At 39.3% G+C, this 72089-nt stretch overlaps 1 protein-coding gene across 1 annotated transcript; it reads right to left on the bottom strand.

Annotated features, from left to right (window-relative positions):
- Positions 1-26810: 26810 nt before the first annotated feature.
- Positions 26811-36482, bottom strand: LOC140996380 (leucine-rich repeat and fibronectin type-III domain-containing protein 2). The gene is made up of 2 exons (XM_073466765.1): positions 35098-36482; positions 26811-27801 (listed from the first exon to the last, which is right to left on the bottom strand). The coding sequence occupies exons 1-2, from the start codon at positions 36474-36476 to the stop codon at positions 26811-26813; spliced, it is 2370 nt and encodes a 789-aa protein (XP_073322866.1). The 5' UTR covers positions 36477-36482.
- Positions 36483-72089: the final 35607 nt, after the last annotated feature.

Here is a 72089-nt window from a genome sequence, read left to right as displayed (position 1 = left end):
GGTATCCTCTAGTTACACTTGTAGTGTATAGGCAAGCATTTTAAACTATGTTCACAAGGCAGCCGGTTGTCTATGTGAATGCTTGGTTAAAAAATCTCTGCCATAAAGGTGCAGTTTGTAAGATAATGATTGTTGAGTCTCATTCCCAAGTTGCCAAACAGAAGCTTTGGGTTGGTAGGTCGGCCTGACCTATCAAGCAGGACTTGGGACTGAACAGTCAACTATCTCTCTACAGAACTGCACCTTTAAATCAAGTGCAAGTAGCATAAGAGGCCGCAGGTATGATGTTGAATTACCATGAAAACCATCAACATGAGCTAATGTTGTAGACTTAAATTTCTTTTTGGCTTTTTTAAAGCTTTTTTCAGAGACAGTGCAGATCCTTGTCTGGTTAAATAGGTTACAGCCACCTCAAGCCACAACAAGCCATGTGAAACATGTGTTAATTAGTCTGTACAATGCTGTTCATACTTGTGTTATTTTTCGGGCTAAACGTCATGGGCAAACCATGCCTAACCAGCACAAAATGGGACCTGGCCAGTCAGGTTTTGGAGTGCACCCCAACCCTTACCAGAAAAACAATTGTGTGTTTCTGTAATCTACCACAACATAGTTCAAATAAATGGGAACGTTTGCAGTCATGTTGGTAGGTTAGAGGATGCTAGGAGTGGTCTCTGGGCATACAGCTTGTCCAGCCTATCACAAACATTGTAACAACATAAAGACAACTGTACATCTGCCATTGCTTCTCAGAGTTTTCAGTAGTTATTCACAATGACCAAAACCATCGATTTTCTGGTAAAGACAGTCTCCAGTATGCCCACACTGTTTGCTTGGCAGGTCACCTTATGAAAGTGCAGTATAGGAATATGACAGCAATAAGAGCTCAGCATAGCAGAGGTTGGTCCTAAACAGCACTGCATCCTGTTATTTTCTCTGCAAATCAAGCCCTGAAGACAAAATGTTAAAACTATATCTGAAGGGGTACACATAGACTAACAAAACACTGTTATGACACTGTCACAACAATGACATGACACCTGTAATGAACATGAGGGAATCTTCATGAGTGTTTATGGCTGACATTGAGGCTGTGTTCATACTACAGGCAAATCATATCTGTTTCTCATATTAGATCTGTGAGACAGACTGCCAACACTGTTATTTGCAAGTAATCAGATCTGACTTTTGTGTCAAGACATCACCAGCCTATCTGCAAGGGTTGCTGCGGTAATGACGCGAGGTGTCAGTCACTACGTACGCTGGTGACGCAGCTTTCCAACATGGAAGCATGACAAATAGAGAGCCGTTATTTTGCATTCCAAACAATCACACTGTCAGGTCGCAGAAGAGACATTTTTTTTCGGTTTGTCCACCGACTGTTGTTCTCTTTGTTGTCTTCCATACCGCTCTGCTAGTAGCAGCATGGATTCTGCTGACAGGCTCTGATGCAGTTCCATGACTTGACGTTGTCATTTTGTATTACGATCCACCACTTTGAAATCCCATATGAGCTTCCAGATCATTCGGACTGAGAATCCATCCTAAATCAGTTTAGATTCAATGTTGATACATCAAAAAACGATTTGGTCTGGAAGTCTGAACATAAGTCTCAGTTACTCAACCCACACTAACCTTATTATAAATGACAGTCAAAAAACAGTCAATTCATAAAGATTCTTTCATGTTCGTGACAAGTTTTTACACTTATTTTAATAAAAGAAATTGCCACTTACAGCAGCGTTAAAGGATAATGCGTGTTTTTTTAAGTTTTTCGCTACACTGTATCTAAGTAGGTCCTCTTATTTAAATTGTTTGCATAAAAAGTGAGGATCAGGCTCATGTTCCTTACTTTAGAAGAAGTACATTTATTTTATTTTTTTCATATTTTTATATTGTTCTGTGTATAATTTGAAGTTAAGTAAAAAGTCGGGGAAATCTGATTCACAATCCAAAACAACACTTGGAAGTTTGACCATTAATATTTTACCCTTATTTGATTGCTTTAAGGGTCTTTGGTGCAAACTCAGCAGCTCACTGGCGTTTACAACCATTTTTAGGAAACAAAACAACTATTGGATATAAAAATAAAATAAAATCAGACTGAAAACCAGTTTAAAGCAAAGAAATCTGGGGATTTTTCGAAGAAATTGGTAAAAAAAATCTACAGCAGAAAGAAATTGTTGGCTTTTTTGTTGTCACAGCTTTTGTTAAATTGTTATACCATTGCAACAGATTTTTTATATCCGTGCTGCACTGTGTTACTCTGTTCCTGTCAATCTGCTGACAATGACGGGAAGAAAATGAAAGTGTCAGTGAGAGAATAATCCCTCACAACATGTCACCTTACAGACTTTATTGTCACATGCGTGGCTTCTTATTCAGGGTGTCTCAGTGAACCAGGGCAGAAGGTAATTTAGTTCTGACACTGTAAAATTGTTATCCTTTAAGGTGGTAAAATGAGTCAATGTCAAGTCCAATTACATACAGTCATTGCAAAATGATTGGAGTGGGGGTGTGAAGTAAACAGGAGGAAAGAAAATGAGCCCAAATGAGATCCACATTTTACTTGAAATGCTGAATAGACTGTCACTGTCTCAGTCAGATGCAACCAAACACCAAACAAAAGGTTTTATTTTAATCTAGATGACCAGCTGAACCCATTGTCTCTCCACTGTGACAATATCTCACAGTCAGAGTGGCTTCTTGAGAGGTCAGGCTCTGTTATCATAACTCAGAGAAAATGATAGTATAGCCAGGGATGTGCAAGCCCCCACATGGCTCCAACCCACCGGGAGTCATAGAAGGCTCTGATTAAATAGCAGACTTCCTCTCATCCCTGAAGAACTGAAGGAAAAAACTGCCTACTGCCCAAGACATGCGGAATAAAAGCCTAGTGGGATAGAAGAGGTGAGGTGAAAGACAAGAGACAAAAAGGGAGTGTGGGAGCAGGATGAACCCTTTTCCCCCACCAATTCACACATGAATTATCTGTACCGCTGAGTGGCAATTTGCCAAGGTTACATGTCAAGGTTCATTTGATTGTCCTTCCAAAACAAAGGGTTGTACAGCAAACTGCAAGGTGTAGTGCCTTTATGCTACACAAGAAAAAAATACTTTTTATGATGGAGTGTTGAGGATGAGTTCAGAACTCTCACCCTGAGGAAAAAAGCTTCTATGAAGCTGCTCTAGTGGTACAGCAGCGATTACTTCTGTATCACTTGCCAGACAGCAGTTTTAATCACCCACTGTAGAGCCTTCCTGTCCTGGGCTGTGCATGGACCATGCCAGTTTGTAATGTTTCCACTCAGGATGCTTTCTATTGCTCCTCTGTAAAAGTTGATGAGAACTTAGCAACCGGAACTAATCCTTCCTAAGTTTCCATAAGAAGCAGTGCCTTTTCTGTGCATTTCCTAAAAGGGTGGTGATGTGCGATGACCATGATTGATTCTCTGTGACAATCCCAGGAACTTAAAATTTTTCACCTGTTCCACCTCAGTTCCACTGATGCACCCGATGATGGTGGTGTCATCCACATACTTCACTACAGAGTTCTCTTGATGTCTGGGAGTACAGTCATGGATGTACAGTGTGAACATGAGGGAGCTGAACACACAGCCCTGGGGGGGCTTCAGTGTGGAGAGCTAAAGTAGAGGCAGTGTAACTGACATGTCTCAGCGTGCCTTACTAAGGTAAACCAAAGAGAAGAAGAAAGAAATTGGATGGACACTCAAGGACCAAAACGATGCTTTGACTGTTTTTGACTGTTGTGGTACTTTGAGGGATAGAAACTGTTTATTTTTGTTTTTACAGAAATATTACACTATTCCAAACAAGCTTAGTTGTCTGACTTATTCTGATATGAAATGATAAAATATTATTGAGTGGAAAGAAGTTCAGCGTCGTGGTTTGGGTTTTTTGTTGGTTGTTTCCTGTTTTATTTTGTAGTTCATTTCCTCATGTGTCATGTTTGCTTTCCACTTACTTTTATCTATTTCCCCACCCTTTTTCTATTTGCACCTGTGTCTCATTAGTTAATCACCCACTGTGTATTTAAGTCAATGTTTTCCCCTCACTCTTTGTTGGTTCATCTGTTTGGCCCTTGTGTTCCTGAGTATCCCTGTCCTATCTTCCCAGCATGTGTTTCCTGCTTTTGGTTCCTGATCAGCTTTCATTTAAGCTTGCTTTTTGTTGTGAATCTGCCTGCCTCCGTGTCTGCATTTAGACAGGTGTACAAAGAAAAAGGGTGGGAAACAGACAATGACAGGAAGTGAAAAGTAAAACATGAGGATACATTTTCAACAAAAAACAGGATAGCAACTGAATTAAAACCTCAGACGATGAGGCTCCTCTCCATGTGTTTAGTCACAGTTAATGCGAAGTATACAGGTCATCTTCTTCCATTACTGTACCAGGAAACTGGAAGACACATTTTTATTGTACAAAATTTTTTTTTTTTTCTTTCTGTTTTCTGGGCACACAAAAGGCTTATTTTACTCTAATTTTGGGCGCAAATGTGTTATAGCCTACACGTTAATATGTGCTAGTGGGCACTTCTCCTTGGCCAAGATAATTCATCCACCTGACAGGTGCGACATAGCAATGTGCTGAATAAACAGCCTGATTAATGCACAGGTGTGCCATTGACTGATCACAGTTAAAGGGCACTATAAAATGTGCAGTTTTTTCATACAACACATTGCCGCAGATGTTGCAACTATTGAGGGAGTGTACAACTGGCATGCTAACTGCAAGAATGTCCAAGAGAGCTGTTGCTCATGAACTGAATGTTCATTTCACTACCATGAGCCATCGCAAATGGCAAAACTGCTTTTTAGTCCAGTGCTCCATAACCCACCACAGGACCATTTCTTTGCATTAGTAAGCATTTTCTTGTTGACATTCATTGCTGTCCTTGCATCTCTGCTCCTGTGAGACCTGACCTTTCTATAGCAACTTAAGTAATACACCCAGGAATTTCAACATAAGGAAAAAAAACAATACTCCCCCACTGGTTGGGGGGAAGTATCGTAGTACTGTAGTACTGAAGTACTGTTACTCGGCTTAGAAAGGACTTAAGTGTGCAGTTCAATTTATTCTAATTTCATAAAGGGCAGTGGTATTGGAGTGCCTTGGGGAATGAAAAAAAAACACTCCTGTTGCTTGATCTGGGGATTCAGCGCTGTGGGGATAATAAAACGAGAAGCCATGACGCCTGGGAGAGAAGGTTTACCACTGCTTTTGTTTGATGCATTCTTTCAGCAGCAAGTAGTTCAGTCGATGGAATTCTGTGAACATGACGCCTTTATCACTGACTGCTCATGTACAATCATCTTTTTCCCTGTGAGATTTTTTTTACTGTGGCTATGCCTATCAAGCTTTCCACTGATTCAAATTACATAAAGCCTTCAGTTTACAATTATAATGGCAGCAGATATACCACTCTGAATCACTTTGAAACAATGGGTTCTTGAGACAGTGTGCTGCTTTTGCAGTCAACAGTATGACAAAAGCAGAAACAGTATGACAAGGCTGACACGTTTGTACATGGTTGTACAACGAAATGCAAGTTGTTACATATGCTACACATATTTTTTAATGGTTGAGTGCGGAAAATTAGTAAAGAAGTCTCAGGCTGGTGGTACGGCAATGGATACTTCTGTATCGCTGGCCAGACAGCAGCAAGCTTTTCTTTTCTTTTCTTTTCTTTTCTTTTCTTTTCTGTTTTTTTTTTTTTTTTTAAACAGAATGGTGGTGTATGATAAGCATGACAGGTTCACTGTGATTTTGATTCCCAGGAACCTAACACTGTTCACTGTCTCCACCTCAGCTCCACTAATGTAGAAAGGGTTGTGTGTGTTTGCCTCATTTTTTCTGAAATCAACTATCAGCTCCTTGGTTTTGCTGACGTTCAGCTGTAGATTATTCTCTGTGCGCCACTCAACAAGATTGTTGATTTCCCCCCAATATGAACTCTAATCTTTGTCTGTAATGTGGCCGATGATGGTGGTGTTGTCAGCATAGACGTCAGAACTAGGGGTGCAGGGGATGCGGCCACACCCCCTCCCATCTGCCCCCCCCCCGACTACGTACAGTAGCCTAGGCATCAAGGAGTCAGGCTGCATATGGACCTGGCGCGCTCCGAGGTGGAGCGGCGTTTTGATCAGGAAGGACTCCGCGTAGCTGCAGGGCGAGAGCAGGCAGTTCTTGAGGCGGTTCAGGGGAAACGAGTGGATGTGGGTTTCCCGGAACTGACCCTTTCCATGAGAGCGGCTAAGCCTTGAGCTGGACATACTGAGGGCTGGTGTAGGGGACGAGAAGTTAGCACCATCCAGGATGTTGTGTCCATCCTGCAAACCTTGCAGTCCCAAACCCGCTCCATGCTGTCGGAGGTGGAGAAGCTCATTAAGCTCTGCCCTGCCCATATCTGTCGCGGCATCCGAGCGCTCTTTCTCAGCCTTGCGCAGGCTGAAAACCTGGCTGCGCAACACCATGACGCAGGACAGACTAACACATTTGACCGTTATGAATGCTCACAGTGACCTTATGGATGAAAGCGATGTCTCGACCCTGCTTAAAATCTTCATCAGTAGGTCAACTGAGAGAAGGTCCACTTTTGGAATAGCATGAAAGCCCTGAGTCAGGGGTACAAATAATGCTGTTATGTACCTTAAATGGCTTGATTTAGTTATCAAAGTTTCATTTAGTTATCAAAGTTTCATTTTTTTAACAATAAAGATGCCGTGTTCATCCATTCTAGTTCTCTTATAACTGCATGCTATTATAAAATAACTTCAAATCAAATCCTTAATCATTGATAAGTGTGCGTGCTTCCCCCGCCCCTCCCAACAAAAATCCCGCCCCCCCTCTCAGAAAATAGTTCCGACTCCATGGTTGTCAGCATACGTAACAATAGAGTTCTCTTGCAGTCATAGGTGTTCAGTGTGAACAGGAGGGGGCTGAGCACACAGCCCTGGGGGGGCTTCAGGAGTGAGTACTATGGTATCAGTAACCAGTAAGGTTACAAGTGAAAGGATTTAAGGATGTGAACTAATTGATGTGTGATGGCTTGTATACACAGGAGGTGTTTCAGCTGCATTTTTCAGCTGTGTGTTCCACATGTGTATGATGAAATGGACTATGCTCCTATTGTAATTAGTCTAGCTGTTAACAAAGGCTGCATAACAGCTTGGTTACTTGAACCAAAGTCTTTTTTTATGTTTTATGCACATAATCCGAGCTCTGAGCTACCAGACTTGATGATACCGTGACCTGCTTACTCTGCACTGTGGGTAGTAAATTAGTTAGCCAGATATGCTAACAGTTGTAGGTTACACTGGATCAGATGAACATATTTAATCCATCCCTTACACTTTTGCTATTGTGTTTCAGCTGGAAGTTATGGTTTTTGTCAGACATGACCTCATTAAGCCTCATAGGCACTACTAAAGATAAAATTAATCCAGTTGAATAAATTAAATCATGAACCAAATTCTGCACTTTTTTGTTTTTTACATTGTAAATTCCTTTATTCCCATAGTGCTGTTTACTCACGGATTTCTGTTGCAAACACATAGAGACAGACTAAGCCAGTGATAGCTCATTGACTTTTAAATTCTTTGCTCATTAGTGCTTCTTATTTGCCATTTTGAGACCACTCCAACTGCTTTATTGAAGAATTGATTGTTTTCTTCAACAACCCCAAATATATGCTAATTTGTCATTGATTTTCTTAAACACCCATCAGATGAATGTTTGGATTGACCTTTTGATAAATGACTAAGCTGACAGAGCTAAGTAGCATCATTCAGGATATAGATTTAAACCAATTCTCCGAAGCCCTTTGTCATTTTTTTGGGATGTCTGTAAATAGCACACACTTTCTGTGGCGAATTTAGTTTCTTGGGTTGCCTAGTGTGCCAAGATAATACTTTCCTCTAGATTTGTCCCAGTTCTGTCAGGAAATGCTTTTATTTGAGAGCACAATGCCCGTACAATATTTTAAAAATCCAGACTGTGACCTGCTCTTTTCAGTTTGGAAAAAAGTTGACTCACTTATTTGAAATACCCTACTATTTTATGCATCACTGAGGACTGGTGGAAGGAAAAGTTACTTTACAGCGCTTTGTAGAACATAAAGACACTGCTGGTACATTCACCATTCCAAGCTATATGCCGTTGACTGCTGTGGGATAACACTTCACAATAAAGGCACTCGATGTCCTGAGGTCCCCTGTGGTTTCAGCCCTGCACAGTTTTCCCAGCATGCACCATTAATTCTCAGTTGCTAGGGACCAGTGCCAGTGTCTGCTGGTTCCCAAGGAAAGGAAAATAAAGATCGATGTACAATGCACAATCTAATGTGAGCCATTAGTTCTGTCAATCAATAATTTAATATTCAACTTTGAGACGGAAAAAATTCATGAACAGCTGGATTCCAAAGTTCAAGTGATGTTGTTGAAAGAGACTGGAGAATAGATGTTTTTTTTTTCTCTCTCGCATATTTCACACTTACTCGACACACAGCAAATATTATTTTACTGTTCAACATTGTTACAAATACAAAATTCTTTTAAATGTGACTGAACACACATTGCTGCTGTGGGCTTCAAATGCTTTTATCACTTTTATCAGCTCCATGATGCACAATATGTGTTTTGGATTTTATGCTGCTTGTCTCTGAGACTACATGCCTCCTTTGACTGGGACAGTATATTCATCGGTGAGACCTACCAACTGCCTTGACTACTAATGTATGGAATATTCTGGTAGCACTTTTCTCCCAAACTCCAAAAAATAAGCACAGTGACAGGAATCAGAGGAGACTAACCACAGGAAACAAGGTATAAGTTGGCCTCAGAATTTAACAGGCTACGCTTTGTCGATCTCTAAGCAAATGTTAACTACCTGCTACCCGATCGCCAAACAAATGTTGGCAATGTATGTTCATGGTCTGGTAAGGTCAAGACAGGAAACCCACTTCGTTAAGCTTCAGGAAAGATCATAATTTGGCTTAGCTGGTTCTGTCGCCACAAACACAACTAGAAATTGTCCTGATGATTCCTTAAAAATATCAAGTGGTTTCACACTTACAAATATTGAAACACAGTCTGAAACAGTGGTTTCTGCCCTACCAGCCTTCTCACCTAGCTGTCACACCAACCCCAGGTCAATTCACCGGTGGACATGAAATTCAGCTCATATACATTTAATATGAACGTGACATGACATGCATTGCAGAAATGTTGATATGATTGCATATAATGCAGGTTCATACCTGCCAACATACAGCTGTGCAAACGAGGAGGTATTAAGGGGTACCGGCAAATGGCTTACCCTAAAAGCCACCGGCCCCCATATGACACCACACAGTAGATTAATAGAATGAATACAATGATGTGAAAGTTAGAAGGTTTTTCATCAGAGAAATAAATAAAAAAATATAAAAACATACAAAATATACAAAAAAATGATCAAAAATGATCACTTCAAATGGATGACACCAAAAATATCATCGGGGGAAACGCTGTGAAGGAGTTTGTGTGTGTTGAGGAGCTATCATTGCCAGGTAGTCCTTCAGAAAGATGAAGAAGAAGGATAAAGTGATGCAGGACTGCAGTCTGTATATTGGAGGCAAGAGGACGAATAGGTAAGACAGGTCTCACACTATGCGGAGTGAAATTTGAAAGCATATCTCTTCTTCTTCGTTTTGACCATTTTCAGCCACGAACAGAGCAAAGAGTGGGGCTTGAGAGAGCACAGTGACAAGATGGACATCAGGTGGGGTCGTTTGCACACGCTCACCTCTACTTGGATTGTTACCATGTCACATCCCAAACAGAGCCTATAGATAGATATCACTATGTAATCAGGAGATTACCAGGAAAAATTACCAATAGGGAGCACAGCGAGAGAAAGAAGTGGAAAAAGGGAGGCTCTTATAAACAGGTACAAGCACATTTAAATCTGTGGGATTTTTTTGGGATCTTTTTAACAGAAACTTATAATGCCAACATTTAATGCTGGTGACTGGACTGCTACCTGCACAAATATAGAACTGCTTCCAGCCTGATTTTCACAGAAACATGACACATGCACTCTTTTTTGACAGTTTTGGCACCCCATTAAGACTCGATAGAGACAGCTGTACCAGTAAAGAACACGTAGGCTGAATCTGCTTTTATATCAACAAGTGCTGATGCATCACAGCCATCATTCGTGAGTTTTTGTAAGCCAGACCCAAAGCTCTTGGCTGTGTCGCTTTGCCCTTTTTATCCAACTAGATAGCTAAAAAATGAATCCAACATGTCCAGGATATTTCACTGCCTTCTGTCCAGTTGCCTGCTTGAATAAACTCCAGCTTTCGGTGACCCTGAACTCTAATTAGCAGGTATAGGAAGTGAATGAATAAGAATGTCAGGGGGCCCTTTTGTAAAACGGTAATTATGTGCCGCTGTCGTCAATCATGACGCAATTGATATGCAGTGAGCTTCCCTCAGTAAGTCTCTGCAGGCTGTTAATCCTTATAGATCCACTGTTCCGGTCTAAGTTGTGTCCTTTTTCTCTGACTTGTCCTTTGTGTTGTCAGCAGATTCCACAGGTTGTCCAGTCTGATTGCAGACATGGCTGGAGGGTACGCTTTCGGGACACAGGAAGTACAGGCAGCTTTAGCCCGACCTGAGCTGCATATATGTCTCAGAGAGACTCTCCCAACCTCTGCTACCGTCTCAGGGGATGGTAGATCTGACTGGTGCAGGTAGGTTGATACCGGACACTGGCCAAGCAGTTAGAGTTGTTTCCATTTTGTTTTTAAAAGTGATATTTTTTAGCTCTTTAATATCATGAGTGTGGAAAATCACACTATTTTGTATGCTGAATGCTGTTTCTGGACTGATTATTTGTATACATCCCAGTTATTAATACATGCGCCAAGACATCTGAATTGTTTGTCGTAAAAATGTCCTTTGGTGTGCATTTATAAAAATACAGCAATAACATCTAGCCAAACATTAATTTATCCTGTAAAGTTCACATGCAGAATGTGATGTACGATGTGTCTTAATGTAAGATGTAAAACGAGAAGAACTGTGATAATACATCTTGTGAGATTTTTCATTAGTTATCATGTTGCTGCAGACACAAATGTCAGTAGTTATTGTTTGGGTCTCTATCATTATCTCTCAGCATCATTTGCCTGAGAGATGAATCTTTGTGAAATGTAGATACATTATATAAACACTTTGGCTAGAATTTATTTAAATATGTCTGATTTGAAGACTCAATAAAGGCTAAGAGTGCAATGTTCTCTAATGTATTCTGCCTGCAGAGAGCAATAATAAGCCTGTGTAAACAGTGAATTTGAAATAAAAAGGGCTTTAATTTTTCAGGCTTGGCAAACATAATATAAAAGTTTAATGACTTAATTTCATGCCCTTTAAAGCAGATTATTTTACCTAAAGAAATATGTGGCATTGACCATTTACATTTCATATTCTAATCCCAACAAATCGTTTGAATTCTCTTAGGTCAAAAGCTAAGTCAGCTGCCACTGCTACTCTGCTAAGTGAGGTTAGCACTGTGTAGTACTGCCTGTTTTTGTTACCTTCGCCAAGGAGGTTATGTTTTCACCTATATTGTTTTGTTTGTTTGCCAAAGACACTACCAGTTACCTCAGTACTGTTGTTTGGTCCTGTGACATTGCTTTGCGGGTCATTTCTCTTTTACTTGATGAGTGAAGGATCTGTTTAGCTGTCAGACTGTGAACACCATCAGACCGACACACCCCTGATCTGCGCCTCCGGCTTATCCATTCACACAGACGGCCCTGATACTACCTCCGGAGATGCATCAGAGCCACAGCAAAACTGTCCCCCCTCTCAGCATCTGAAACTTTCACACAGAGGACGATGCGGAGATTCCCGCACTCAAAGGGCAGTGTGAATGGGGCTAGGGATATATGACCTGGAAGAAATATCCTTTACACTAATTAATACTGTGTCTATATCAACCAACAACTGAACACATTACTTAAAAAAATACTTTAAAAGGACAATCAGACCGAATATCAACCAGCTTTTAACCAGAAATCATTGTTGAAATCCTGTTTCACACTTACAGGGTTGTTTTGTGTCATGCTTTTGATATTGCTTCAACAAACAAATCAGACTTTTTACCAGCTAGTTTTCACCTGTATAAAATATAGTGTAGCCTACAACAGCTTGTTTTCTAGTTCCATTTTGGAGTTGCAAATTCAATATGCTTTCTCTGTGGCTAATAAATGCAGAGGTCAATAAGTCAGATTCTGGAGTCATCCATTTTTATCAAGTATGCCATGCTGCATTTAGGCGTTATTGCATTTTAGATCAACAAGGCCTGAATATCAATGATACCATGAAATGGAGTTATAAAAGAGAGGGGGATGATAGTATAAAGAGTGTACACAGTGTAAATTTGTGTCACCTGAGCACACAACAAACACAGTGGCTCACAAATTCATTTTCCACTTTGGGAAATATGTGAAAACACCAGAATGAATTTGAATCATTGCTGGTCTCTGTCCAATTTCCACACTGGTAAAAAGGCAAACAAAATAGATACAACCAGAGGATGACTGCTTACCTGGCAGATGGGCCTGAGAAAATATCATTTCAGTTAATACAAATTCTGTCTGCAGCTTATTTCCTGGACCATTTATGTCTTTGAAAGTGTGCCATAAAATATTCATAATGGTTGTTGTTGAGAAAGAAAATCTCTCTTCTCAATTACTGAGGCAATTTTTATGCATGAGATTTGCAAACAAGTTTACCACATATACCTGCTACAGTTGGATGCAATGATGTCGTCCCATTCATCATCCCAAGCAGCTGGATGACACAGAGGTGGATGCAGTTGTGCTGGTGACTGGAGCCACCCAGAGAAACGGTTCAAGGTTATACACATTTTCCTTTACTCTATTTACTGAGTGACATTTACACAATGTTTTACAAAGGGGTGAGCTGAGGTGAACTGCTGAGATGCATCACGCCGTGCTTCAGATGTCGTACTGAGCTGCATTACACCGCGCTCACTGGTTGAGGTACAGTTCAGACATGAATCAATACATAACATTACTTTTCCCTTTCAAATAAAGCCTCGGATATGATTTATTTTTCATGTATCAACTTTAGCTTTGGCGGATATTTCTTTCTTTCTGTGGTGCTTTATCAGGCATTGTAAGCTGACAAGGGTTACTGTAGGTGGCTGCATCAGGCCGATATTGATTGAAAATTAATTATTACCCCAAAAATAATTGTAATGGAGTAGCAATTATTTTTTCAACTTGTTATTTATTCATCCATATATATTCATTTTGTTTTGTGAGTAAAGGGACCACAACTACGGAAGCCCTAAAGGGCCATGCATTCATACATTTTATTTCCTCAGTTTTCCCGTGATAACGAGTTAATTTCATTTGTTTTCTCGAGATCTCAAGTTATTATCTCGAAATAACAACTGCTATTTTCCCGAGAACGGGATAATTTTCTCGAGATAACGAAACTTTGTTTTCCCGAGATAACGATATAATTAATTCGAGATCTCGAGATAATGACTGTGATATGATAGGCCTGAGATTATGGAGACACCCGGGACCTCGTAGACATCAGGCTCACTTAGATTGCGTTGCCGATATAGCCGAAGCCTTTTTAGATTACGCACACTAATGTGTATATTATCTGTAATAGCAAGGCATAATGCTATTTCAGCCTGTGTCAGGCCTTGATTGAAAAGATATGTGACACGGTGATCGATATGCTGCTGCTCCTCTGACATTGCTACACTGAATGATGTTTCCTGCAATGATTTAATATACTACACTATCGTTTTGTTTTCTCAAGATCTCGAATTAATTATATTGTTATCTCGGGAAAAAAAAGTTTTGTTATCTCGAGATCTCGAGAAAATTATCCCGTTATCTCGGGAAAACGGCAGTTGTTATTTCGAGATAATAACTTGAGATCTCGAGAAAACAAATGAAATTAACTCGTTATCACGGGAAAACGTAGGAAATAAAATGTATGAATGCATGGCCCTTTAGGACTTCCGTACACAACTGGCATTTCATTGCACAACATTGTGTTGAGTAAATTATGAATCAAGGAACCCTGATCTTTGAGGCCACTGAGGTCATGTCCTTTGTATGTTTTTCTGGGTCTTGGATATCTTAATACATATATTAATATATATATATATATATATATATATATATGTATATATATATATATATATATATATATATATATATATATATATATATATATATATATATATTTGCTAAGACTTTATAATATCTATCATATCATTTAAATAAAATAATTATATATAATGAAAAACAGCCAATTTGTAGTTAATTAAACTTTATTTAACAGTAATTTCACTGTTAACAAGCAATGAAATGCTTTATAAACGACTTATTAGCAATTATTTACTGGAAAGTTGCAATTGATGTTCATAAAAGTAAATACTGTGTGGTTCATTTATAAACATTATTTGGATGAGTTGCAACTGATGTTTTTAACCTCTACAATTACTTAATACAAGTATTATGAACCATGTTATTGTTTCTTAACAGTAAAATTACTGAACTATAAATTGACAATTTATTACTGATGGTTATTATTATTAAGTGTTACCCATGTGAATGCTCTTATTTTGCACATCTATCTATCTATCTATCTATCTATCCATCCATCCATCCATCCATTTTAATAAGTTATTTTATACATATAGATATGTTTAAATAAGTTTGATCAATTGAAGTCAAAATTGGCCATATTGTCACTTCTTCTCTCTGAATTTGAGTCCAATTTCATCTATGTGCTGGCACTGATATTATTTCCTAAGCGATCACTGGTCCCATCAAAATGTAGAGAAATGCACAGATTTATACTATAGTCTTCAAAATGTCTTTGATGTATGGGTTGGGGGGCAGGACCTCAGTATTTCTAAAATCCTGGCTACAGCCCTGATGCAGAATAGTCATTTTCAGGATGTAATATTATTATAGGGTTATCATCGATGCATTAAGAAGCATTTTAATACTGTAGCTGGCCAGCATGAAGTGAATTTTAAAGGCCCTGAAAACACATTTTCTCAGTCAGCTTATTACAAAAAGCAGTGGGGGGGATAGATGGGCACATTTTTTGCCAGAGTTAGAGGAGAGAAGTTAGAGAACTGTGTCTGTTGTTTTATGAGAAATTCCTGTCCGTTCTGTTTTACATTATAATTCTCTTTTTAAACTTTTTTTTTTTTAGTAGTCATGGTAAGGACCACACACATCTTTGAAATTGGCCTTCATTTAGATCTCAACTACACACCTGGAAATTTTTGTGTCTTGTATAAGCTCCCAGGAAGAGCAGCAAGGCTTTGAAGCCAGTTTTCATAGTGGCCAAACCGTGTAATTACGTCAAGTGATGCACTGCGGCCCAAAAATACTTTTTTCCATAAGCTTACATTGTGAAAGAAGCGTCTGTAAAGCGGTGGATCTTTTTTTTTTTTTGAGCGTCACAACCTCGTTTCCCAGTCATAACTGGAGCCATTTGGTCCAATAAATCACACAGCTGGGGGGCTCCAAGTATTGAGCCACAGATACGTTTAAAATGAACATTTCTTTATGTTTGTTTCGGGTATTTTTTAAATTTATTTCTCTTGTCATAATGCTGTGCTAATGCTCTGCTTAGGTTTAGGCACACAAAAAAAAACCTGGTTAGTTTTAGAAAAATGAAATGGATGTGCTTTAAATACCTGTTTTGGTCATAACAAACACGGCTGGAGATGGTCTACCTTACAGTGAAAACAGCCGGTTCCCCACAGACTTGAACTGCGGAAGAAAAACTACCATCATAGTACAAACAATGTAACTGTTGTAGAGTATGCAGGAGAGAACTGCACAGCAGCTCAAATCAGTGAATTAAAAGGTAACATAAAACTAAGAAAGAAACCCTTTTCCACGCTGCATGAGAATGCAAGAATTAAACTTTGACTTTCATTTATCTTCCTCTGGGTAAATTCAGTAAACACAAATATTTGTAAGCTTTCATTTAGTCAGATTTTTGTGATCAGCTGTCAAGTGAGTGATGTATTAGGGAAGTATTTACAGGTTGAGTTGGCAGGTGTACAACTGCAATACGGACAAGATAAAGTTCAAAACCTTGCACATAAACAGACTTCAATTTATTGAAATGTGTGTTTGCTGATAAGGCTATTTGACAGCGAGATTTATGTTTTAGCTTTGTGAAGATAAGACTTTTGCATATTGCTAGTTTGTAGTCTGTACTAGCAAGTATTGACATGCTCACTGGACAGAGCTATCGACAGCAGGCAGAGGAGATTTCAGTGCCAAAGCTCCCATCAAGTATAAGGTGAACAAAGGTTAAAAAATACTGCAGTACTCTTACGTACGCTTAGACATACTTTTAGTAGAAGAGATGAGAAGTATGAGGTGGTGAAACAAATCAGTTGAGGTGGAAAGGTATTGCTGCAACATGAGACACATAATCACTGGATATTTGCAAACTGAACGTCCTCCTGCAGGGAAAGTGTGAACCTCCTCGCCTGATTCCAAAAATGCACGAAGATGAGATTTTATATAATTAAACAAGAAATAAAGAAGTCATGTCAATGAAATCTGTGCAACAAAAAGGCGACCATGTGCAAACTTAGCATCTGTAAATGTATTAAATATTAAAACAGTAGGTAACATAGGACCCCACAGTTACATTAACTGCCAGTTTATTTGCACAAAATGCTTCTAATATTAAGTCTTGTTCTTCACTTATTATTTCAGTGTAATGCGCCTTTATACTTCACTACAGCCATTTGGCTTTACAATGCTTTCAACACAACATGCAATCATCTTATACAATCTGATGTCATGCTATGGATAAAAGCACCTAACAGCAACTAAAATGGTTAAAATGAGCGTCAACTTAACTGGTAACATTAAAATGCTACTAAGTGTATTTATCACTGTTCCCAAAACAACATAAATGTTGCACCACACCAGTGACAGGCGTGCGGGACATTGTTGTACTCTCGCATTTTGGTTAGGTTTAGACACTAAAACTACTTGGTTAGGTTTAGGAAAACATCATGGTTTTGCTCAAAATAACTAAGTTACTTATGCAACTTCAGATATGAATGTGCCATAACTTAAGTACATAGCTTCAGTTAAGTAATATATGTGACGTAACTTAACTACATTGGTAAGTTAAAAGAACTCACCCTTGACTTTCACGCTCACACTGGGCACAAACGGCGGTCTCCTGGGGGAAAGTTCCTATGTTTGTTTGATGCAACCATCCGTCTCTGACCTCGTCCCTATGAACTTTCTTGCTTTTTATAGTACTTTGCCCAACTTCCTCCTTTCTTGCTGAAATTATAATAATGCTAAACATCCAAAAGATATAGAGCATTGTGAGCATTCATTAGGGGTCATGCATCTGGCCACTTGATGAAACTATTTCCAATATTCACTTTCCTTTAAGTTGTTTTGATCTTTTCCAACTCCTGAGGGAAATATTTGGTTGTTTAGTGGCTAAATTCTCCACTTTATGTTCACTTGCTAGTTGCTAACTTTGTCTAACTTCTGTTGGGTGTTTGGCAGGCAGTACACAATTGGTTAATTAGAGCTGAAAACAGCTTCTTGGGAGCTCGAAACAGGGCTGATTACAGCAGTCAGAGTGAATCAAAACAGTTGAAAGGAGTGAAACCAAAACAATGTGCTGAAAGACGCTAAAATGCTCTGTAGAGTTGAGGGGAACTGCAGAATTTGATAACTCTGTGAGTTTGCAACCATGAGCGAGACCTTTCACTGATCCAACATGAACATAAAACACATTGACTAGTGCAGCTTTAGGTTAAGTTCTGAATGCTTTACATGTATCAGTATTTTTATATTGTGTATTACTACTTCTACTAAAGCAAATGGCCTTCCGGTACTTATTCAAACATTAGCAAACATAGTAACTACAATAACAAAAAATACTGCAATAATATTTATTCATAATGTCAGATATGAATACATCAGAACTGGAATTACATTATCAGTTAAAAGTGTGTTATGAGGAAAAACCATAAATGACAGTTAATGTAATAATGTTGTGATGTGATTGCATTTCCTAGCCATCCAGAGGAGCATTTTATTGCATCCTGACATATTATTACACTATCCAGCAGGTATCACCTAATTGCTTGTTACAGGGAGAGAGAAAGAGTGACAGCAGATGAAATACCTATTAAGACTGAGTGAGAGGATTCTGAGACACGACAAAATAAACTCTGGCAGGCTCAGATTTCTCTCTCCAATCTTGCTGGAGAACTTTTCTCCAGCCAGACAACTTTGTCTCAGAAATAAACAAACCCCAGACCGAGCCAGCCTCTCCCGCAGACATTATTAATAATGAGGTTATTAATGTAGGATTCTGGGTATAAAGAATCCCCATGAAAATGGTGATGAGACTGTAGATGCAGACAATAGATAAGGTATGCTCTGCAAGAGCTTTCTGTAATGGACACTGGAATATGAGAGTCCCCCTATGCAAACTTTTTGTCATGACCTCCAAAATAGTCTGCTTTCAATTCATAAAAAGACAAAACACACTGCTGCAGGCCGTGTTCAGGCATAAAAGATGATGGATAGATGCACTGCGGGGCTGTTAGAGCGAATGCTGCATAAAAGTAACTGCAGAAAAAGTACTTCAGAAAAATCTAAAAGGGGTCACTGCCCTGCAAAACAAAACTTTGCTGTACTTTTTGAAATAAAATACTGACAGTGAAGGTTGGAGATAAGAGAAAACTAAGATAATTAGTAGGGATGTCCCGGTAGGCAGCACATTCAAATGATAACAACATTAGTCAACAAATCATTTTCTGTATGCCTCAAACATTTCTTATTAACAAAGAAGCATTTATTTTAATTTGCTCAAACAGACAAGATATCAAACTAGTAATTCCACTCAAGTGATCAATCTGAATCTGAATATGTTAGCACATGTGTCAAGAGTCCCATCAAATCAGTTGCCTCATGCCAAATAAAAAGACATCTTAATTCTTCAACAATTCTATTACACTGATTTTTCGATTCTGATTTCAATTCATAATACATTAGGTGGACTTATTAGCTAGCTAGCTATAATAGCCCAAAGTTTTCAAACATAAATCATTTTATCTTCATCTTTGACAGATTTTAAGGTACATAATAAGATAGTGGCTACCAGTAGAGTGCTGCTTGCTAAAGAATGTCTCCTATCCCCCATTACTGTATAAAATTGCATATGATGATGATAGTGTACCCACCACTTTCCAACACAAAGTGACACCCTTGTCCCGTAGCACCACCAAGAGAATAAAAGTTTTGTTTTTGGAGATATATCTTAAGAAACTGGATCGACTGCCATTACATTTTGCACTGATTTGGTACGGTTCAGGGGATTTTAGGTTCCAGGGAGTTGAAATGACTTGATGACCCTTTTCCTGTCATCTAGCACCGCCAGAGCTGGATGGATTGGTATAATTTTGCCCTAGCGATATCATCATGTGAATTTAAGTGTCTAATACTTTGGTTTATGACCAAATATCTGTATAACGGACTTTCCCATACCTTGTCTTTAGTAATTAGCAAATGTTACATCGCTAACATGCTGAACTATGGTGAACATAATAAACATTATACCTTTTAACATCAGCATTGTGGCATGTTGCATGCTGACAAATGTAGCTCAAAGCAGTGCTGACCCTAAGCGCTCTTGGGGGAGATATTTACTAAGGATTTTGAGCCCTTTTTGGGTGCAACACAGTCAAACTGCAATTGTCCTTACTCACTAAAGGATCGCACCGGGTCATGTGCTAGTAAAATGGAAGAAAAGACAAACTGCTGATTTATAACGTTCCTGTTCAGAGGTCCAGAATATGGGAGGAGAGAAGAGAAATTTATAGAAATAACCTCATCATCTGGTTCATCACCACAGACTGATCACTGCGGCAGACAGAAAGGGAAGTGAAATGTAGAGGTGTTAAATCTGCTGCATTGTTTTTTTCAATGCACACTGAGGAGAGAGAGAATTGTCAGGTGGAAACAGTGAGTGAGTGGGGGTTATACTAATTTACCTGGCAATATGCAGTTCAATATAACTGAAGAAGCCATTAGGCGATATTTATTTCTCATCTGTTTACAGAAACACTCCAGTCAAGGGAGTTTAAAACTGTCGGCTCAAATCTCCAACTTACTTTTTGCTACTAATTCAATCACTGTCTTTTTTGTCAAGCTGATCCTGTATTAGACTTTTTTACTAGTATTTTTTCACATACATTCTTCCTCTGGCATGATGAATGCCAACACGTTCTCACTTCAAACTCGTCAAATACAGCAGCTTAGTCAGTGGCCTTACACTTCAAAGTATGACTCTCTTCTTTTCCCTCTAGCAACAGTATGTGTGAACTGTTCAAAGACCCAATCCCGATGCTTGGGGACAGTTTGCCAGCATGTCCCCATAGTCTGCTGGATATCTAGCAGGCTAAATATAAGGCTGAGTTGCAGACAGATCAGGCTGCCAGGTACAAGCTACAGCCAATGAGAGCAGACCCTCCCCTCCTCTCCTTTCTCCCTCTCCCCTCTGCTGTCAAACACAGCAGCTCTCTGAACCCAGTCCAACCATGCATTGGTGCCTATGGAGCAGGTACAATAATAGCTTTTTAGTGATATCTATCTATCTATCTATCTATCTATCTATCTATCTATCTATCTCTCTCTCTCTCTCTCTCTCTCTCTCTCTCTCTCTCTGTCTTTCTCTCTCTCTCTCTCTCCCTCTCTCTCTCTCGTCACGTAGAGAACAACATTTGTCCCACTCTGCTGCATGCTTCTGTTTTAAATGCTGAAATAAATTGGTCATGCTGATAGCTTTAGTGGTGACAGGCTTTAAACAAACTTTACTCCGGACCGGGCTTTGTTCGAAGTCGGAAGCCGCAAAACCAAACCAGTTCCAAACTACTGAAGAAACTTGGCCTTTTTTGGGGACAAACTCTGTGCTTGTGTCCATGTTGCTTGTGATTGTCTTTCTGTGGGAAGACAACGCGGGGGGAGGGCGGAGCCCACTATGAACTACGGGAGCCCATGGGGAGCGGCGGAGGAGGAACTTAAAGAGAAAATCGATTTTCATTTTTTAAAATCGTCCTAAACCACAAACTCGAATTAATCGCTTATGTCGATTTATCGCCCAGCCCTACTACAGCATCAAACTTTAAAGTCAGGGCCACTGACCAGGCTGCTGTATTTGACGCATTGGGAGTGAGAACAGGCTGTGAATGCACACCTGCATCTCTAAAAATTTCTTTTCAGCGGCAGAGGACACTTTTATTGCTCTCCATTCCTTTCCAGACATGCACACCAGTGTCAAAACAGCCAGGAGGCATGTCTTATATAGCAGCACATGTCACCCCTGGCTGGACTATTTCACATCTTTAGTCTTGGTAGATATCAGGCTATGTTGAAACGATTTTTTTATTATTTTTTTTTTATTATTCGAGACAGGCTCAGCAATGATCTTCTTATTGTTTAAATTGATTTTCTGGCTTGTTGTCAGTGCAGCCATCACAGAGAGAAACAGACAAGAACATTGTCAATATATTAAAAGGTACATTTTTGCAAGGGCAAATACTGTCATTTCAAAAGCAATTGCACATCAAGAAAGTTGAGATTCTCTCACCTGCTCACACAAATAAAGCTGAGACAATGATTCAATCACTGCTGAAGGCAGTTTACTTTCTTATAAAAATGATGTCACACGTTTAACATGTCTTTTCAATGTGCCTATTTTCCTTGATTTGTATCTGTATCGTGCCAGCTGAACACCTCGTAACAAGCTTCCAACATTCAACATCCAGGGGTCACGTCCCTCCTGAGCCTCCAGCAGGCGCATATCGCTGTCTTATCATGCAATGCTTGGCCCTTGTGGAGATTATATTTACTCTGTGCTACCGTAAGCACCTTTCCTGACAGATTATATGAATTAAGGCCTTATTATGGGCTCTGGCCAGGAGCTGCATGTACCGGTGATTTGTAATAAGGGCAGCGCTGAGGTGAGTCAGCAGCGACTGGCCTGATTACAGCAGCTGGACCTCAGGAGGAAAACCCTTGGCTCATCCACAGTAAACAAAGACAGCGAGGGAGGAAGGACACTCCATTAGCTACTTGGTGCTTTGTGTGTAGGAACAGTAACATAAGACTTTAAGCTCAGAAGGATGAAGGCCAAAATGTAATTAGTAATGTTATCCAAGGCACATGAAGTAATGAGTGTATCAGTGAGATGTTTATAGAAGAAAAAACACAGAGGAGCCAGTTTGGTTCATAGGAATTAATCAATATTTTATATTCTTTTGTAGCAAAATGTATTCACACAGAAACAGTTTTTTTTTTGTTCTTGTTTTTGTCCTAGAACCTCAGGTGAGAATCATGACTATGTCAAGTCAAGTACACACTTAAATTGTATTCTTAGTTAGCAGCGTGGAAGAGGATGTTACATGACGTCACAAGAAGGGAAAGCAAGTTAAAGGGTCAGTTCAACCAAATGACAAAAAGCATTTTCTCATTTACTGTATCTCTCATTGTACAGTATCTATCCATGCAGACATTTTTGGTTTTATTCATGCAGGTTTTAGGATATACATACAGATTTCTGCATCCACCTCAGTAGAATGGAAATGAATAGAATTTTGGTTTTGTTGCTCAAAGTTTCAGTGAAAACATTTTCTGTGTGTGATAACTGTGGTGAGGCTTCGCAATAAGGTCCTAGGAGTATGGCTAGGCAATTGATATTGTATCATTATCTGGATATGAGACTATATATTGTCTTTTGAAAATGGTTATACTGTGTGTTATATATAAGTGTTTTCTTTTCCTGGTTTTAAAGGCTACATTACAGTAAAGTGATTTGATTGATGATTTTCTGAACTAAGCAGACTGTTGTACTTGTTTTAATACTTTTACCTTTACCCACTTAGTCATTATATCCACTTTACTGAAGGCTATTTGTTGAAAATCTCCTGTGTTAATATTATGGGAAAATCCCAATAGTCATCCATACAATATTGTCACAATATCAATATTCGAGTCTTAGATCAAAAATATTGTAATACTTGATTTGTCATCAGGTCCTAGCATTAATGAGATTTTAAAATATTGAGATATATCTTGTGTATCGAGATATAACCTAAAGATATTGGGATATTATTTTAGGGCTGCATTGCCTGGCCCTACAGAGGACATGTCCTGTAAAGAATATGTCATTTGGCGCTAATTTCAGGAAAAACGGAGTTAATGGAGTTGAGCTAGTTGTGCTAAGTTTATAAAAAGTTGTTGATTTTCAGATGAATTTCCTGCTCCATTTGAAATTTAAGTCAATATTCAAAAGTTATTTCAAAACATTACTCTCCATGTTGAATTGTGCGTTATTCATTAGACATATTTCATACTTTTGCATGTTCAGCTGAGCACTGACTAAAAGGCTCTCAGTACATTATCATTTACAAATTGCAGACCTTTGATTGGAGACAAAATTACAGAGGTTTCTGAGAAACTTTCTATGGATTTGCAGTGAGATGTCACTTAATTTCTCACAAATTATGCAAAACTATGCCTGTTTTGAGGATTTTATGGATGCCTCCACTCCCATTATGAGAGTGGGTGATAAAATCATCTATCACTGTACATGTTTAATGTTTTATTATTCTTATTCTTATTGGGGTTTCTGGAACTCGATTTAGAGAATCCGTTTTAGGTCTGTTTTTGGCTAGTGCATCAAATACAATAGCTGACAGATTACAAATTCCATTAAATACTCAAAACCTACAATGTGTTGGTCCGTCTCAATAATTTCTGACATCTCTACCCTATGTGTAGCTCAGCACATGGCTATGTGAGTCATATACGGTATATACAGTTTCACAAAAAAACTAATTTTCTAAAGCAGCTGGCCACTGTAGTGCTAGATAACGTAAATTGAACAGGATTAAACAGGGCATTTGTTAAGGACTATTTTTAACAGCGAGTTACTACACATGTTGTATTTACTGCAGCAGGACCGTGTACCGCAGACCTATCCAACTGAACTCAACTCAAGGGCTGAATGCAGCCCTTTAAAAACCATATTCTGGCCCTTTAATCATTTTATTAGCTGGCTAATTGGCCCATTCATTAGTTTGTTGTTAATCACAAAAATACTCTTATTTCATAAAAAAACGTTTTAACCCAGCCTGTTAAAACAGAGGGAATTTAGGAGAGTCAAACTGACAACCTATCCAAATTAAAAATGTGTATTGTTTTTTTTCTGCACTTTTTTTTATATATATACTATATAAAGCCTTTTTTTCAGTTGTGTGAACCAAAAAAATGAAGAGAAAATAAAAAAGTGCATTGTTTTTAATACATTAAAATTCTAAGCTAAACAGGTCAGACATAGGAAATATAAATGTCCAGCCCCTTAAATTCTTAAAAAGTAGTTCAATAGGCCTGGTGTACTATATGTTGGATCTAGTTAAAAAAAAAAACATACAGTACAGTTGTCTTGTTCGTGGTAATAAAGGAACACATCTCCTGTAAGTGTGTCTGGAAAACAATAGAGCTTTGTGTCACAGAGGACTAAGATATATCATAGGGCTCACACGCAGTGCAATCTTCTTAGTAGGATCAATTCATTGTTGGTTTTGGTGTTTTCTTGGAATTTGCTGACAATGACAAAAATATATAATATCACCAGACCAGGTACTTAACCATAGTTTGATTATTTGCAAAACTGCCCGCAAAGATAGAAATCTCATAGAAGTCTCAAAACCTGAGCAAATTAAACCAAGACTGTCAACATGGTTAAACACCACAAAAGGTAAGTCAGAAAATATGTTTTTTATGTAATTTGAGTGAACTGACCCCTGAAAAACTGCCAGTCCTCCACTTCTTGCAGTATCATATAAAATCCTATTTCAGTAAGCCAACTAACAATGACCAAGTTGGTACACCAAGTAAAGCACCTTCTCACTGTTTGCTTCACATGAAAATAAAAATACTACTGCACGATTTCCCCCCTTTACATTCTCACCCAGTTATTGTACAAAAAAAATGCCAATATACAGAACGGTACACCGAAGGAAGAAAACCATAATAAAAAAATGATGACTGCCCCACGTCTTGAAATGCAGCAGAGGTCCACAAGATATTGAGAAAGGCAAGTGTGTAGGGATGTCTCGACTGATCATAGGCAGAAATCTGAAAAAACATTAATTCACAGTATCTTACTGCAATGTACAGCTCTGTGTGAACATGAATGAAAGATAAATGGGTCCTTTGATGAATCGAGCCAAATAATACATAAACCAACAAGGCTCTGTATCATGCAATCTGGTGTAATGGATTTCCAGAGTTTTCTGCTGTTTGGCCCTTAAAAAGTGATTTTTCTACCATTCTCTTCTCTTAATGTCATCTCTTAAGCAGCGTAATGACCTCTATCAAGCTAATGAACTTCAATTTGGTCTCATTCTGCCATTTAACCTGGCTAAATGAATAATTGTATTCCTCTTTTATTTGTGTTACCAAAGGAGAATGGCAGCTGAATAATACACCCTGCTGGGGGTTTAAGCAAACGATTAAGTGGGGTTGATGGATTTCAAAGACTACTCCCGTCTGATGACTGTAATATGTGCTGATAGCATCTGAAACCAAACCCTGAGGCAAACACTTTGTTTTCATCAATGGCCTTTTAGCCTACAGGGACCACTGTCACCAGAGTTAACCAATGCAGAGTGTATCATGCATTCACAAAGACATTTTGTCACAGCAGGAATTCAACCTGAGCTCTAATTAATCGGCCGGAGACTAAATCATTCTTTGAAGCATTTGCAGACATTGTGTTTTGAGCTGTTTGTGATCCATCTTGTGCATTTGGGTTTTGTTGCATTTCCATTTGCTTTATTTCATAAATAACCTCATGATACATAACCTGAGGTAGAAACGCAAGACTCGCTTGTTGTGGTTCAGTGTTGCCAATATCTAGTGCATGGGGTTATACTTTTATTTGAAATAAGCCATGTTTTCAATTTGTGATTGATGGAAATGTCACTGAAAGTACTGTTGAATTAAATGAAATGGCTGCATGTTGAGCTGTTTTTTGATTGCTAACAATTACAACCTTATGAAAGAGCTGTGCCTCTGCCTGCTGATGGATCGCCTCAAATAATAAATAGTAAAAATGATAGAAAAACCCAGATGAAAATAAAAATGACTTTGTTTTAATTTTCTATTCACTCCTCTGGTCCTTCTCTCTACTGTTGCAGTAGTCCTATTTCACGCTGAGGGTCCAAGACATTGTGATGCGGAAACAGTTCACCACAGTTGAGGCAAATCCTCTGAGCGTTCAGTTCTTGTGATAAAGATGTAGTAAATCCACTCTGATTTCATTTTTCATCTTTTTCTCTCAGACACACTCTCTCGTGCCATGTGGATAGGGAGTTATTCCATCTGCACAATCCAAGATTCCATGTTGTTTTGAATCAGGAACAATATTTCAAACACAGTTAGACACCGTCAGAGATTAGAGATCATGGCCAGGAATCTATCGACTTGAGTGTCTTTTCTTACATAATTACTTAGACAGTATTCACATGGATGAACTTCATGCAATACCCAAAGGCAGGTTCCCACTGGAGTATCCCTGCCTCTGCACTCACGTTCCTTTAGTTTCTGATAAAGATTCATTGTTTAGCCATGGACCTCACAGTCAGAGCAACTGCACTCAAACTGTGCTTTCCATCACCCACTCAGCGCTCTCAAAAGTGGGCTTCTCGTCCTCACTGTCATCGTACTGCAACAGCATGCCATTCACAGACAGACTGCGCTTAGTCCAGATGTTACTAATCCTGCGGGGGTAGTTGCTGCGACCCTGTGCTGCCCCCACATGACCCATGTCAAACGAGTGGCTCCTCTTGGGCTTACCCTCCTGGGGCAGCCCTAGGAGACGGCCCAGCATGGTGGTGGACTCAGCTCTCCCGAGCAGGGGTTCTTTATCAGACGGGGGTACCGTAGCCACTGCCATCATAGCATTGGAGGTGGTGGATGGGCCAGAAGCCCCTTGTTGGTCCCTCGCTACCCCTCGCAGCTCAAGTGAGGTAAAGGCCCCTAAAAGGTGGTCCAGATTTTGCCGTGCTTTGGCACCGTGCCCGTGCCTCCTGAACTTGCTGCTGGGCAGGGTACTGCATTCACTACCCTGCACGCTGTAGCGGTCGCCAGCACCCCTCCCTGTTTGGCTGTCTAATGAATTAGAAGAGGATGAGGATGAAGAGAGACTGCTCTGGAGGGAGCCACACTTGAACTCTACCATTTCCTCACGCATGACCACCACAGTGGATTTGACTTGTGGTGGGACACCGTTGAACCTGTTCAATCCCCCATTGGTCTGCGAGTACGTGTTGCTCACGTTGGGTAATTTATTAGTTTGAATGCCACTGGTCACCTTGTACCGCACCATCAGGATGATGATGAACACCAGAAGAGTGGCCACAATGATGCCACCAATGACCAGGATCATAGTACCACCCAGGAAGCCACTGTGTAAAGACTGACACTGTGGGTAGTCCTCTGTAGTGATGAACTGGACACAGCCGACAATGTTGGTGGCAGTGAGGGTGGTGGCCGTGTCGTCCCAGATGGCCAAGACACATAGGTCATACTGCATCCCTGGGACGAGATTTGTGACTACAAAGGCTCTGTTAGTCATGGGAATCATCCTGAAAACAGAAGAGAGACAGAAAATATATATAAAAATATATAAATATAGACAAAGGGAGTTCATGATCAGGGTAGGGGACTTTAATGTTAAAAGCAGCACTGGATTAGTCTGTTATGCTGGGGCAGATCAAAGAAAAAGTCAAAATGAAGCATGCTAAGTTGCTATTTATATGCACAGAGTAATTCAGAAAGATTACTTCATTGGTCCTAGTATATCCCATTTCATATGCATGAAGCAATAATAATGAGATAAGTATTCAATGACCATTTTTTGAATATTATTTTGGTTCAATGTGATTTCTTGTACATTCAATTTAACATGCATTATTTTTTTTCAACTCACTCTGTTATTATTCCACATGTTTGGATATGACTTTGACTATGATTGACTAAGCCTCTCTTTTGACTGAAATTATCGGTCAATGCTGCAGTAGTTCACCAAGATGTATCACCAATACACAAAATGCTGTAGGAACCTTTGTGTTGTAACAGTCAGTGGTTTTTTATCCGTTTCAGAGACAAAGACTGGGGCTGCCACATGTATGAGTGTAGTTTGGGTTGACATGCAGTTTCTGGTGGTTCCTGTTTAGTAGAGTTGAGCGAGTTTCAGTAAAATGTGTCAACTTTCGTACTCACGATAAAGGAAGATCGTCATTGGGTGCCTGACTAAAGTTTATTCATCCAAGTTTATAGAAAAAACTGGTTTGTAAACACTTCTCTTACTCTTTTTGAATCCTTGATCTGAAGCTCAATTCTGAGGCAATTCTGGAAATACTTTAAACTTCCATTTCACTAGAATGGCACTGAGTAGAGGGCAAACCTCTACCAAGGCCTTTACTATAGATAGATATTAACCAAAATGTCAAAAGAAATGTTGAAGAAATTGAGAAAAAATTCCTGGATAGGTCGAATCTGCACCAAAAGTAAATGGGCCAAGACCATCCAAGTTTCGTGAAAATGCATTTAAGTAGGTGACCATCCAACCAACCAACCAACCAACCAACCAATGGACACGGGTGAAAACATAAACTCCTTGGCGGAGGTAATACATAACTAACATAACAACTTCTGACCAATCCATATCAATTTCAGCTAGTCGCGGCCTTTTCCTGTTTAAGCAGTGGCGACTTCTGGTCAAAGCCATGCCCATTAAGCATATGAATATGAGTACAACTTATGGTGTACTTGCTTATCTCTGTTGGTAACTCAAACAAATGCTGTCATCAAAATTTTAAACTTACACAAGGGCATTCATAAATTAATAATTCAATCATTGTTGCCGCTGTTCTAGCTTTTGTACTGTAAGCTGTCTGTTTCATGTAATTAACTCTACCGGCCACATCTCATTTAATCAGAATGGGACATAACTGAGATGTCAAACTTGTGTGGACCATTTGAAGACCAGATTCAAAGCCCATTAATCAAGGAATTATGTGCATACTGAACAAAGTGATTTTTGTCCATTGGTAACGTTCAGTGCCAATGCAGGAATATGGTCACTGTATGGTGTGAAACGGAAAGTCAGAAAGTATACTTGCTTTTTAGCCATGCATTCCCGTAGACAACATGCAAGAAGAACTGCACAACTGACACTTCAAACAGACGCAGAATACACAAGGCAAGTAAAAAAGCAAGTCTCTCTCTCTCTCTCTCTCGCTCTCTCTATCTATCTATCTATCTATCTATCTATCTATCTATCTATATATATATATAGAGGTAGATAGAGAGAGAGACAGACAGACAGACAGACAGACAGATAGATAGATAGATAGATAGATAGATAGATAGATAGATAGATAGATAGATAGATAGATAGATATACAGTGCCTATAAAAAGTATTCACCAAGGGGGTGATGTTTTCCCCTTTTATTGCTTTTATAAATGGAATAATGCTTTTTTGAAAAAATTACAACTCTTTAATATCAAAGTGAAAACAGATTACTACAAAGTAATGTCAATTGATTAAAAATATATAATGTAAAATAAGTGATTATGATAAGCACAAGTACTCACCCCACAATTAGTGAAATGGAGATCACCTGAGTGCAGTGAATGTGTCTCAAGTGATCGTAGTATAAAGTCACCTGTGTCTGGAAGGTCCAGTCACTGATAATCAGTATTCCTGGCTACAATTACACCATGGACACAAAATATCACTCCAAGCAATTCCGTGAAAAGGTTATTGAAAAGTATAAGTCAGGGGATGGATACAAAAATATCACTGAACATCCCCCGGGGTTCAGTTAAATCCATCATGAAGAAATGGAAGGAATATGGCACATGTGTGCCATGTGTAAACCTGCTTAGAGCAGGCCGTCCTCACAAACTGAGTGACCATGCTAGAAGGAGGCTAGTGAGGTAGCCCACCAAGACACCTATGACAACTCTGAAGGAATTAAAAGTTTCATCAGCTGAGATGGGAGAGACTCTGCATACAACAACTGTTGCCCGGGTTCTTCAGCAGTCAAAGCTTTATGGGAGAGTGGCAAAGAGAAAACCACTGTTGAAGAAAGCTGATTAACTCTCGACAAGAGTTCACCCAAATGCATGTGGGAGACTCCAAGTTCAACTGGAAGAAGGTTCTTTGGTCTAATGAGACCAAAATGGACATTTTTTGGCCCTCAGACTAGACACTATGTTTGGTGGACACCAAACACTGCACATCACCACAATCACACCATCCCCACCATGAAGCATGGTGGTTGCAGCTTCATGCTGTGGGGTGCTATTCAGCAGCAGGCCCTAGAAGGCTTGTAAAGGTAGAGGGTAAAATGAATGCAGCAAAATAGAGGGAATTTCTGGAGGACAACCTGATTCAGATTGCAAGAGAAATACAACTTGGGAGAAGATGTATTTTCCAGCAAGACAATGACCCGAAGCATACAGCAAAAGCTACACAGAAATAGTTTAAAGACAACAAGGTGAATGCTCTGGAGTGGCGGAGTTCAAGACCAGACCTCAATCCAATAGAGAATTTGTGGCTGTCCACGCCTATCCCCATGCAACCCGACAGAGCTTGAGCAGATTTGCAAAGAAGAATGGAGTAAAATTGCAGTGTCCAGATGTGCAAGCCTGATTGAGACCTATCCACACAGACTCAGTGCTGTGATTGCAGTTAAAGGAGCATCTACTAAAAAGTGACTTGAAAGGGGTGAATACTTTTGCAATCACTTATTATATTTTTAATTGACATTATTTTGTAGAAATCTGTTTTCACTTTGACGTTAAAAAGTTTTTTTTTTGTAAAAAATCCAAATTATATTGACCATGATTCCATTTATAAAAGTAATAAAAGGGGAAAACATCCATGGGGGTGAATACTTTTTATCGGCACTGCATACATAAATATATGTATAGTATAATATATATAATTAATTCCCAATCTGGGATACTAATACCGCAGGGGATGCCTCTGAAACTGTCTGGCAGAGAGGCAGAAGTTGAAATAGAGAGCCAAAGGTAATGGTAAATTTCCCATGCCATACATTGAAAATTGTCAATGTATGGCATGGCATGTGGTGGTGGTTAGACTGAAAACTTGACCAAATGTAATGCAAACCCATACAAGGCATTCACAATGTTAAGATAGCTGTGATAAAGTAATTGTATCAATATCAACTTTTATATTATTAAAGGTGTGAGAATAAATATAAAACCACACTTTCAGGATATAGCAGATGGTGTCAATGAAGGGCCTTATTTGATATGTGTGAATCTGACCCAAACAGGTTGGAAATCCCTGCTACAGTACACTAATTAAGCTATAAAACATGTACCGCATACCATATGGGTAGAACATATCCCTTAAAGACGCTTAACCATATTTGTATCTATAAATAGATTCCTCAGTCATCCAGCCATTGTTGGCTTGCTGTTCTCTAAGAGTCATGCATCCTAAGCTTTGATCTCTCTAAAGCGCCTCCACCACAGAGCCCAGACACCAGTGGGGCTACAGTCCATTATTCATCCTTAATTGCCTTTTTCCATAACCAGGAAGAAGCTGCGTTTCCTCACATGTTTGAGAGAAGTCATGCAATTTTTCTCCTCCCCCATGTGGCCCTGATTGATTTTTAATCATGCCATTGCTTGAGTACGGGCAGTGCCCCGGGAAACTGTGTCAGCCAACTAGAGGAGCGCAGTAGGTGTGCATGTGCAGGCAATAAAGTCATATCAATAATAATTCAAAAACAGTAGTTGGCCTCTCCGTGCTCATTATCTTTTGCTCCCAGCTCCTAATTTGTCTTGTGACATGCACATGGACTGCACACTCACATAAGAGCACATAAATCTGTTGCTTCAGGTCATTTTTCTACTGCATATAAACTACATACTGTGTCCATTCATTATAAAGTAACAAACAATTTAAAGCATCAATTCACATAACCAGAGCAAATTGAAAGTCATCACTCATGAGCAGGAAAGTGAGGTCAAACTGAGAAAATCATAAATCCCTATACTGAGGATGATGAAGCCTCCATGGAATAAGAAAATAACAAAACAGTCAGGACTGAAAATGTGCATGTTTTTAGGTCTCAAACTAGCACTCAAGATAATTAAATGTAATGATTGTTAGCTATGATTCTTGACGGATAACAATATCACAAATGCGTTTAAAATGATCACCTCTCAGGGAAATAATCTTGCGGCTGCAAATCAATGAATAAGAAGGGAAAAAGTAGTTTATAAAGCACAGAGCAGAGTGGTTATGTTTGCAATTTTATAGACATTAGGGGAAATTCATAAATGCATTTTCAAGAAATGTGCATGAGTCATCCAAAGTTTCCATCACTGGAGAAAAAAAAGGTATTGAAAATACATATTGTTCCCTTTTCTCTGGCATGAAAAACTGTCTCAGTGTGTGCAAGCAGGACAATCAGATAGACACCTTATTATTGAATTCACAGGGACGGTGAGATGCATTCACACTGTTTGAACAAAGTAATATCTTTCTTCATTACTGTGGTACAGTTTTAATCTCATACTCTCAGCTAATAACCTGGACTTTTTGCCTTCCCGTATTCAGTCAATTATCTTTCATTAAATGGTTCTTGCTGGAATGCACAGAGGCTACAGGTAAATTGTGTAGGGCTATGGCACAGAATAAATTACTGGGTGAGGTGTGGTGTGGCTAAAGGGATTCAACATCAGTTGTCAGTTAGAGGAAGAAAACTGACAGAAAACTGCTCTAACTGCTGTTTACAAGCCACTTTACCAATTTTCACACTATTCTGATGCCATAAATGTCATCTTTAGCATAGTGAGGCTAGTAATTTTCTGATTGTGTGGTTATGTTGAAGTGTATTGAGCCAAAGTAGGTATACCTACATTTACTCAAATACTTGTACATAATTATTTCCATTTATGCTACTTTATACTTCTACTCCACTAGATTTTTAAAAAAATGTACTCCATTGTATTTATTTGATAATTTAAGTTACAAGTTCCTCTTCATATTGGGGTTAATAATGCAAGATGTAATCAACAATATACAATGATGTTATATCAACAAAACTTAATTGATCTTTGGGGGTAGAGTTCCACAATATAAAAAAACACATTGTGATTAATTATTAGATTATAGATTATTAGACTAGATAATTGCAAAGCCATTTCTTGCCTCCGACTTGCCGAAATGCGTCTACTAGGCTTTAACTTATCTCCCAAAAATTAGACCACATTGCTTCCATCCTTGCCTCTCTTCACTGGTTGCTTTTTGGTTTTAGAATTGATTTTAATTTTATTGCTAACTTTGAAAGCTTTGAAGGGTTTGGACCCCAATTATATTTCTGACCTACTGGTTCCCTCTGAGCCTGTAGGTAACTTAGATCCTCAGCTGTGTCCCTCCTATCGATTCCTAGGTCCCACCTTGTCACAAAAAGTATTACTGTACTTTTATCCATTTGTGCTATTGTTATTCTCTAGTTTTATTCTTTTACCTGTTTTATTTTTATCATATGAATGTATTGTGTGATCCTGCTTTCTTCTAATTTGAACTGTTTATCTTATTTGTATTTAAGCACATTGTAACTATGTTTTGAAAGGTGTTATATATATATATATATTGTGATTGTGATATGATTAATGATTATTGGGAATGATTATTTTCGCATCACAATTTTCACTTTCACTGAAAAAACTATTATAATCAACCTGGTGTGACATGTGTTGTGGTCTGTGCCAAACAAACATGTTTTCCTTCATCTAGAGATGTAGGCCAGGGCCCTGTCTTCAGAACTACAGTACTTCATTATAATGCTATTTTGTCGCACATTTTATTCAATAAATTGCGGCTTGTGGGATTTGAATATTGCACTTGCCATATTGCAATATTGATAATATTTCAATTGTGCAACACCATGTAAAATTAGCTTTACCAGCAGCAACATTAAAGTTATGAACACAAGCAACAATAATTATACAGTATAATATACATTATTATGAAAGGGACCTGTCTGCATAATGAATACTTTTGCTACTGTACAAGTGCATTTTGAAGCTAATATTTTTGTATTTTCACTTAAGCAAAAATTTGAATGTATCACTTTTAATTGTAACAGAGTATGTCTACACTGTGGTAGAAAATGTCTATTACTTTTATATATACCGGAAAAAATGTCTAAGATCTATCCGATAAAATGTTTCCTACCGATGCAAATACAGGATTCATAAAAAATGGATCTGTTTGTTTGTTCTTACAGCACAGGCCAGTATATTGGATCTTTGTTAATGTCTTTCCCAAATTGATTTAATGCGAAATGGCGTAGCTCGTTTGTATATTTTTCAGCTTAATTATCTTTTTGAATGTCACTACTTTCACTGTTTCATTTGACACAGGAAATTGTTTTCACAGAGCCCTAAGATCTCTAGCTGTAGTCTCCAAGCTTACACATTATGGACTTGAGGAGCTTATGAAGGATACATTAAAATGAGGGTCTCTAATCCTTTTTCTTCTTGGATTTCTAATTAATGGTTCAGGGCAAGGATTTCATTTTGAGTTTCACTTTTCTTAAAAACATGCACTAGCTGTTCATTCATTTGGTGAAAGCAATTCTCAATTTAAGGAAAAAGAAAATCTCAAGACGGATTAAACAAATATAAAGTTGATATCTCACAGACACTCAAAGAAAATGACTTTGTCAAGTATTCACCTAGCAAACAATCAGCAATCGACACAAGAAGCTGAGCATCTCGTATTCAGTTGATAAAGATTATACCTCAGGCCTAATTTACCACTTTGACCAGAAAGATCTCAGCCCCTACTTGGCTTTAATCAAGATCCATTAATTATTCTTACCTGTAAATGAGGACCTCATCGTCAGAACAATTGTACTGAAGCTGATACATTTTGACCTTTGGGGTTGATTTGCTAACAGTCCACTTGACCAGAGCAGAGACAGCGGTCACCTCTGATACAGACACCACCTTCTCTGGCAGAGGTTTAGGCTCTCTCTCTTTACTGATCTTGGTAGAGCTAGTAATGTCTGATAGCCCCGACTTTGACTGCGTGGTACGGTTTGTACCATTACTCAGATGAGGGAGTTGAATAATTGACAGCTCAATGGAGGCTGTCGATTCCCCAGCAGCATTGGCAGCTATGCAAGTAAAGGTCCCATAATCCTTAGAGGTGGTGATTGTAATGTCCAGGGTGCCATTTTCATACACCGTTGCACGAGAGGAGTTGCTGATCAAACGGTCATCAGGAGCAACCCAATGCACAGTTGGCATTGGATCTCCGACTGCTTTGCAGCGCAGGCTAGCCGTTTGGCCTTCCAGCACTAGTAACTTATGAGTATGTTGTGTAATTAGAGGGGGCTCACAAACAAACTCCTCCTCACGAACAGACCAAAAGTAGCGACCCTTTAGACTAGCAGGAGAAGCGCAGGTTTCCATATCATCCTCACGCTCCAGCCTTCGAAGCCAAAGCACTTCACAGTTGCAATGCAATGGGTTTCCACCAAAGCTTAGAGAAAGCGGAGGTGCATAAGGAGTGGCCATCACTACAGTGCTCTGAGAGCGTGCAAAGATTGGGTCTGGCGGGAGCTTCTGGAGACGATTGGAGGTGAGGTCCAAGCGGGCCAGTTTATCCAGATCTGTAAAAGTCCCCTCAGCAATGAAAGAGATGAGGTTATGATCCAGACTCATCTGATGGAGGTTAACCATCTTGCGGATGGCTTCCCAAGGCACACTGCGTAAGTTGTTATATGACAAATCCAGATCCTCCAGTGTCAGTTGCAAGTCGTCAAAGCTTGCTTTGGAGATCTGATTCAGCTGATTGTTGTTGAGGATCAGGTGCTGCAGGTTGATCAGCCCCCGGAGGTCATCTGGTCCCAGCTCCGTCAACCGATTACTGTCGAGGTGCAGGGATCTCAGGGTCTCCAGGTCAATGAAGGAGAAAGGCTGGATGGCGCTGATGGTGTTACGAGACAAGGTGAGATCAACCAGACCTGTCATATTGGCAAAGTCCTGAGTGGTGATCTTGAGGATGAAGTTGCCGCCCAGCCGGAGCTCCACAGTTCGCCGGTCGATGTCTGATGGGACAAAGAGCAGGCCTTTGGAGGGGCACAGAGTCCCCAGAGACTCTGAGAGGTTCTGACAGACACAGTATTTGGGACATGCATGGACCATCGTTACTGCGGTTCCCAGAAGCAGGAGACTGATGACCACTTTGTCCATGTTAGTTCATACAGAGGGGACCTGTAGACACAAAAAAGAACAAGGATCAGTTTGAATTTGACATGGTGAGCAGCTGAGACACAGTTTTAACACTTTACATATTTACGGTTTCCTATGTCAGACAGTGTTTGGTTGCACAAAGCTGCATGATGATTTCAAGGTTCAAGGCTAGTTTCTTTGTCATTCTACAACACAGGGTTGTAAACAAAATGCAAGTTGCAGTCCATTTATGAGGAGTCCTTGAGGAAAGCAGCTGCACTATAGTCTGGTGGTATGGCAGCAGACTTCTGCCAGACAGCAGCAGGGTGAACAGACTGTGGCTTGGGTGGGTGTTGCCTTTAAGTATCCTTTGGGCTCTGTGCAGAATCTCACTTCAGAGATATCACTAACACTCAGTAGATGGTTACCAGTGATGATGATGTTCTAAGCAGTTTTAATCAGCCACTGTAGAGCCCTCTTGTCCTGGGCCAGTTTGTGATGTGTTTGGAGTTTACTCATTACAACATTCCAATTTCAGATAACCCTCTCATTCTGAGATAGTTTCACATACTCATCCACAAAACATAAAAAAAAAACAAAAAACAGCTGCAGTTTTAAATGTGTAGTAGCAGCGATTAATCCAGGTCAGATCAAATTCCACCATGGTCCTTGGACCATGTAGGCAAAAATTGCTCACTTGATGAGTTGGTCTGATTGCCATCCTTGAGGATTTTTTCACATTAATGTTCTCCATTATAACATTCATATGCATGTCTTTTGCAATGCAAAGAAGGTGTGAGAAATCATATGAGGATTCTCTGAATGAAGGTCGGGATTAAACAGTGCTAAGAAGCTATTTTTAATGATGCACATGCTTATACAATAAGCTGTCTTTAGAGATATACTGTTAAGCATGCAATGGAAACTAGTCAGCCTACTTCAAATGTAGGCCGCATGCATGTTTATTCAGTAAACAATGGAGTTCTTCAGAATGCTGCACCATCTTGCCAGTGTAAATGTGTAAAAGGTGTGGGTTAAAATCCTGGTCTGTATGTTAGTAAACAGTGTGTTCTCCTTTCTCAGGGCTATCCTTTTGTCTTATTTGTTCACTTTCCTCATCATGTCTGCACTGTTTTAGCAAATGTTAATGTGGTTTGGAAAAAAATATTCCACAAGCCGCAGGTGTGAGACTTGTCAGAGCTGACTGACGAATTCAGCACGCATCTGTGAACGTCTTAACAACCCTCACACCTGGCTGACTCCTCCAAATGGATGGCCACACTTGGCTTCATCCAACGAGTTTTTGATTCCCCCAGACATTTGTATCATTAATTCCTAATACACTCAAAACCTAAAAATCAATTTCAATCATCTTTTTTTTGTTTTTTTACACCAGCAACATTTGTCAATGGAAAACTCTGCCTTCTAGTCAGTTTTGGTTGTCACTAGCTAGGGGAGGGACAGTTGTAATGTTTTTGTGTTAACCACATATTTGTCCTATCATTCATTATCATTCAGAAGTGTGCGATGCTTCACAATGACTCCTTATCTTCGACTACCCTGTAACACCCCTTGATGTGTAGACTCTGCTTTTGAATAAGTCATAATTACAAAAGGGAATATGCATAAATCACCCCTCTCCTTTTCGATACCAGTTTGTAATTACATCATGAAGTGCCACTGCATCTGGACTGTGTGTTGTATGGAGATAATTAGAATGAAATGCAAGGTAAGGAAAAAAGAAAGTCATTCATGGAGAATGCGATAATCATTGCAGTGAAGAAACTGAAATTTGAAACATTATGTTCATTAGATTAGCTACATTTCTGATGGGACCAAATGGCACAGATGTTTGACAATACTGCCCCATTTTCTAGCCTTTTAATACCACAGATGGTATATTTTACTGCCTACAAACTTTGATACAATTTTCCTCTCTTTGACAAGTTGACTGTCCTTTTACAGCATTCAACATTTGGGGTAACCCATTGTGCTGTGTATAGAAATTGAAAAGCTTGGATGGTTAGCCAACGGTCTGGCCAGCGGCTAACAACGTTTGCCCTCCCAGATGCGATGTTATGGATCCCACTGGTAAGACCAACCTTACTCGGCCTCTGATTGGCTTCAGGCTTGTTTTTGTATGACGAAAGCCTTGATGGCCATGTGGTCCTGGTATAAGGTGACCAGGTTTCTGAAATTAAAGGGGCTTAACTGATATTTTATCCAAATAATTGCAGACTTGATGCATACTGTTCTGACCCTCTCAGCACTAATCCCTGCAAGGCCTCATGGTGAGAGCTGTCAGTGATGACAGACTGTCAAAGATTCTCTTATGGATTCATTTTAATGGACAGCATCAAGAAACAACAGCTGAAAAGCCCACAGACACAGCCCTTTTTATTAGCTTTTGATCTTCCTTTACTCTGCAAAGGGACAATTGTAGTGGGTAAGCATTTTCAAAAACTGGGCGAGATATACAAACTTGCATAAATGCACACAGAGCTGACTGGACGTAGTTGAAAAGTTCAGTGTATTTTCCAATCCAGAGAAAAAATCATTAAAGCGTGTGTCATTTGTGAGTACTACTGTGGTTACTGGGCAGAGAAACCAGGTGAGGAGAGGCAGAGGTGACCTTTTAGGGATAGAAGAGGTTCAGTCACAAAGAGATGAGAACCATGGATGATGTTTAATGTGCATGTCCATTTACTGGTGGCCTTTACCAAGGCTGCAACACCATCTACAATTCAATGTAAGGGACAAAGAAGCTGCTGAAATACCAACAAGCGCACATTCAGTGCATTAGTGCAGATGACATATAGAAGTGTGAAATTCATTATAAACTTATTTGAATGGTTGTGGCCCTCTGGCTCTTTAGTGATTACTGTGCCTGCCATCATCTCCACTGTGGACAATACAGTAAGCTTACTTGGCTTTTCATTTCACATGTGGCATGTAATGCATAAGTACAATCTATATAAGTCATTTTAAAAATTCCATGTATATTGAATGTCATAAGATTTAACTTTACATATTACTTGTTGTGGTATCTGTGCATCACAACAATGGACCATTTGCAGAACACCTCACCCAGCAAATCTCCAGTAATAGTTCAGCAAATGTAACTAGGCCCAGCAGGCCTGTAAAGCTGTAAAGCTCTAGGCTCTAGTTAGCACAATACTTAGCATTTAAAGGGTTTTATGTCTTTTGTCATCACCTCTCCAAGAGCTGCAAACATTTGCATCCAAGGTCCCTAAGAGGTGGACCTTGATTAGAAATGGTTGTTGTTAGGATTTTATCAATACTACTGCTCTAATTGATACTCCTTAGAAATTCAGTTCCTTATCAATACTCTTATCTGTTCTTTTTCATTAATTGATTTTAAAAAATACAATATTTGAAAAATAATGAATGCAAAATAACCACATTGTGTCTAGAGCAAAAACAGCAATGTTTACAAGAGCAAAAATTACTATAAACCTAAAATCTTAATTTTTTATTTTCTCTGAAACTCAGAAAGGTTTCTGTTTAAAAATACAAAAAAAATAATAATAAAAACAAAGCTTGACAGAGCTATTGTGGCAATAGTCAATTAATAAGTGAAGATCTCAGGGGAAGCATCAAGTCACATTAGTATTAATTTGCATGTAAAGAAAATACAAAGACTGAAGCTGCTGTTTGTAAATGTATTGTTCAAGTTCTTTTTTCAACACATTTCATTCACTTTTACATAATGCTGTTGAATAATAGAGTTGATTTTAGACTTTCTCCACACAGTACACCTTGAAAAGAAATGCAAATGAACTCAAGTTGAACTAATGTGTTTTTTATCCATTTTGGCAGCAACTTTGTTTATATGCATCCATTGCTTTTATTGTTTTGTACTTCCCTCTGCAGAGACTGTCCCAAAACGAATGCTAGACATCCTGTGCTGACTGCAAATTGGCACATTTCTTCCGCTTTCATGCTCTCATAAAAGTGCTGTTGTTGCGTCTATGAATGTAAAAGGACATCACTTTCTCAGCAGAACAGGGATTTTCTTTTTCAGAGAACAACCCATAATATATTTAGAAAAACACAAATAAAAGCTTTTAAGAATTGGCGATTAGTTGAATCATTTGCAGTGGTATCAGTGTAAATCAGTGGTGCTGGCATCAAACCAACAGCACCACAAAAAATGTATTAACTGCTCAGATCTATGGCTTAATGCTTTAAAACAACATCCAACAAAATGAAAGCTTATTTTCCTCTTTCCCAAATGAATACTGTGTCTTGTTTAACAAGGATAACAATAATAATTTGATTCTTGATTGTGGGTCAAGCTCACATATTTCTTTTGTACATTTTGCACTCAATGAGCTATACAACTACCTAGCATGCTTGTGTGGAAAGTGTTCACATATTGTTATATATTATTATATTATAGTTAGTAATGGATTAGTAATGTGTGCCTGGGAGAAAAAAAAAAGTTATAAAGCTATCCATTTCTTTAAAAGCTTTATGATATGAAATGATATGAGACCATTTAGATATTCTCAGAGGTACATCATATTCATACTGCCAATCAGTTTAAGCCTTTCAGTCCTTTATAGTAAGTACATAGTTTACACAGTAACATGGAGAAACTCTAGATTACGCTGATCAATTGTTCTTTGTACATTTCCTGAAAGTGAATGTGTATTTATGGAACTAATTTCCTGTCAGTAGCAAATATATCTTATTGACTGTTGATGGATATGGATTGGTCATCTGCTCTGAGTTGAGTTTGTCAGGTCAGCTTGCGAACTTGATTCCAAATGGACTGCATCCTGACCAGTATGAAGAACAATGTTATGGATTAGTAAAAAATAACTGACCCAAATGCAAGACTCAAATATGAAACAGAAAGTGAGCTTTAATAACCAAGCTGAATCCCCAAAAAACAAAGGTTAGGCAACAAAAGCTAAAATTCAAGGGCAAAAAACTAAACTACGGACAAACCAGGATGACACGAGGAACATAGGCAGCAAACGCAGGTAAGACACGAGGAGAGAAACAGGGCTGGGGAACACACATGAAAACACAGATGAACTGACAAAGAGTGAGATAGAATATACAGACTCCAGTCAATGTGGGAGGTGGGAATTTCCTAGTTAAAATGCGCAACTTCCAACCTCCAGGCTTTCCAGGTGTTGCACCAAAACTTGACTGACCATAAAACAATGAGGTCTCTTTGAGAAGTGTACACACGATTAAACTCTTAGCAGCGCAGCCTCCTTGCATATATAAACAAAGTACAGAAGGGAAATGACACATTGGGCAACAGACATCATCATTGACCTACATTTTATTAGTGTTGTGACGTTCACGAACGAACCGATTCTTTTGAACGGCTCGTTAACATGAACAATGGGAACCGAGTCGCAGCTGGGAACCGTTCTTTTTTTTTTTTTTTTTTATATCACTGTGTTTCACGCAGACGCACACAAAAGCTCCTCCTTTGCTCCTCCCCTGAGTGGGACAGAGAACAGGAGGGAAAAAAAAGTTACATGGGGAGGAGCCAGCCCAGCTGCAGGTGCTTATTAGATATGCAAATGTAGCATGACGCCACCTGAGTTGTGCACGCTGCCTTTGCGTAACAAACAAACAAAAAAAAAACAGAAACACGTGACTGCCCCTGCCTCGGAGAGCAGAGCAGCTGCAGCGGTCTTAATTAGGAGGAGGACAGTCAGTCTGTTGTGTGTCGTGACGTCGTTGTTTGGACAAAATGAGCCAAAGGAAACGGAGCAGCATTTGGATGCACTTTTCTCTTGTGGAAGACAGTAAGGCAAAATGCAATATTTGTCAGAAAAATATTTCTTTTAAGTCCGGTTCAATATTTCAGAATAATTCAAACTCAGATATTGGTGGGATATCTAATTTTGTATTATTTTGTTCCAAATCTCACCCCATCATACCTCCCAGTGATTATTTCCAAGATAAAATGAGTTACCACCAGGCTGGCTTCTTAAAACTTAATAAATAAAAAAATCAGTCAAATAAGCCAGTTTTTTGAACGGCTCTTTGAAAGGAACGGCTCACCAAGATCCGGCTCCCCTCAAAGAGCCATAAATCCCATCTCTACATTTTATTGCACTTTTACACTCGAAATATTCCATTCACTCGCCTAATACAAATACTGTCAACTACACATACACCCTACGCTCCCCATGGTTGTGTCGATTGTTGTGTGATGTCAGACATCTGCTACCTCATGAAGTCGGGGTATATGGATTTCCCCCGGGTTCATGACTTAGAGTGGCGTTCCATTGTACTTTTTCACATAGGAGTTTTGAGTTGTCTGGACTGCAGCATTAATTACAGAGGGAAGACTAATAATATTCTTACTTCTATATTAATGCTTTTATTTATTATCATTTAATTGATGTTTTTAGTGTAAGCACTGTGTAACAATGTTTTTAAAGGTGCTAAACAAATAGAGTTTATTAATAATATTATGATTATTATGTGCTGTTAACTTCCTTGAGTCTTGTCATGACTATGAGGTCCCAGGCAACCAGCAGAGACTGTAGGGAGTTGCAAAGAAACTTAATTTGCAGACTATAGACTTAATAACTCAAAAGAGGCTTTTTCAAATAGGTAATGCCGAGGAGCAGCCTACTGTAGCTGCCAGATTAAATGTAGTGTATTAGCCTATTATACTAGCACAAGTAAAACCAGCAGTTTTACTTGTGCTAGTTTTACTTATGCAGCTGAAGTACGTTAAGCAAAAACCTGAATAAAATTATTCTTTTCATCAATACATATTACTTTATCTTTGAGTCTATCAATAAAATAGATATTGGGGATTCCAGGTGGTCCTAAAACTTAAGCAAATAGTTTCAAGAAGACCTATTTTTTATTTTTTCCTTTCCTTCAGTGATTTATTTTTGTTTTTGTGCATGTAAAATATATTGAAAGTTAAAAAGGTCAGTCTGTGCCAACAGGAGCTCCTGAAACATTTCATCAGTAATCCCACCTTCAATTCTGTGATTTCTTCACATCACACTACATCACCATGTCAAACGTTTGCATAATTTATGTATTCACAGTAGAAGTGAATTTTCTGGACGCTGAAAACACGACGGAGACATGGTGAGCGGTGCTGACTCAGATGGGTGTGAGCTGACCAATCAGAACAGACTGGGTATTCAGGAGGGTGGGCCTTAAAGAGACAGATGAGGGAGTTGTATCGATCCACTCATCTAACTCTCGGCAAGAAAAAGAATAAATAAATTTCACAAACTTTTGAATTAATCCTAAACCTCAGAGCTCCTGAAACCTTCCATATTTTCCATATTGGTAAGAACACACAAGACTCTCCTCAGCAGTAAAACGACCACCGAAATTATTTGTCCATATACCTTAAACGACCCACATTTTAGATGAGATGAATGTTCTTGTGTATCGTGCAACTATAAACTGCATGTGACACGAGAGGTAAAAGATTTCATCTCGTCACTTTTTTTCTGTTTTTCTACACCTTAGTCAAGTTATAGCTTTTAACCCAGATCACAGTCTACTTAATATAGAGGTGGCAAATTAAAGAAACCCTTCACATGATTAAATTTTGAACTATTTCATCATGTATGAGAACTTATTAGAACACATCATGAGTGAGAGAGAAAAAAACAAAGACAGGCAGGCGTGGCAGAGAAATAGTGAGAGTTTGTCAAAAACAAGGTGTGTTTTGGGAGTAGGAGTTTGTTGAACAAGGGTAACCTTCACATGAACATACCCTCACAGCTGTGTCGCCATCTGTTAGGACCTACAGTCGCTATTAGTACACTTGGATATTTGCCTGAGGGAGGGGGAGGCGGTCATTCTGATGGCTTCAGACTCTTCTCTTCATCAGCCCACGGCTTGATTATGAAATTGCCATTCTGTGGACCCCTATGAATTGCTACATCTTAATCTATGTTGTACAAATATCTTCCTCCTGGAACAGGGAGGACAGCCCCAGTCCTCCTAACTCAGACCCTCCTAACTGAGCTCTTTGCCTCGGTGATATTTGCAGTTGTCAGCTGTGTTCAGCAGTGTAATCTTCCAACACACACAGGAGGGAGGGGGAGACTACTGTTGTCTACTAAACAACTTTGAGTGAGCAGTGAGCAGAGAGAGCTGGACTCACTAGCCTTACATCTTTTCTCTTTCTTCTGCTGTGCTTTGATAAAACGTGTCACAGGATGACAGCTTGGTAAACCTGACTGTGCCGTGTACAAACCACTGATGTCATGTTGCATCATTTGTGGGTGCTGACGCTCAAAACTGTGACAGCAGTTATCTCTCACTGCTGTTTGGAGCAGCCAGCACGTATAAATTTGCCTTGTGCAGCCTTAAACTGACAGAACTACAGCTCTTTTCCTTTCATACGCTGGAATCTACAATCTGGCATCTTTAGGAAATTACACGTGAAAATAAATGCAAGTGCAGAATTGCTCACAGGATTTTCCGACTGCATCCTGCCAAACGTGGAAAATCTTGACAAAAGATGGAGATTATCAGAGGGGAAAATGGAAGCAGCACATCGTGGCTGAAACCTGACGCTTCCCTGGATGATAACCAAAGTAATCTCTCTGTTCAATCGCATGTAGCCACACACACATTGTACAAAGTCGTCTGTGTCTGCTGGATAAGAAAGGACCACCTGAATGGGTCTAACTTTCTAGAACAGCGACAGCCAGCTATTGACATCAACCAGCTGTGAGCCTGTCATGCTGCCAACTTTCTCTGAAAAGACTCTGGGAAATAGAGGCAGACTTTTATCAGGATAACTGTGGACAAGTGCTTGAACAGACTAAGGATAAGAATAGAAAGTCTACGAGCACTGGTTAAACTAAAAAGGAGTTTATGGAGAGAGAACCCATAACTGTGAAGGCTGCTCACATAAACTGATGTTACTATAACTAAAATCATTGCCAAATGCTTTCTGGCTTGTATACAGGCAGGTCATCGTCAAGAGCTTTGACACAAACTTACTTTTTAACCTCCTTCATGTTGGACTACTGCTGGGAAACCAAACCAAAAACAGTAAAATTCTTGTTCTCCCAAATGCTTGGACAGTAAAGCGCATGAGGAAGCTTTAAACCAGACAGCACAGAAGATCTATACAATCATCACAGTTTCGACAGATTCAGCGTCCGACCAAATATGATGTATGATCACAATGTCCCCTTCTGTTTCTGAGTTATGGTGTTGAATAATGGTCATAAAAATGGTTTTGCAGAATACTATTTTGTCACAGTGAAGCTGACCTATGAATTCTTAAATTATGGCCAAAAAACATGTTTTTTGAGGCCACAGTGACCTCTAATCTCTAATCTCTAATCACCAAATTCAAATGAGTTGATCCTTGAGTCCAAAGGTGGATATCTCATTCCACCATTGGGGGGACAATTAGATGAAAAAAAAATCAAGAGCAAGAGCAATTTCTGAAGGGGACATCAAAGGTGCCACCAAAAGTACTGTTGTATGAAGTGTATATAGAGAAAACACAGGTGACTACTATTAAACTATACTGGAGAATTGGAAGATAAATAACTTCAGGGTTGTACCAGCATGTTCGAAGACGCAGCTGCTAAGTAGCCTAGCAATAATGTGGAAGCACTGATTCACAAGATTCAACTGTGAGGTAATGGACCGAACAAAGTGCTGTCTGGTTATGACTGTACATGTTTTTGTTCTGTTGAGTGGTAGAAGTAAATAAAAAAAGTAAGACACATCTTTTAATTCAAGTTAACTTGAGCAAAGGAGTTACTTACTAGAGACACCACCACCTCCACACTCCTGCAGACTGCTACACTGACATTCGCATTGAGTGCTAATGTATGCAGAGGTGTGTGGTGTTGGTAGGCAGTGGACCAGACCACTGTGAGGTATATGAAAAATGTGAGATGACAAGTAAACTATGAAGTTAAGGGGAAGAAAGACTGACGCACAAAGCTGAAATTCTTGTGGAAAGTAGCCTGCTAGCCTGTCAGCATGCTAAATGGGTTAACATCACCAATATTTAAGCCTGAGTATGACTCACAGTGTTGCTAGCATGACTGTAATGGAACATAAGGTCAAATGTCTCCCTCGTGTTATAATTGTGGATTTCAGAACCTGGGGAGATTACATTCTCTCTGCAAACCCTTCTCCCTGCAGCAGCGTATTTCCTTGTCTTTCTCCATCTTTTTGTTATAGTCAGACTTCATTCAAATTCATCCTCGCTCGGTGTATGATGTAACATAACTGAAAGAGCCAAAATGTCCAGAGTGTTTATATATCGAAGACAGCCCACAATACTTGTTTGTTTTCCACAAGACATCTGAAAAGTCTATAATCAGCCTTGTGTTTGCTGGTAAATAGACTTGGTCTCTGACAGTCTTATAGCCTCTGCAGCCCAGTTGCCAGAGTCATGATAAGGTTGAGTGGGGCTCTGCAAGGTGCAGTTTTTCTTGTGTTCGCACTTTTTAACAAGAGAACTCTATGAAACCGAGGCCACAGTTATATTTTTTGCTGCAGTAAAGTAGATTTTTGTGAAAAAACAGAACTTTTGCTAACAGTTTTTGCCAGTCAGTCAAACTCATGCCTCCCACCTTTATACAACACTGTCAATGTCTCATTCTGAGCTTTGTAATGTCAAAACAATGTTGAAAACAGAAGTGGATTATGACCATCCAATTAGTCATCATCCATTCCCATTATTCTAGTTCCCATTAAGCTTTTGTTGGCCAATATTGGCCTATCACAGTTATATTATATCATAACATATATGTATTGGCATGTATGTTGCCTGAAATGTGCTATTATGTAAACTTTCTTTACAGAGCAGATTAATGATTCAGTGGAAGGGATTTATTTTGAAGTGTTGGATAACCAGTGCAAAAAAATACGTGTTTAAATTTTGTAGATATACAGAATATATAGTAGAATGTTGGCCAATATATAAATATTACATTTTTTTACTCCCTAATAACAGTATCAGCTCAAAAAAATCCAGTATCAACCGACCTTTAGCCATAACTTGAGACCCATCTTTTTCAGCCTATATATTTGGTTACATGTTGTCCCATTGGCACCAGTAAAAGCATGCTGAATTATCTTTTATAAGTTCCAGTTTGCAATGTACCCATGGATACACAAAAAAAACATCAAAATATTCATCAATTGGGTCCCAAGGGTTTAAAAGTGAGCGAGCCAAACTACAAACTAACGACTAACTTCCTGTTTTCAGAACACCTGCATGCACCTGTCCCTGCACGCTTTGGCTCTTGAATCCTGAACAAAGAAAAGTCCTTAAAGAAAAGGAACATAATACACTGAAACAACCACTTCACCCTACCGCTCTATCCCAACAAGAATCAGGACACCCTACCCTGAGGCATAAACAAGCAAAATAGACGGGTAGTTCCTTCTTGTTTTGAACTACCATCAATATAATTCAGGGTTTATATTATTTCCGTATATATTTTTTGTGCTATATTTACACGTATGCAGTGTCTGCAAATGCTGCCATGTATCTTTCCAATATCAGATCATTTCATTGTTCATTTCAGATTCTGTTTCGATTCATCATTTGAGACAGCTGCTTCTTTAACAAGCTGTCATAGTGGGAAAGGTCAGACATATTAAGACCGTGTATGCTCTTTATTTGTCAAGTTTACCTTTGTCTTGTGCTAATTGCCTACATGCCCCAACATCTGACTACAAACACACGTTGTCACACGCTGATTAATTGAACGACACTTCACAACCCAGCTTGGTATTTGATAAAAGCCCCCCATGTACAATAATGAATGCCAGTGGAGGGGGGGGGGGGTCTCCACAGCCCAAAACAGGATCAAATTAATTGATGCTGCTTGAGGCCAGCAGTTAATAAATGTAATTGTTTTTAGTTTTTTTTTTAAATAACATTGCAGACCTAATTAACCTTTCGGATTACACTGTCTTTTTATCTTTGTTGTTTTGAATGGCATAATATTTAGCCTGTTGTGGCTGTTATGTCCCTGAATGCGCCTTGTTCCTTAAATGTCTTCAATGCTTCTTATCAATTTCCTGCTGAAATCACATTATAAAGTTCTGAAAAGCTATTTAGAATGGACGTGTTAGGGTCAGAGAAGTGATTTGGGGATGCTAGTGGCCTTCAGATAAATAATATAGAATTAAAAATGAGAAAAGGTTTATAATTTATGAAGAGAAATTAAGAAACATGAGTTGGCGCAATCTTAGGTTAATAGCAAAGCTTCATCGTGATGATATTACAATGTGTAGTGGCAGTCTGGGCTGCCTGATATGAGCTTAATTCATATTCAGCAGCAAATGTGCTAGTGGAGGTAAGCTGAATCATTTGAGCAGAGCAGGTTGCACTGAATTGTCAGGGAGATTCTGCAGTAAAGATGTGCCAGAAGCATGATTAAGACGTGGAGCGTGCAGATGGAGAATCAGGCTTTGACAGGGTTTATTTTCTTTTTAGCCACCATAATGAAGTAGGTTGCTCAAACCATCTGGAATTTGTTGCGCACACTTGACATTACTCTACCTCGTGATGTAAAAAGCTGGAACTCGATTTGAAAATCATTGTTGGTCATTGGCATTTCACTATAGTTACACTAGAGTTTTTGCATACTTGAATCAGACCATTTCACTGAATGCTGCAGTGGGCGCATGTGTTTGGCTGTCAACACTTGCCAGTGATGGCATGCCAAGAACAGGCTAAAAGAAGAGAAATAAAAAAAAAAAGTTGTTGTATCTGCCAGTTCCTCCAACTTACTGTGAAACTGCTACTGACAGTAGGAATGACTATGATCACTATAAACTATCTTGTCTTCACTACATCCAGTTTACAGACACGTGTTTGGAGAGTATCACAAGAAAAAGCTTCAACACATTATGGAAGCTTTAATTTTACTCTTTAACAAGTGACCAGAAAATTGGAACAGGACACAATAACGGTTTTGGTTTTGACAAATAATTAGATTTTATTTCCTTTTCGTCTTTTTCAGCCACATAGTTAAAGGGCCTCAGCAACTAAATGCAGGAAATAAATCAGGAACTATGCACCTCCTTTGTGCAGTCCTCTTTTTTTTTTTCTATTGCATCTGATATTTATGGGTCTTCTGACTGCAAGTTTCAAATAATTATTATTATATGTATCAAGCAGTAGGCGATTTGAGGGGGGATGAGGGGGGATGCCGTCCCCCTTGTTAGCAAAATTACCAAAAAGCATCCCCCTTGTTAACCTGCCATCACTCTCCATCCCCTAGTAGGGGGGTAGATCGCGGCCGCGATCGACGGCGCACAGTAGAGTCCAGCGGAGCGCGGCTGCTTTGCGTTCCGGCTGCCTGGTCGATTTTTGACGGAAGCCGCAACAAGCTGCAAAGAGCAGATCACGCCGGCAGGAAGTCAGAGACACAGGAACCATAGAACATCCGGTCAATTTTCAAAATAAAACACCCTGTGCAGACTCCCGGTTGTATAAAAATGAAAAATGACCAGATCAACAAAATCTGAGCCACTCAACAAAATCGGGCAGGCAAAAGGCTCGGTTTTGAAACGTTCCCGCTGGGTTCCCCTTAAAATGGTTTTCACAGAGAACACAGACTTGTTCTTTATTCATAGACTCCACTCCCTTTGATGGTTATATCAGCGGTGCAAATATTTCATGTTTATTTTCAGTAATGTTCAAGTTTTTTCAGAGATTAGTTTTTTCTGACAGTTTAATATCAATAGTAAGTTTGCTATTTATGTTCTAAAACTAAAATGTTACTTTTTGTAAGTGTTTTTAGTGTGTCTGTTCAGAACATAATAGTAGTACGATTTGTGCTGGTTTATAGTTTAACCATTAGTGAGGTAGCTGTTACATTTCCTGACACCAGCTGTTTTATCCCCTGTTGAAGCGCGCTCTGCTGGACAAACTATGTCATTACACCAATTTTAAATTAGCCCAAGCATGTTTTTCTGCATTATAGTTTTGAAATATAAGGTTTTCATATCGGTACATATCGGATAATATTACGCCGATACATCTGTGATAGGCTAATATCGGCCTACCGATAAATCGGTCGGGCTCTACTATTTTGCACAATGTTCATTGTTTGTCCTTCAAGGAATTTAGATGGTAAAAAATTCCAAGGGGTCATGTAACTTACAATGACCCTGCTTATAGTGTATTGTGAGAAACATGAGAAAACCCTGCCTGAATAAACTCAGTCCACTGCAGACAATTTAAAGGTGTATTTACTCATTACTTTAATACAGTTATAAAAAGACAATTGTAGTAGGGAGAGAAGGAAGATAACTGGATCAAATGGAATTGTATAATTAGAAATGTCACAGTTATGGTTAAGGCGTCCTGCAACAATGTCCTTTGGGAGGTGTACATAGGTGTGTCGGGGCAGGGTGGTGCTCCCATTGAGCCATCCCCCCTGTTAAAAAATAACAAATCACCTACTGGTATCAAGAATTATTGTAATTAGAACAGACATTCAGTCCATTTATGGTGCCTCTGCTGCTTTGCTAGTGTGACAAGCTAACATTACGGGAAGGTGTGTCTAACAAATTCAGCAAAGGGCCTTACCCGTACCCTAAATTCTTTCCATCAATGATAGTAAATCCAAAATATTTCCACATTCTACTCCTCAGATGGTTTTCAGATAGTGAGATGATGACTTATTTACCATAGTTTGGTAGATTTCTAAAAACAGTTAGCAAAAAAACAAAAAAAACAAAACAAAAGCAAGAGCTGAAGTCACACCCCTTCCAGTGGAGCCCATGGAACCTTATTTCAGAAAATGTTGTATAGTATGGTTTAAATTGACAACATCATATGTATAGTTCATGACACATTTCAAATGGGACTGAAAAAATATTTGTCTTTCTCCATTTCTTTCTGTAGCAAAGTCAAGGCAATAGGGCATGCAGTGACTCAGATGGACTGTTCATTTCAGTAATTTACACACCGAAAAATATTAATTCAAACAGATAACTGAAGAATGGATTATCTGTTTTCTCCCAATTTTGAAAAAGTAATACTATCCCGGCTGCTACCATGCAGAGTTGGAGAATAACCAAAAGACTATCTCCAAAGTAGCATTGATTTACTGTCCACAACTTGTAGCAACCTGGACCAATCAGTGACACTGAGTATAGCAAACTCTGTTCTGTGTTCCTGAGCAAACAGGAAGTAATGATATCCTGTTTTCCTCCTTTGTGTTCTTTCATTTTCTAGAGGCACTTCTTCATCAGAAGTCATATGACGTAGATATATTGGGTTTTAATGTGTTTCTCCATGCATCTCCCACAGACTTCAATGCAGCTGTCGCCACAGTCTGGCACCAAAGCAAGATTCAGGAATTGAAGGAATTACCCTTCCTTCATTTTTAGGTTCCTTGTTTCACTCCAGTTCCTCCAAAATGCAGGTCATGTTTCTGAGAGAGGTTTCCTGGGGTCCATAGAAAGGATACAGTGTTGTACGATGGTTATTTAATAACAGATAAATCAGAAATAACCTGTACCGTAGTACTCAAGCAATGACTACATCACTGAAAATGTTTTTTCTCCATTAACTGTTCAAAAAGGGTGGCTGTAGACGTGCAGATATGGAACCTGCATACAGTATAAACCAAGATAAATATGGAGGGATGAGTCAGTTAGCTGTACAGCTTCAGACAGCTCCCACACAAACTTTAAAGCTGGCCACATACACAGTTGCAGTGGAGGATAGGCTCCTGTATCCATCACATAACACCCCTCACAGCTCCCCTTGTCAAGTCACAGGTTCTGCGCTATATCAGACATAAATGGGTAATTGACAAGTCATTGGCTACGCCTCCTAGTTTTTGCTCCGTCTATCCAGTCAAAGCATCTCACTTGTGTCTCTTATTTATTTAATATTCGGTTGGCTCCCTGCCCAGCACATCACATCACTCCTGACTGCTGAACTTTCCGGCCAGAGCCTCTGAACCCTTTCAAGCATGAGCTGGAGCAAAGGGTGAGATACCACAGCCAGGATTGTGTATGTGCGTGCGCACGAGTGTGTGTGTGTTTTCTCACTGTGTTCTTGTGTTCTCTATGATGTGTTTGATCTCATGTGTAACAGGAATATCAAGACTATGAAACAGAGGAGCCCTGAGGATGAGAGATGGATAAAGATTTTTTCATGTGGTCATAATGCATTGTATGGTGATTTGATCTAGAATGAATGGAATGACAAAGGCCCAATAGTAAACAGCATCACATGTAAATGATTCTACAATTCTACAACTCATCATACTTAGGTCAGTACTCCACATATATAATAAATACACATTAATTAGTTAGAATAATAAAACAAAGTACCTACAACTCAACAACCTTAAAAAATGCAGCTTGATTGTGGGATATTGTGGTCTTTTTAGATTTTTAGTATAGTCACAAAATCCCAAATGTTCTGTATTTATGACTTAAAGAGAACAAAAATCCCTCGCATAATGTCCTTTTCACATGCAATCAGGAAAAAATTACACACTGATCATGTTATACCCGATGAAGGTCTGTGTACCAAAACATAGTTTTTACATGATTGATGAAATGATTTTCTGATTTCTGATTTTTTCTCCTGAGCACCTGTTGCTCCGCAGGCTTTACTCTGTGAATCTGTATTTATGACTTAGAAATACTTAGAAATGTTACAATTCATATCTTGTATAGTAAAAGGCAGAATAAGGCCCTGACAACAATATTTACAATGTCATCTACTTAGTGACGGGGCTCTACATAAATACACAGTTGTCTGCCAAAGTTTGTAAAGTACTTTAGTTTTGGTTTTGAGTTGGGGTTTGTGTCTAGTGTGACTGAGTGAGATCATAATTAAAATGTCTGGGGTTGATTGCTTATGTTGCCAGAACACAGTGAATCAAATCTGATCAAATCACACCCACATGAAGCAGATTAGTTGAGTTCATGAAATTTAAACTTAACTAAGGCGTCAACCGTGAACAGCAACGTCCCCGGTTCACTTTGTTGCATGTTATTCCCCATCTCTTACTCCCCCTTAATATAGTGGATACAACACCAAAAACAGTTCAAATCAAGTAGAAAAGAGGCTAGTTGGTATTAAGCTAACAGTTTCAACCAAACTCCTCTATTAAGGATGTTTTCATTGATTTTATGAGAAATGAGATAAGGAAATTATAAATACAGCCAATCACCCACACAGTTAGAACCGCTGAGAGGTATAATTCTAATATAAGGATCCATATGACAACACTTGACAATTTAACTTATCTGATGCTAATAAACTACTGCAATGTATTTCTTTCCTCGTTTTTCACAACAAAATTAGAAAAAAACATTTCAACCTTTTCAGAGGTATTTGTATTTAACAATACAATAGTTTTATGAATTGGGATTTCGGCCCACGTTTGGGTGGTCGATGGATCAATAGAATGGAAACGATGTAGTCAGCCAGTCTGGCACTCCTCCTCTTCGATACCACTGCTAGCAAAGGCAGGATCAATCTGTGGCCCATGATGCATTCACATTCCCATGTGAGGTCTAACATGGAAAGCAATTAGGTTTGTCTGACTTCCCCGGAGTCACATTCGCAATTAATTGCAGAATGACAAATAATGTTTGTCCCTGTAGCCCATCCCCACAACCCTAGGTCAAACACAATATTAAGCTAGGAAAAAAGTGTAACAGGGGACCTATTTCCATTAAGAAGGGGCATGTATGCTTTTCAACAAAGAAGGCCTAGGAGTCAAACAAATACACAGATGTTGATAGTAGGCTATTTATCAACTGAGGTAAGCAATTAATTCCAAAGTTCCTAGAAAGAGATTTCAACTGTGATAAACTGCAGCCTGCGGTTTAGATTATCTATTTACTATCAGTAAGTGAAGGCAGTATGTAGCTAGGCTTTGCTTGGAGCATGCTCAGTTAAGCAGGAGATGCCAGAAGCTGAAGCAGTATCAGGAAGATCTAGAATCTCCAACTTAAGTTAATGTCTTTGTAAAAATAAAGTTTAGCCTTGTATTTATTCAGACTTGTGACAGGATGTGATAAATAAGCCACTCTTAAAGCTGCACTAACTAATAATATAGGCTAACACAGGATCAAATGGCTGTGTTCAATATGAAACGTAAGGAGTCCCTTTTTAGTGACAAATAAAGTTATTACAGTACCAACTATATGCAGCCTTCAGCTCTACAAAGCCTTTGAGCCTCTTTCATTCATTGTTTTGGTTTACCCTATCTCAACTGCAACAATTTCTGGCAAATAAAGCTAAGATAAACCGACTGTATGCTACCTGATGGACATCAGCAACAGTTACCGATTACCTAGTGGGCATAGTTTAGAGTAAATATTGGACTGGATTTCCAGGTAGCCAAAAATAAAACTTCACAGTAAATTAACGCTAATGTTGCTTTGTGTGGCAAGTGTTCACCATGTCCACTTTATGTATTAAAAGACTACAATGTTGTAACATGCTGCCCCTAAATGGCAAAATTTAGTGGTGAGTTTTTTTTTCACCTTTGGCAATGAATTTGAAAAATACCACAATGAAAAGCTACAGTCATTATATTTTCATATATCAAATACCAATGTGTAAATTGAAAAGGTGACACTCATGTGTCAATTACCACCAACCATGTAGCACTCCCTGAGCTCTGCTAAGCTGTTTAGCTTCCTTTAGCTTTTAACCTCTTTTAGCTCACTGTTTTAGTATTCTGCCACACAAACTCTGCCCTAATCAACCTAACTTCCAGCCACAGAAGGGAGCTGTTATAAAAACTCATACAAACCAAACACAAGCTATCTTTAGCTAGTTGCTAAAAACAAAGCTACTGATTAACTGGCAAAAAAGAGGCAAAAATCTTTCTCAAGAGTTGGTAAAGATCAAAACAGAGGGAATACTCCACTGACTTTCATCACTTGCACAGACACACAATCTGATGCTAATGTGATTCTCTGCTCCTGCTGGATGAGTAAACAGGCAGTGTTTTGCTAACATGTTAGCTTGTTCCACTGCTGCCAAGTGGCTATAAAATCAGTTAATGCTGCTTAAAGATTTGGTGCAGCATGTGAGGAAATCATCACAAAAGAGCAAATAATGACACTTAAAAGCAGTGTGCCCTCCAGTGAAAAGAGTCTTTTGTAAATCACTTTTTTTTTCTAGAAGGTCCTTCAGACACACTAAAAATCTTTGCCCATTGGCCTCCCTGGACGACGAAAAAAAAAAACTTTTAAAAAACATCTCAGAAGGAATAGCACCGGCTCACTCGCTCTCTTATCAGAGGCTGCCAGATGCCAGCCCACAACACCATCCCACACACAGCCTGAAGGTGCACCGCAACATGAAGCCATCGCACTGGGGAGGGAGTGCCAGGGAGAGAGTGAGATACAGTAGAGGGAGGGAGAGGGAAAAAAAAGACGTATAGCCTGGGAACATTCGGAAGGAAAAGTGGATCACCGTGCGGAGGAGGGTTGATTGGAGGAGAGGAAGGCTGGGAAAAAGTGGATCTGCAGCGTCAAAGCCCAGTCGCCCCACCCCGCCCCCCACCGTGCCTGAGAGGCTAAAGACGAAAGAAAGGAGAAACAACTTTAGATGGGTTCTGACAGAGTCTGATCTGTTGCTGTGGAAAAGGAGGGGAAAAAAGTGTTTTACGATGGTTCCAACAGCAGCTTTGTGGCAACAGTAAAGATGATGCAAATCACTTGTGAGTAACAAGCTTCATCCATTACCCTTGTTACAGCTCCAGCATGCAGCACAGGCCCAGCGGCAAAGCCAACCATGCACACATTGTATGCAAAAGCCTATCGGCAGTCTTTCACTGTGGGTGGAAGCTTTCTAAATTTCATATGAGGAAGGCAGAAAACCTTTTACCACAGCGAGATACACTCTCTGATCAAGCCATCTGTGATTAGATTTTGACAGGCTGCTGAAAGTGCGCTGGTTGACAGCCACAAAATTCAATTTTGTTTCACTTTCTCATGTGCTCTTCTTAAAGACAACTATCTCTGGTGACAGTCAGACGTACACAGATTTGACAGACGCACCCGCATACACACTCACACACATGATGGCTGGCAGCTGCTCACTGCCTTAACTTATTTTTCAAGCTGCAGATGAAAACTGATTACCAGCGCCAGTCGTCATCCAAACAAAGAGCAGAGAGCTAGCAGAGTATGTGAGCAAAACATTTGAGTTTGAGAGGTAGGGGCATAGAAGACGGCATCATGAAAGGCACTGAGCATGTAAATTGTAAGAAAAGGAGTCAGCTTAAAATTGATGTTTGATGGGTCAAGAGACAGGAAAAATGGCTATGAATGGAACTACTTCCAAAATAAGCCCAGGGTTGATTGATAATGAACAGTCTAAAATACGGAAAAAACAGTGAGAAAATATTTCAAATGTACAATGATTTAACAGAGAAATAGGCATAATGTCATTTGAGCAGCCAAAAATCAGTAAATGGTAGACGCAAGCTAATTTTGGTGCAAAATGGTACAACAAGGACTAGGCTAATGTTATTTTGTCTTTTAAAGTTGTTTTTTTTTTAACAGGAGTAAATTGTGCTTTTGTTGGAGACTATTTTTAGCCATGGATTAATTTATGGAAATTGCATGGTCATGAGAATAAAGCACAAGCTATGAACTGGTGAGTTTCTGGCATCAAGATGATGTATGGGTGTTTTACTCATAAACAGCTCCAGTGCATGTGCTCATATAATGAAGTAATGGTAGTGTTTTTGGACAATAATGGAGTATGTGCACAGAGGAATAACATACAGTATATTTTGCTCTGGCTTCACAGGCAACAATTATTAACAAGGTCAGTAAATTGATGGTTTTGATCTGGTCATGAAAATGTACACTTTACACTCATAGGATAAGGCAAAAATATTTAATTTTTGTCTTTTCCTATGAAACAGAATACTTGACAAAATGACTTGACAAAGACCAAAATCCCAATGACTGAATTCCTCTCACACCCTTTAAAGGTCCAATTTGTTAGACAGTTTATTATTGACTCTATTTCCCAATTCATCAAATAATGACGCCTTGGGTCGGTGGGTTTGGTCTGCCACCAACCCAAAGCCTCACTATCTGACGAGTTTGGGAATGAGACTCAATAATCAACTCTCTTACAAATTGGACCTTTAAGGCACAATGCCATTGAAACAACGAGGACATTGTGTTTGGTCAGAGTTCCAGTAGAAACAACAACAAGTCTGAAATGTCTAAGCGATGAGAAGAGGTGTTTGATAGAGGGGGATAGTATAGCCATCTGTATTTCAAACTTTACCCAGATTGAAAAACTCTAGGTAGTAAACCTCACCCATCTGCCACTCCAAGAAGAACAAAACAAACATCAAGAACTGTGAGCCAATCTATATTTAACCCAGGTCTGTCCAACGACTGAGCGAGAGCTCACAGAGGCAGTGACACATATGATAGTGGGTAATTAGTCTCTATTTGGACTGTGCAAATGCTTAGCAAGAGCAATATGTGTGTGTTTATGCAGGACACCGTCCATATGGGGGACTGTTATATAATTTGTATTGCAGGTGTTAAAGAGCTTAAGCTTCTTGAATGAGAGACAAGCAGCTTTGAAATAAGGCCCCTCATATACAGTGTGCCCGCACACTCACAAAATGGCTGACAGGAAAATGTCACTGAGGAGAAATATGCCCAGGACAGGGATACACAATGAGAGGAGAAGACCGTACGAAGGGCACGAAACCAATCAGCGGGCTGTCAGCCAGCTTTCTGTCAGACAGGAACACGTCTGATCTGCGGCTTCCCTTGTGGACAGAATGTTTCAAGTTTGTTTGAAGATGAGCTGCTAGAGCAGATTCAAATCAAATCAAAATAATCTGCATGTGATTCAGTCAGCCAATATCCCGGTTACAATAATAGGATTAACTTTTGTTTCCTACTCAATACGTGATTTGCTTTCAAAGCCTGATAAGGGTCCCTTTTAATTAGTTTTAGTTTTTAATTACAACTTTTGTTAATAAAAGAAGAAGAAGAGAAGTGATGTATGATTGAAGCAGGCAGTGATTCTGAGGTACTGAATACTCCCTTTGATGTAGTATGCACTTTGCTGCATATTGTGTACAGTAAACATCGCTGTCACAGAGCAGATGCTGCTGCCTCTCTTTGTCATACAACTGGCCTAAAGACAAGAAAAAAGAGATCTCACATCAGCAGAGGCTTGTACAACAAAGGCAGCTGGTAATTTGTATTGCTTAGTAAACCTCTTTAGTGCATGTTGAGGCCACTGAAGCTCCTGCCTTCTTCTGATCTCTGTGGGCTTCAGTTACTTGCTATTGAAACTAGGAAACAGATAAACTGGCAATCTATTTTACTTGTTTTCCAAGAAAATTCACTGTTTCTCACTTTCTGTGTACTTATTATGAGCCCAGAAAGGATCAGTCAAAAGTGAGCAATTGTAGAGGGCTACCTGAGCACTTTACTGAGTATTGTCATTGTGAGGGCTGTAGTACTCTGTCTCAAGTCTGGCACTGAGACATTTTCTCTAGTGTCATAGATGTCTTGATCTTGTGGGTTTGTTTCACTCATCTTCAATCTGATGATATGTGTATATTATGCTCAGCCCCGTTCCCTGCAGACTGCCCCAGCTCTAGCAATGTAGTCAGACGGTGCTAAAATTGCCACAGTTAAACATTTAGTTCTCTGGTTACCATAAATACAATGCAGCCAATATGACAGGTTCAACAAAAGAGGAACCATGACTGTATAAGTAATGTTTATGTGTGTTTGTTTGTTTTTATGTTATGTTTCATGTTTACGAACGCTGCCAATCACCAGAATGTTTGAATGTTTGCAGAGCTACATTGCCAAATTACAATTTATAGGCTGCCCAAAGCAGAACTGAGTACACCACTGGTCATGTCTTCATTCCGCCTGTATCAGTCGAATGGATTGTCCTGCATTTGTCTTGTTAAAAGACAATACCTTGCACCTACATAACCCACAATGCAACCCAACCGTTGACAAGTTGATCTGAGATTTAGGTGTTATGCTAATAGCAGCTTTGTAGCCTGGAGCCTTAAGCAGACATGAGGCACAGGCTTTAGAGGTTTGGTAACCTCACTCCTTTCTAACTCCACAACGTCAGACTTTTCATTTTCAGACTTAGTCTTGTAGAGGCTGGCTGAAGTGACATTAATCCAGGCTCCCTCTGCAGCCACAAAAGGTTTTTTTTTCAACTTTGTTCACATATGTCTCTGTGAACAAAGTTTGATGTTTATATTTAATGGTTTAGGGTCAAATCGTTGGCTATGTTCAGACTGCAGGTAAATTAGATTTGTTTCTAAAATCAGATCTGAAAGACAGAGTGCCCACATTTAGGTCAGATTGTATTTTTGTGTCCAGACAACAACCTATCAGCACGGGTTGCTGTGGTAACAACATAATCGTCAGACACTACGTATGGTAGATGCAGCTTACCAACACAGGAGCATGAGAAATGAAGACCCATCATCTCGTTCTCGAAGCAATTGCGCTGTCAAGTTACCGAGCAGACGATTTATTTTGGTGTGACTGTCAACAGACTGTTGTTCTCTGTGTTGTCTTCCATCTCGCTCTGGTAGTAGCAGTATGGATTCTGCTCAGCCTCTCTGATGCACCTTTGTCACTCTTGTCTTGATGTTGTTATTGCGTCCCGCTGCTAGTGACACAGAAGACACTTTGAAATCCGGTGTTAGCGCCCAGAACGCCTGGACTGAAATGCATCTGTCGAAATCCATTTGAATCACATTTAAAGGGTCTGATTAGCAAAAATAACATTGTATCTGTTTTCTGCTGTCCAGACTTTCTAAAATCAATCTGGACACAATCTGAACATGCCAAAATAATTGATTTGGGCTGGCAATCTGAACATAGCCCTAGTTTGAGGTCAGTCTCAACCACTATCTGGATCTGTGTTCTGCCTTGGACTTGGTATTTTTATAGCCCATGCACACTTTTGTCTGGATAGCAATTTTTTTTTATTTTCACGATAGCTATAACAACATTATCCTTTTACTGTCTTTTTACGAGCTTGTCTTTTATTGCGACTTTTTGGGTCTCTTGGGGGCAACAAAGCAGGCTGTTAACAGTACATTGACATATTATCACCGTAATACATTTCTGTAGAAGTCGTGTTTCTGTCCATCTCATAAATATAAGTCCGATATTCAGTCTCCTATAATCTCCACCATCTCCTGTCTGACTATGTGGCTCTTTAGCTGCTTAATGCTGCACTAGTTGCTAACATTGTCTGTCATTTGGTGCTGGGCAGGTGCTGTGCTTTAAAGTTGCTGGATAAAAGCAAAACAACGAGCTTAAAGGTGCTAAAATGCTCTGTAGAGCTGAAGGAAAATACAGAGCAGCAAGTTATAATTCTCTGTGAGTTTGTCACTGTAAGAGAGCCTTTTCACGTTACACATAATCATTTCTTACATTGGTAATGAAAAGAGACAAATTAGTGAAGCTTTAAATTCATATTTTAAAGCAGAATTTGCTGGAAGATGAATCTGAACGTCACAGGAAGCATATTGATTGTAAATGTGAATGCTATATATCTGCATATTGCTGATAAATGTGAAATGCCCTTAAAAATGGTGCACTTGCAAATAATCTCTGTAGTAATTTCTTCACATTATATTCAAATTTTTTGTGTTACATTTTAATTGAAATATTCTCTCAATGATATTATCATGCATTTATTTCATAAACCATGACATTGTATTGCTTACTGTTAATCAGTAGCCTTTATGTGAACATTCTGTCTTAGATTCATTGATGCAGAAGACAAAGACGTCACAGCAACTTGATAGGCTCTGTGGTCATTGGTATGGCTGCACTGACCAGAGACACCCCGTCACTGGAGTCCATTGATTGAAACATGACAGTCAAGAGGAGTGTGTGTGAGAGAGAGGAGTGTGTGCACACTGCCTGGTGGGGCTGCAGGCTCCTGGAATCCGTTTATCGATCCTGGTTGGCTGCTCACTGCTTCTTTTGACAAGATAGGATCCTCAGAAGGACACCACTGACGCATTGTACGTCAAAATTCCTATACCTTTACATCCAGTCCACCATAGGAGAATATACTACGGGTAAAGCTTGTTGTGTTCGCTAGTCAGTTTTTCTTTTTATTTCAATTTTTACTCTGTTAGCAGTGGTTTAACTGAAGGACAAATCTTGATTTATCACATACAACCATACATTGTACAACACAGTGGGCAGCCACCGTGAGATATATAACACCCCAATAATGCTAACCATCTTTTGCTTTGATCTTTCTGTATCATATATTTCAACTGCTGAATACCCAAAGGTATAAAGGAAGCACACACAACAATGTTCAGGACAGAGTTGACTAACCTCAATTTATTCTGGCCATGTCAACCAAAATGTAAATGTTTCGGCCTCGGGGCCAATTGTTAGCCATATGTTGGTCCACATGGAAGAATTAAATTGAGAAATTGTGATTAGTCAACTTTGTCCTTTAATTTAGTGTGTGTGCTGCCTTTAAACCTTTGGATTATTATGTCAGTTAGCCGCAAATTGACATAGACATGCCCTTTAAAATGTGTTGGCATGTACTGTCTGCTACAGCATCGGAATTAAGTGATATTGGTAAAAGTTAAAGAGATGTAGTATTCAAGGCTATGTCAGGTAAATTGATGACTCTTAAACCATGTGTCACATTTGATGCCTCTACAAAAACAATCTGATCACATACATGCAATGCTGTACAGTTGAAAGAGTCAGCTCATGTAGCTAGCTTTAGCACTGACATTTTGAGCTGACATTTTGAGCTTTTAAGGGTGGTGTAGTTTCCACCGTTGTAATTGTGGTTACACTGAGACTTGTTCCGGTTGTAAACATGCTGACACTTTAGCGTGATTATGCTATTTTATTTGGTGGTAAATCCTAATGGAAAATCCCCCGACTGTTGCGACTACTTTCTTATTTAAGCAGGTAAAACTGTAAAGGCAGATGGGTAATCATTTACCAGTCATGTCTTTTCTTCTTTTTTATGTGACCCCTCATGTTAGATTTGATGTTGGAATTTGTTTAAGCTGTGTCTCCACATTCTGAGATCTTAGGAATGACTTTACAAACTGAGAAACTGAGACTAAAGTTATTATGTCATTAATGAATCTCTCAGTGATGCCTCCTCATGTTGGACTCTCATAACAAATCTCAATATGCTGTGATCAACACATTTAAACCACTCGCCCATCATCTCTGTCCATACATAAACTGAGTCATTGGTACAGTTTTATTTATAAAGCCACTCTGGGCAAACTGCCATCATGCCTCAACCAAGTGATTTTAGAGTTGATCCTACAATCATTATCTCAGATCACAACACTGACTGTTCTGTTGTCTGTTACAGACAGAGAATTAAAGTCTTTATTTTTGTTTTCTGCACCCGACAATTTAAATGAATGAATCTAAAATAACAGTCTTTATTCCACACTACTGTAAATTCTATCTTAAAAGACTCCTCTGTTCTTAGAATATTTTTGGCCTTATTTTAATATAATTTTCTGTTTTTGTGTTTGGTTTCATCTGTTGGCTACATTTGTATTGTTTTGTCTGAAACCTTTTATGCCGCTGCCTTGGCAAGATCTTCCTTGCAAAAGAGTTTCCAAATCTCTATGGACTTGCCTAGTAAAACAAAAGTTAAATTAAGACAAATCAAATGGTAAAATCTAGTGCGGCACAAAACACTGAATGATGTTTCAATGTGGTCTCGAAAAGACACAATTTTAGCCCTGTTCTAAACATCCAAAGACATCAGAAGTAGTCTTGTCTGATCTACATGGATGGACACCGAACCTCTCTGTATTACATGTATCAGATGTAAATGGACATAATCTGCAAAATGGGTTCTTGTAAAACATTACAATAGAATTTCATCCAGCACTTGCAGCACACGCATTGACAATGCTGATTGCTATATCTTGCACCAGTAATGTGTGTTGGGTTGTTTAGCAGCTGTGAGCAGGAATGGAACACAGAGCTACCATTTGTATCTATTTAGGCCGCGGTCACACAAACTAAATCAACATTCACCGCCCGTTCACTTCCATTCTATGCTCGCAAAGGGGCAAACAGAACATTTGCATCCGGTGGCGAAGCAAATATGCATCTTGGCTTCGTGTGGAGTTCACCTTGAAATTTAAACTGTGAAGTCGCAGCCACAACCAAAAGCAAAGATGTGTGTGTGTGGCTGACCCCTCAAACAGGCTTACAAACCAGCACAGTGAGTTCCATGTCCTTCACATCCTGCACTGCCCATACTCAGTGCCAGCAGGTGATTTTTATTTGCCTGCATTTGCATATGAGTGACCCCAGCCTTGGTCTGCAAAGATATGTTGGCAGGGCTTACACTAAAAGTAGACAGACATTATCTGGAGTCTCAAATTATTGTAATCAAACATTATGATTGGTTCTATAGTCAGGTCAGATTAATGCAATGTTTGTCTAAAGAGTATGTATATGAAATAGCATGCCAGTAGCCAGTTAGAGTAAAGATTGAAATAATAGTTTGATCAGATGTTCATATCTGAATAATGTTTTTGTATGTGTTTGCATGGCTGCAAAATAATTAACAGCAAATTGCCTTTCTAATTGAATCAGGATATATACAATAGTCTATATATATGTATACAGTATAGTCTTTAGCAGCACAATATAAAAAAGTCTCCGTGTACTATGAGGCTGATCACCACTTAGCTTCAAATCTGAGCAGTATTCTAATAAAACCACAGCTCTTTTACACACTTCAGGTACAGGCTTTGAACGTGCTCATGCTTCCTGCTGCAAACTTTTGAAAACACATTCTGCAGTATGATAAAAGGACCTTGCAATGATGAATCCCCACAAAACCCTTTCAAGGCATGAAAATAATGCTGATGTCATGATGCAATGAGAAGCAATGTCATGTGCACTTCTGAAAGATTCCTGTCCTCATAGCTCATCCACAAAAAGCTCTACCCTCGATGCTGTGATCAAGTGACACAGGTGATCATGGAAGGGAATGTTGAGGAATAACTTTTTACCAACAATAATATAAAAATACGGAAAGAAGTCTTCCTGTCCTTGAGTCTTTATTTTACAAAACAAAGAAACATGCACCACAGCCTGCAGAGTATGGATGTTTTACACCAATGGGCCTTTCCTCCCGCTTTTGGACACCTGTCAATTTTCCTCATACGACTCACAACTGACCAATAACAGTTTCCCTATCTCCAAAACCAAAAGGGGCTTTTACTTTTAACTTCCTCCCTGCTGGGGTTCTAGGGGAATTTTGGCACACTACTCATCTTTGATTTGGCAAAAACAAAGTAATCTATCAACAGTGTCTTTGGAACGGACACAAGGAACATCTGGCCGTGTCACTCTGACCCGTTCTTAGAAAACAACCTGACTGGTGCCAGGCCTTACTCAATATCCTGTTTTGCTCAAAATCCAAGCCTATCTCGGACATTTAATAAGAATGTTTTATGTAATAAGAATACAAGCTTGAATGCAAGCTTGTTATTCCATTTGATGTAGCCTTGCCCTGCGTTGTGCAGGTTAGGTGTATTTTAGTAAAACCTTTTGACAGTACACTTGGTATTAGTCCAGTACCACTGTATTTCAAGGATGAGCGCACACCCTGAGCTTAAAACCTTCACATTTCAAACAGGATGACTCCAAACAAAAAAACAAAAAAACACAGAGAAAATTCCAGAAACACATATGAAGAATGTATGTGTGAAATAATAATAATGAAATATATAACAGTGGGCCCCAATGTGCTTTTCAGGCACATTATTTATTGAATTATTATTATTATAAGTGATCAGCCTCCATTTGGGCCAAGTCCAATGACCGGATATAGCAGCTACACACAGCTTTTCTAAAGTGGGAAGGGCAGCCATTTCTCCATGGGCAGGATCCCATGTTAACCCTAGCAACCTAAACAGTTGCCATAGTTTCAAAAGGCTTTCTTTGTCTCTCCTTCCTCCAACATTATTTAAACACCTGGTAATTAGCGCATTAGGTGAAGTGGGGACACCATCATCCATACACTTCTACAGGTGAGGAACAATGTGGCAAGAAAGAGGAAAAGATCACAACAACTCCGCAAACAGACGCCGAAAGAAAATGGATTTGCTCCTACAGGTGAGATTTCCAAAATGGCATCACAAAAGAGAGAGACAAGCTCTTTCTTGGCAAGATTTAGCTCTTCTGCCTTTTGACTCAGCTCTGTGTACACTTGCAAGATTCTTTCTCCTCCTTCCACGGCGGCAGTGAGAGCGAAAAACACATCAGACAAAAAGCGCATGGCAGCTGGTGCAGCTTTTTAACAGCATTAGTTCAGCTCCAGTGGGTTTGTCACACCGAATTGGGAGGGGATAGAAAACTCGCGCAGATTTAGTGCAGATCAATGCGCTCCTGTCTCAGGAGTTGTGCATTGTGTGCAACACAGCAGAGCGACAGAGGTGGCCTAGTTTGCAATGCTTCATATAAGCTTGTTGAGCTGATGGGCTGTTGTTGAAGAGGAGTTGCATTCATGGACTGAAACTGATTAACCATCACATGAAATCATTAAACAAAAAACACAAAGTAATCCCAAGCTAATAAGCAATTAAGCCAGGCAAATAAAGAAATATATTTGTTATTGTTCTAGTTGAATGCTACAATGATGATGTTCATTTGCATTCATGGAAACAGCCTGTCACTACTCCATTTAGAAGATTCAGTGAGTGCATGTTCTGAACTAAGATTTCTCCATCACTGGGCTCTGAGATCCCTGCTGGGATCAGAGGGAAAAATGTGGAAAATACTAGATTCTCCCTTAGATGATGTGTGAATATATATCACACTGCCTGGTGCAGATAGTTAATGTCAACTTGAATCGTAATATATAGAACCATGGCTTGGGAGTGTTTATAAGTTACCTGCATTATGTTCTCAGCACCTCGTCTTAACTTTAAGACGTGTAGGCATAGTTGCACCAGATCAGGTCATTATAGATATAATTTTGCCCAATTACAGCTTCGTAAAATGATAACTACATGCATTGTTATGGATAGGACCTGCTGTCGGGTTTCAAAGGCACTATGATAAGCTGCACTAATCCACAATGAACATATCACATGTGATAATATAATCATTGCTCACATGATTTTATATGTAATGTGAAAATGGTCGCTCGTGGTGTCAAACCAACAGAAAAAATACGAAATTACTCCCTTTCCCAAAGGACCAAGTTTTAGCTAGCCTTATAGCCAGACAAAGTTAGCAGTTGGTGGGTATAGCATTTAGCAGCCAACGAGCCAAATACTTGAGTTGGTGGAGACCAAAACTTGGGAGTTGGAAGAACAGACATATCTGACATATCTTGACATTTAGTATGGTATGGATCAAATCATGGCTCTGTAACCCCGTGTCTTTGAAACTCCATGCCCCTACTAGTAACATTTGCTTGTTGTTAAAAATGTGTCATCTCCAAGCTTAAAGTTGTATCACTTGAGTGATCTTCTCAGACTTCACTAGCTCCTCTGGAGTCACAGAAGACATTACCAAACTCTTTTCACAGGTTAAGCAGTCCTGTCTGAGACTGGTAAATTGAGTCTGATGCATATATTCAGTGGAATGCCCCTTTTAATATTGACCTCGGTTGCATGTCATCAAGAGCGTTATTTAGAGAATTTCATGTCAATTATTTATGATGTTATGAGTATTGAAAATGACTCACTTATTCACTCACTTCTACACTAGTCTCTGCGCTGCTGCCATTTTTATTGAAAAAGACCAAAATTGTAAGGGGTGTAAATTCAAACCATCATAATTACATATTATGAAATGAAATGCCAAAAAAAATTCCTTTTCAATAAATTACATTGTTTTATACATTTGTTGACATTCATGCAATAATACTTTCTAAATCACCAATCTCAACTTTGTCCAAATGTTAAAGCAATCCTGCCAACTGCATTAGACTCCATGTCTTTGTGCTTATTCCATTATTCCTCTTGCAGAGACCGAAAAACTTTTATTTTGTAGCAGACAGACATGGATAATATTGAAGGCAATGGAGTTGCTCAAATTAATGAAGTAATGAGTGAGAAGGCAAATACAAGCGTTACACCCACCCACAGCCCTCACCAATTTAGTTTGTATTCATCTTCATAAAGCTGAAGACAAGTGCCGTGTGGGTTTGCTGAGTCTTGAATCTCGATAATTACATCCACAATTGTATGTTGTACTGGGAAAAAAACAGTTAGTTAATCTAGCACTGACTATTAAAATCTACAGCCGATATATCTGCCAGTGGGGTTTTTGCTTGTTCCCGATGCAAATCAACTTCTCTTGTTTGAAGATAATGAAACACACCCACTAGCAAATTATATAAGAGAAAAAAAATGTAATTTATGAGAGCAAATGGTCTGCTTAAAAGAACATTTCAGCAGTGAATATGCTGTGCACCTCTATATGTAGCTTGATATCTCCTCTATAAATCATAAAGCGGAACATGGTACAGATCAGAACATTTTCCACAGAGGCAGCGGAGTAGAAAAAGCTTCTAAGCCTGATATAGATACTGTAATTGGTTGATCTCTGGTGTGTAACAAGACGATGGAAATTCTCGACCCTTAAAGCAGAAAAAAAGCAAAAGGTTGGAGAAAGGCCATGTTGGTGCAGCCAATCACTGACAAGCTGTGAGAATGAAGAAATAAATCAAACAGTAATTGAAAGGGAAAGCTCTGATTTGTTCTTTTTATTAATATGAATGATGGATGCTTTTCTAGTCTAGTCTAAAGCAGTGGTCCATATTCTGTTTGAGTATACTGTACACTCAAGTATGAGGAACGGTTGAACTGTAATGGATATGAGAATGGATGAGAGCCTTTTACGGAGTGTTTTTATGGAGGCTGAACTTCACAAAAGAATGAAAAAAAAAACATGCGGGAGAACAATCGAAGCACACCAGGGAGGCATCAAAACTCTGATGTGTCTGTCTATTAACATTCACAGCCAACTCAATAATATCTTTATAGCTCTGAAAGCTTCTGGTGATTCTCAAAAGCATCTACGGTTTAGTGACTAATGTATGAAATAACAGCAGCAACAACAAATTAGACAAGAGGCAGTAAATAGAGAGAATATGTGCGGCTGATGGAACACAAATGAGGCAGAAAATGTTGCTTTTGGCGAGGTTGTCTCTGTTCTAATCACAGTCTAATTTAAGCTAGGTACAGGTAAATCCACCAAAGAAGACAAAAGTAGAAGACAAATATACTCAGGTTTATGTGACTATTTTGTGAATTACAGTTTGGTGTTCTGTTGGTTTACTGGTCTGATTTCTATTTTATAGAACAAAAACTGTCATGGTTCAGTGTCTGTTTGTTCCTGTTTCCTGTTTTACTTTGAAGTTTTACCCTTGTGTGTCGCATCGTGCTTGTCAGTTCCTCCTGTGTGTTTTTCCGTTAATCCCCTCACCTGTCCGTGTCCCTCCTCACCTGTTCCTCGTCCCGTCATTAGTGTCTGTATATAGCCTTTGTTCTCCCTCATGTCTTTGTCAGATCGTTTTCGTTTCCCTCCATCTTGGTCTGTGTTCCGTATTCTGTGTTACTCCGTCTTTCCTCTGTGATGTCCCGTTCCCGACCTTCTCTGTGTTAGCGTGTGTTAGCCTGTGTCAGTCTTGGTCTGTCTTCCTCTGTGTTCGTCCGTGTTTCCCCGTGATGTCACCCTGTGATCTCCACCAGCTTCTTCCCCAGTGTTTCCTCCAGTGACTTCTCGTGTCTTCCGTTCTGGTATGTTTGTAGTTTTGGTTTCTGGTTTCTCTTTTGATTTGTACTTTTGTTTGCACTTTGTTTTAGCCTTTAGTTGTTACTTTGTTTTTGTCTACTGGTCTTGTTTTAGTTTTTCTGTATTTCCTCATTGTCTGTAGTTCAGCTTGTTTATTAAAAGCTTGCCTTTTGTTTCCCCCTATACTGCCTCCTGTGTGTGTGCCTGTGTGTCTGCACTTGGGTCCTCTTCTAGCATAACCCTAAAACAACAAAAACTCCATCATTGGCTATCATTTTTAGCCATTAGCCACGTTGCAGTTAAAATTTTTAGAACAAATTTAACCCTGTGTTTAAAAAATCACATGCGCTATTAACCCTCAGAAGCTGTGGTTTATACTGCACCTGAGGTCAGTCTATATCCAATTATTACACGGCTCTATTGAATGCTGCTCTCGGATTGGTCCATCGCTGCGTTCTACGGTCCGTTATTTCTGTATAATGACCGTTGTCAACTTTAACAGACCGTTGCTAGGGACGGCGCTCTGATCCACCCTGGCAACATATTAGCCTTTTAAAAATGGATTATTATTACTTTCAATATATTTGGTGAAAATGAAACCCAAGCAGTGAGGTTTTCCCGGGAACCGATGGGGCACAATTTCCTAGGACAAATGATGAGCAAAATAACCAAGACAGCTGGACTTTCAACGCGTTACACCAACCACAGCATAAGAAGCACCGCTGTCCAGCTCCTCACTCAGGCCGGCCTTAAATGTCGTCAGATGATGTCTGTGACTGGACACAGGTGTGAGAGCAGCCTCAAGAGCTACTGGACGCCGTCCAGCACGGATCGGGAGAAATGGAGCAAGATCCTGTCTTCCAATAAAAGCAATAGTAGGTTTAGCACATCACTCTGGTAAAGCGCTGGCTTACGACTCGCTGTTTTTTTACAGTTGTGTCAGCCTCGGAGCCACAGCCAAATGAGAGCTGCACGTTTAACATCCCAAGAGATGTCCCATTCACACTATCAAACTTTACCATCAACGGCAACATCCAATTCAATATAAATACTACATAAAAACTTTACCCACCAATCCTTGTCGCTGCTGAATCATTGTGGGTGATTATTTATTATTTATTTCACTCGTAAGCCGTGTAATAAGCGGGATAATGTATAGTTAGTCGGTTGTTATGTAGAAATAAACCCCTCCGAACTATACATTATGACTTACTTACTGTACCCTGAAGAAAACATATGAATGCCATAAAAGGCAAAATGGTTAAAGCAACAGTTCAAAACATTTCTGGAGCTTCACGGCAAAACAGCGTTGCAGCATTCTCCTAAAAAGAAAAACAAAACAAAAACGTAAAAAGCACAAAGTCTCCATACAGCTCGTCCGGTGTAATCCTGGTCTGCGGAAGCCCTTGGATTTACACCCTCCACCCTACATGTGCACCCACTTCAGATTGGGTGTGCTAGCTCTTTTATTGTAGCAAGTACAGTGAAGATTTCTGTTTTAAAAAGGGGTGTAAATTTGGGATCTCGGGGCTTCCATGTAGATTTTGAGTTTGCCAGTCCACAATGGAGCCATTTTGTGTTTTTTGTTGGTTGTTTTTTTATTTTACATTTTAAAACAAGTCCTCATCAACTTCAGTTGTTTAGGAGAATGCTGCAACGCTGTTTAACGGTGAAGCTCCAAAAATGTTTTGTGGACTATGAAAACTTTAAAACTTCACCCAACTTTCCATCTGAATGGGGGGAGTAGATGATGACTTACCCTATGGATGCGGCGGAAGTTGCGGAACAGTTTCTTATTTACACATCCAGGAACCTTATTGTTTATTTGGTGTCGTATTTTTGGCCAAATATGCCATTTCTGTTTGCTCTGTTTTGGTCTCTACCTAATCCTGAGGGAACTATTTGCCTCTTTAAGGGCGATGCCATCATAAAACCTTTTAAAAAGAGCATTTACTAATATGAATTTAATGAAAATTAATGACCAAATAATACTTCACAATACTGAGTAGAGTTTTAATAATTGCACTTTACACAAACGTATACGTAAATGTACACATACGTTTAGTAATTTAATATATTTTTGTTCATGCGCTACTGAATATTTTGAGGTTCTTTAGACAATATGTTGTATCTTCCTGTGAATTTTCAGTCAGGAGAGGGATTCAGACTGTCCATTCAGTCCCAGGTCTGTTTTTCTAACATCATTTTCAAGTCTAAATACATGACACAAAATGTGTTCACTCCTGTCGTCTCCTGTGTAAAATGTCTGAAGTGAGATGTCCCATGCTGAAAACCATCAGTGACAGTATACTAGATGACTATTTCAACACAGTTTATATTGTTCTCAGTGGAAGTGGATCTCATAGCAACTCTGGCAGCTGATTTCTCTCTCTGTATCTTTGATCACCATTCTTTCATCTTTTGTGAGCCTATGACTGAGGCAAAATTGCTGCATAGCATGATATATGACATTCCATCTCAGCAGCGTATGAAAAATAAATTAGATTTCTCTACACCATTTCCTGATCACCCACCACCACCAGCCCTCCCTCCTTTCACCACACCTGCTTCCCTCTTCCTGATCATGCACGTGGAAGTTCAGTTGTGAAACACAAACACTAAGAGGGTGTTCACACCAAACATGTTTCAGGAGGTTTGTTCAAATGTATCTCTGTACTTTGGTACATTTAGCTAACACAATACGTGTTAGTGAGCTGTACAGGTAGGGGTAGGAGTATATTTGAGTTTTGGACAGAGACACACATGGTGTTATCCTTTGCCATTATGAAATAGGCTAAAAATGCACTCATTCAAGCTCTTAACACA

Source organism: Pagrus major, chromosome 5, assembly GCF_040436345.1.
Source record: "Pagrus major chromosome 5, Pma_NU_1.0".
NCBI lineage: Eukaryota > Metazoa > Chordata > Actinopteri > Spariformes > Sparidae > Pagrus > Pagrus major.
This window is presented reverse-complemented; position numbering and strand designations above follow the sequence as displayed.

Excerpts from the sequence above, each read along its gene's own strand:
- LOC140996380 (XM_073466765.1), bottom strand. The coding sequence starts at position 36,476 with ATGGACAAAGTGGTCATCAGTCTCCTGCTTCTGGGAACCGCAGTAACG. Across the intron at positions 27,802-35,097 it reads GATGAGGTCCTCATTTACAG|GATGATTCCCATGACTAACA; the intron begins GTAAGAATAATT and ends TTCTGTTTTCAG.